Source organism: Lathyrus oleraceus, chromosome 6 (genome assembly GCF_024323335.1).
Source record: "Lathyrus oleraceus cultivar Zhongwan6 chromosome 6, CAAS_Psat_ZW6_1.0, whole genome shotgun sequence".
Classification (NCBI taxonomy): Eukaryota; Viridiplantae; Streptophyta; class Magnoliopsida; order Fabales; family Fabaceae; genus Lathyrus; species Lathyrus oleraceus.
Window position 1 is genome coordinate 285,211,311 of NC_066584.1, and position 72,089 is coordinate 285,283,399.

Genomic DNA, 72,089 nt, shown 5'->3' on the forward strand with positions numbered 1-72,089 from the left:
AAATTTGCCAAAGGGGGAGTTTGTTGGTTCTAAGTGTTGGCAGCAATTTTGGTAAAACAAAGAGTGTTCACAAGATGTTGCATGTGATGTCTTAACATAAGATATCTTGTACATGCTGGTGGTTTAAAAACATAATTATGCAGGATTGTTTCAGGATGTCATACACGATGTAATGATATTTGATATAATGTACCTGCTGGAAATTTTAAATGGAATTATGCAGGATTGTTCCAGGATGTCAGACCCGATGTCTTGACATCTGTACACAGAACATTCAGTCTGAATGTTATGTGTTATGTGATTGCGCTTTTAATGGAAATCTATGTATGATTGAAGATCTGATTTACAAACGCATTCAATCATTAATTACAACCAGATTTACTTATTTTCCAAAGAGATCTAATCAGCTGTCATGAGAAGATTTGAATGGAAAATAGTTTTAGGGTTTTATGATGTCCAAGCCCAGTTGAAAGCTTCTATAAAAAGGACATGGAAAACCTGATTTGATACACAAGAAATATTGAGCGAAATATTGAGAGAGAATAAGGGTTTGTGTCTTGTGTGGTCATGTGACTTGTAAGCCATTCAATTCATCCATAGATGATTGAATTGGTCTGATATTTGAGTTGTAATTTGTCATTCAAAGCTTTTAAGCATGAGTGTATGTCTACTTGATTGAAGCTGCTAAGTAAGATCAAGTGTGTGTCTACTTGATTGAAGCTGCTAAGTAAAATCAAGTGTGTGTCTTTGAAGAGCGTCTTCTTTTCATAAGGAATTATTGTTTAATATCACAGGTGTGATTGAGGGGGAGTGAGATGGGATCTCATATCTAAGAGTTCTTAGGTATAAGTCATACGGGTAGAGATTAGGTGAAAAAAACTGTAACTTGTGTAGTTTACTGAGAGTCTTTGAATTGATTCTACTTAGTGAATTTCCTTCCTGGCTTGGTAGCCCCTAGACGTAGGTGAGTTGCACCGAACTGGGTTAACAATTGATTGTGTCTCTTGCATTACTATTCTTTATCTTTATCCTGTTTGCATTATTCAGATATTAGTGTTGTGACATTACCTTCGACATCTCATATCTGATACCAGAATTTCATTTGGCATAAAAGGACAGCCCATATTCATATGGAACATTTAAATAAATTAGTCAAACGTGATCTTGTCCTTGGTTTACCAAAGATAAAGTTTGTCAAAGATAAATTGTGTGATGCTTGTCAAAAGGGAAAACAAACCAAATCAACTTTCAAGTCAAAGAATGTGGTGTCAACAATAAGACCACTTCAATTGTTGCACATGGACTTATGTGGTCCATCAAGAACAAAAAGCTTCGGTGTTAATGTATATGTCTTAGTTATTGTTGGTGATTTTTCTAGATATTCTTGGACTTTGTTTCTTGTGCAGAAAAGTGATGCCTTTAAAGCATTTAGAAAGTATGTGAAGCAAGTTCAAAATGAAAAGTCATTAAAGATTGTATCTATAAGAAGTGATCATGACGGAGAGTTCCAAAATGCATCTTTTGAAGAATTTTGTGAAGAACATGGTACCTCTCATAAATTTTCAGCACCAAGGACTCCACAACAAAATGGAGTAGTAGAAAGGAAGAATTGATTTCTAGTGGAACTTGCAAGAACAATGCTTAGTGAATCAAATCTACCTAATTACTTTTGGGCAGATGCGATTAGTACAACATGCTATGTTGGAAATTGAGTCATCATTAGACCTATCTTAGAAAAGACTCCATATGAACTCTTCAAAGGAAGAAAGCCAGACATTATTCACTTTCACATTTTTGGATGCAAGTGTTTTATCCTCAACAATGACAAAGACAGTCTCGGTAAGTTTGACGAGAAATTCGATGAAGTGTTTGTCTATGTGCTCGATTTCAAGTAAATCCGAAGGAATCACATCTCATCGTCGTTAAAAGGATCATGAAGTATCTCAAAGGGACAATAAATGTTGGTATATGGTATCCTAAAGGTAGTATTTGCAATTTAATTGGTTATTCTAACACGGATTATACAGGAAGTAAAACTGATAGAAAAAGCACTAGTGGTACATGTCATATTCTTGGAAATGCATCAGTATCTTGGGCTTGCAAGAAACAAGTGCATGTTACTCTTAGCACGACCGAAGCGGAATTTATAGCAGTAGGTAGTTGTTATGCACAAATACTTTAGCTTAAGCAACAACTTCGTTACTACGGACTCAATTTTGGATGCATCTCTTTATGTTGTGACAACACAAGTGCGATTAATATCACAAAAAAACGGTTATGCACTCAAGAACCAAATATATTGACATATGACATCATTTTCTTCATGATCATGTGCTTCAAGGAGATGTCGAAGTTACATTTATGGATACTCATAATCAACTTGCTGACATATTCACAAAACCTTTGGCACGAGAACCTTTCTAGAAAATTTGGAGAGAACTTGGAATTTGGGATGAAAAAGACACATAGGTCATTCACCCAATGTTATGTTACATCAATAATCAAAGTTGCACATGCATTTTTAACTTAACTATTTACTTTTGCAATTTATGTCATAACTCTATACGTCTACTTCCTTCTTATATGTGTTTATTGTGTGTAATATGCATGAAAATTTGGGTAAAATATGTTTTTTTTTTACTTTTTCCTCTAGGAAAATCGATTTCCCCATAGTGTAAATCGATTTCCCGCTGAAACAGTGGCACTGGTTTTCGTATTTGACTTATTTTAAACTGGGTAAATCGATTTACCCCTTATGTAAATTGATTTACCCCTGAAATTTTTCTATTATTTTTGCATTCTAGCCTTATGGTAGTCGATTTACCCGAGGAGTAAATCGATTTACCCATGCTTGATCAAAATTCTTTTTAATGTTTTTTATTATGGTTAGTCTAATCACATCCCTTCTCTCTCCCACTTAAAAGCCAAAACATTTTCCAAATATTCTTTTTATCCTAGTAGCCAAAAGTCTTCCTCTTTTGTGCTCTCAACCAAAAAATTCATCTTCTCCAAAACACCCAAAAACTCCATTAAAACTTATCTCCATAATCTCCAAGCCTTGACTAATGGCCTCAAGATTGAAGAAGAAAGATGCAGTTGCTGAAAAAGGGAAAGGAAAAGCTTCATCCTCATCCATGGAATTTCAACATTTCTCTAAAGACCACACCCCATAGCAATTGGAAAGGTATCAGAAGTACTACCAAAAGAAGATGGTATAAACTCCTAAATACAGTGATCTTTCCTCCTTTCCTGAAGAATGTTTTGATTTTAAAGATAAATTAATTTCTCTAAGATTAGGGTCACTTATTACCTCTTATGGACCTTACAATTCATATTTAGTGAGAATGTTTTACTGTAATATATTTATTGAGAATGGCAAATTTGTTACACATGTTATAGGGAAAGAGATTACTTTGACCCCTAAGAAGCTTGGTCAAATTTTGGACATTCCTTTTGGTGGTAGCATGTTATATGATCCGGAGGTGAAGAATGGAAGGATTATGATAATAGAGAATTTTATTTTGGTTTGAGTAGGATATCGGTAGAAGAATATCATGAGAAAAGGGTTGAATCACATGACGGGGAAGAACCACCAAAGGATATTTGGAGTGCTGGAAATTTCTTCATCAATGATAGATTGCCACATTATTTCTTAGTTTATGTTATGATTTTTAGAAATTCCAATCATTTCAATATTATCGATGTGGAAATGCAAGCTTTGTATGCGGTTAAGAATGACATTGTGGTAAATTGGTCACGTCTCATTCTTCATCATATGATGACTCACACAACCAAGCTTAAATCTCTTTCATATGCTTGGTTCATTACTCGTATTATGGAACACTTTAAAGTTTATTTCGATGATATTGAGTATAGTCTTATGGATACAAGAAGTCACAAGATTTCTATCAAGAATATGGACAAGCGGATGGGTTATTGGTATAATTCGGAAACAAAGACGGTTATATTTATTGGTGGCAATAATGAAGGAAATGAAGAGAATCCTCAAGAAGGTGATGGTGGTGAAAATGTTCCTCCTCCAAATGGTCCAAGTAACAAAGCTCTCCTTAACTTCATGACAACCCAATTTGCCAACCTTAACACCTCCATTAATGACCAATGGATTTTGGCAAATAACCAAATTGCTCAAAATCATGAAACCACTACCAACCGTATCAACCTTCTTCAAACCGATATGAACCAACACTTTTCTTATCTTTACTCAGAAAAGTGTTATGAATTATGCTTGTATGCTTGTGAATTTCCTAAGGTATAAATGATACAAATACTCCTTCAATATGATCAAGTCAACATGATTATGAGCTTCACAAATTAAGGGGGGTTATACACCTTAGAGGGAAAAAATTTCTTTCGGAAATTGTAACGCATCAAAGAAGATTATTTGTCATCATAAAAAATGGGGAGAATGTGAAGTCAAGCTTCTCTATGATGAATGTGTTTTGATGAATACAAAGCTCCAAGTGACAAGAAGGCGAAGATGTTTCTCAAAGATAAAGCATCATGGTTCAAGAATTTAAGTCATTGCATTTCAATAAGGTATAATGAGAACATTTACCTTCACTGAAGTCTTAGATGCTCAAGTATTCAAACAATCATTGCATAACCTTTCCTTGTGTATGGAAAATGTCTTAGGCTTAAATGTTTCATTTTTCAACTGGGTAAATCGATTTACCTCTTAGGGAAATCGATTTACCACTGAAGCCTATACATTTTCAAACATAGAGAATAAAATTTTCAACTAGGTAAGTTGATATACCTCTTAGGGAAATCGATTTACCACTGTAAGTTTTTCAAATAATTTGTATAATTACCACATGGAAATCGATTTACCTCTTAGGAAAATCAATTTATCACTGTAAGTTTTTGAAATAACTTTTATCATTACCACGGGGAAATCGATTTACCACTGTAAATTTTTGAAAAATTTTAAACGTTGCCACAGGGAAATCGATTTACCCACTATGTAAATCAACTTACCACTGTGCGTTTTTTAAAAATCAGTAGCTTTACTAACACCTCTTCTTGCACCACTTCATAGAATCATTTCATTTCAACTTGACAATTCTTCATGATATTTTTCAAAACATTGTCGTGTTTCATTAGAGGTGTTATGCACATATAAATACATGATCTTTCAAATTCATATATCACATCTTCCGATCAAAACTCTTAGAATTTTCATAATTAACATTTCTTATTATCAACTTTTATTCAAGATATTTTCTGCACATTTTCACATCATTCAAACCAGAAAATACTTAAGCAATCTAACACATTTGTGTTTGTGAATTATTGACATTGGAAGAGAAGATCAAGTACATTGATATATCACTTAGTGTGATCATTATACTACAAACTTTACACTAAAAAACTATTGTTGTAATCCATATCTTATTTTTCAGAACTATTGAAAATAAGATTGTTTGTTTTGTAAACACCTTGCTATCTAGGATTGTTGGAAGCAAGAGAGTTGAGTTTGAGAGGATTGTTCTCATACCAACTTGGTGAATCATAAGAGGTTGTTCTTGATGATCGTGTATGTCTTGTACAAGTCATAACAGATAGTAAAATATCTTTCGTGTTGAAAGGGGACTAGACGTACCTTCGGATTATGAAGGGAGCTAGGTTACATCCTTGTGCTCTTTATTTTTCTGCACTTTATCGCTTTCCAAACTCGTCATCAAACCAGAAAAATAAGAACAAACTTGTCTATAAAACCAGAATTTTTATTTGGTCATAATTCACCCCCCCCCCCTTCTTAGAGGCGCACTCCAAACATACAATCTCGATCGGGTTTGAATTATGTTTTTCACAAGGCTAAACGAGCTGATAATGTAGGTTCCGATAGCACAAAGTGTAGATGCATAATTGTGAAAACATATGGTCTCCCATGTGTTTGTGTTATTGCAAAAGAGGTGAAACTTGGTAGCCCAATAGGAATGGATGAGGTTTGCACTCATTGGAAGAGGATTATATTTGATGACATAATCTTCATGAAAGAAGGTAAATTGAATATCTCTATTTTGACCGAGACTTGGTGAAAACATATGGTTTCCTCAATTTATTACAAGAGGCTAGGTGACATGCCTCTAAAATACACTACTACAAATAATATTTTTTATGATAAAAATTTCACCTCGACTCATCAATAACCGAGGTATATCTCCCTGCAATGCCATCATTATTTTTAAATATATACAACTTATTCCAGTTATTGTATTTTATGTTTTATTTTTATTTTTAATTGGTTTAGGGCCACATGGCGCATTTCCTTTTCCCTATACCCTCAGTTATATTGGCCAACCGATGGATAATATATTTTGCATCAATATTTTCAAATACCTTTTTATTTTTTTGAAATGTTTTTTTAACTATTGATTTATCTATTACATTGGTTGCTTCTTAAAACCGACGTGATAGTTAATTTAAATGAATTCCTAGAATACGGTGCTGCAAAGACATATATGGATGACATTTGTGCTTGCAATTTGTTGGGGAAATTTTTCGCTAGGGAGCATTGAACATTGTAGGACTTCTTCTTTTAGAGCAACGCCTTTATGAGAGACACACCACATATTCACTCAAAATCTTAAGGTAATAGATGAGTGAGTTCTCTCACATATAAATACTCAAGTCTCCATACTTTCAACCAATGTGAGACTATTATCCGTACTACTCACACTTGTTACATTCTCAACACTTCCCCTCAAGTGTGAGTCCATAATGCTCCCCCTCAAGTGGAAGCTCTTCTTACTTCCACAAACTCTTATACCGCATGGAACATTTCTTACTCACAACCCTTGTGGCGCCATTGACACTCTTCAACCAAATGTTTCTTACTCACTACCCTTGTGGCGCCATTGACTTTCGATATAAGTAAGTCGGTCCCTTTCTCGAACCAGACTCTGATACCATGTGTCGGGGGAATTTTTCACCAGGGAGCATTGAACATTGTGAGACTTCTTCTTTTAAAGCAACAACTTTGTGAGATACACACCACATATTCACCCAAAACTTTAAGGTAATATGTGGGTGGGTTCTCTCACTTATAAATAAGTCTTCATATTTTTAACCAATGTGAGACTATTACTCACACTTGCTACATTCTCAACACAGTTGATATATATATATATATATATATATATATATATATATATATATATATATATATATATATATATATATATATATATATATATAATATATATATATATATATATATATATATATATATATATATATATATATATATTCTATTTTTCTTAATTTACACATACATGGATGATTTGACAAGTATATCTCATACAACTTATGTTGCAACCTTTGTTAATACAAAAAATAAAATAAAAGCTAGAGGTGTCACAATGTGTATCAAGGTTTTAAAAGCCCACAAAAGCGGTGTTCGCTCTCTGGTTAATTTTAATCTGAGAACCGAAAAGGCTTATGGGGAAAACATTGATGATTTTAAGGGTTACGTGACATTACAAGGTAGGAGCAAAGTGAGTATTTTTATAGATAATTGGCATGAGGTTGACGATGATTTGAAATATAGCATATGGGTCGATATTACGATATTTATTATGATTTTTTTTTTTTATTTTACAAGTATATGTGACCATTTTTTTGGTTTAATACTAATATCAATTATATTAGTCATGTAAATGTAGCAAGTGTTTATTGTTCCAGAGGAAAGTATATTGAAAAAGAAATGGATTGCATATGCTGGTGAGCGTTAGAGGGGCTTTAAGACATAACTCACAAATTAATTTATTAAAAAACCAAAAGATAACGTATAGACTCCATACGTGAAGTATCTATTTATTAATAAGAAATTTTGGGAGGATTTTATAAAGTCTCGCATTACTCCTAAGTTCTTTGATAAGAGCCAAAAAGGAAAGGAGAATAGAGCTAAAAATATTTATCCATATAAATTATCTCATGGAGGATATGATAAACTTAAACAAAGGATGATTAATGAAAAAAAGAAAACAAAGTGAACTAAAGTATAGATATCTTTCTAGAAGCCTTGATCGCATTCCATCTCCACCATCACGACATGATAAATCGAAGAGGGTAATTCAACGACCCGATGGCTCGTTCACATCAGAGGATGCATGCGAAGTGGATGAAAAGATTGTAAGGATATACTTTTTTCAACATTAATTATTTTAGTTAATTCAATTTTAGTTATTAATTCATAGTGTTGTAGGATGTACTGGTTGAATATGCCAAAATTGGTAGTTTCGTTCCATAAGCCCGTCATGATATCTTGGTAGAAAAGATTCAAAATGAGGAGCATGTTAGGCGTGTCCGTAGTCTTGGAAGAGGCGTCAACTTGAAGCTACATTTTGGACCATCGCAACCAATTAACAAAGTAAATTGTGGGAGAGAAATTGAAGAGATAATTATTGAAAAGTTAGGGGGTTATTAGTACATGAGCGGGAGAAGTGGAATCCGGATGAGCGAGAGAGGATGTTACATGAAGAGCGAGAGAGGATGTTGCATGAGGTGCGGGAGAAGCAAGAGAGATTGGCTGCAGTTGAACAAGAGAAGTGTACCTGCAATGTGATTGGGGTATAATTATAATTTAAAAAATGTGTGTTGTATGTTGTTGTTATTGTTTGTGTATTTTAATTTTTGTATTGTATTCGGTTGCTTTTATGATGTAGAAATTGAAATCAAATAGTGCACTCGACCACCCAAATACATATCGGTTGGAGATGTCTAAGAATATTGTTATGGGTGGTGAAAGCACGAAAGATAGTTGTTCTGCTTCAGATCACAATATTGAGACGACACCACCTCAACTAGATAACACTCAGAGACTATATAACATGATAGACAAGATTCCAGATGCCTGCATGTTTAAATTAAAACATGAATTAGCACAATAATATATGCTTCATAAGAGTTGTGTTATGGATTTTTTTGAAGGGAGATGATTGACTAGACATACATGTAATACAATTGTGGTGCTCGTAAGTATAATTCTTATGGTAATTTCAATTTATATTCATTGTTCTCATACTTTAACATAAAGTTTTGACATTTGCATAAACTTTTAATTGGGATCCTGAATGAAATGTGTGCTGAAAGGAAATTGAAAAAATATTGTTTCATAGATCCATTAAACATTCAATTTCAAGGAAATTCAACAAACATTATCATGATGCACTTACAAAACAAGATGGTTAAGGAGAATAAAGATTGTTATATGACATAATTTATCCATAAGTATTTTGAGTGTTTATGTAAGGAACATTGACAACTAATTATTTTATGCCCGAAATAAAATATTGTAGTTATGTTATACTCATTACACTATCATATTGATGAAGAAATGCAAAATATTTTGAGTGGGTAAGTGGTATTATCTGTGGTACTCAAATTTTACTTTTAGTTTTGAATATGTTTATTCATTTGAATAGTTTTTATTAATGTTTAATTTTTACCAGCATGTAGAGCTATGGAGATATACACTTTTGTGACGCGTAATCTACAAGATAAAAAGCCAAAGTTTATAGAACCACATGTAAGTATTATTTGTATTTTTTGACATTCTTTTATTTTTGTTAATGTATTACTTGTGCTTTGTGTGTATTAATTAGTTACTATATGAAAATTATTTGTAGTCGCATAGATAACCCAACCACTATGAATGTAGATACTATGTGATGAAACATATGTTTAATATTATCTCCAGAGACATTATCAATTCATGGACTAAGGTGTTAACTATCAGTATATGTGTAATTTATGTATATTTTTTAAGTTAATGTTGTTGTTGTTAGTTTATCTTAATTTAAATTTTGTTCAAATTATAAAGGTTTAGCGACGAAGCGTCATTCTCACGAAAAGATATAGATGAAATCTAATCACGTTGGGTTGGTGTATTCCTATCTTATCATTAATTTCGTTACAAATACTAGTTTTTCTTGATTTACATCTATACACTAGTATTGTATAGAGGTTTTGTCATTATAGGTGCGAATATGTATAGGTCCAAATATATGTATAGGTTCTCTTGCTAGAGGTTTTGTGTATCCCAAATGTCATTATAAGTATTATAAGCATTGTACATTTAGTTTTGTAAACAATGTAAATATGATATTATGTGTTATGTTCTGTATAAAATACAAATGATCTGATTCTGTCACATTATTATGTATGTTCTATGTAAAAAATGATTCAGGTTCAGTGAAAATGGGATTTAAAACAAAACAAAAAATTGGTTATACCCCTAAGTTATTTATAAAATCCGACATAAATAGGTGGATTTTTCTCTTGGTTATTAACAAAAACTTAGAGCTATATGACGTACGCTACATTGTTTTGAAAATATAAAAAAAAAATTGTTGATGGAGATCAAACCAATGACCTTTTCATATATCCCCTAAATTATTGAGAACTAAGGGGTGAGGTGGAGGTTTTCATGACTCCCTTCGTTACCTCGCCTCTGTAACCGAGGTATACTCTCCTATGCATACGAGGTAAAATGGATATATTTGTAGTAGTGAATCACATCCATAAATTATTGGTCATTCTGTAGTAACCCAAGTGCAAATCATGTTTTCTTAAAGGTTTGTGGGTTATGTCGTCAACTATCAGAATATCATTGTAACTTTGTGCATCTCTTTTGTAGAGTCAACAGGAGTCTCAAAAACAAACATCACCACATAAGTTAGCCTAGAGTTCCCTTCATTTTTTGAGTGTCCTTTTATGTTTCTTTTGACATGAATAAACATTGTATAAAATTTATCATAAATCAATTGTCTTTCATTTTAGGTATTTTTAACTTGTCTCAAACCAAACCACAAACATTGTGTTAATTTCTTCATTACGAGTCACAACAAACTTAATTTTAGTATTTATGAAAACGTTAAAAACAACTCATTTTCAAGGTGAAATGAAAGCCTTATAACAAGAGTCCACCTATGATAGATGACATACTCAAAACTCCTCCAAACATCTTCACATAGTGTCAAATATATGCACTTATAGTACTAATTTGTTTAATTTGAAACCCTATCAATTTTAATTTTATTTGAAATTTTAAGTGTGACTTTATTAGAGACTCTTTTTACTTGATTGATAACCTTATTGAAATACTCCATATTGAGATATACTTAGTATCAAATCAACAAATGTGGATTATAAGGAACTACAAACTTATTGTCCAAACTTATTCATTTATTTGAAAACAGACAATCTAGTGTCTTGACACTTGAACTTATCTCAAACTCTAGAAACTTTCTCTTTATTTGATATGATTGGATGAACTTCAACATCTTTCTCTTTTTCTTTAGGCTCAAGGATTCCCACCTACATTTATATGAGGTTGAGATATGGCTCACCTTCAGATATGGCTCACCTTCACTTGTTATCTTCTTTTTTGGTTGTTCTTAAACAACTTGTTGACTTCTACTTGTAATAACATTTACACTATTATGCTATATTGGATTTATCATTGTGGTGATGTGAAAGCTTCTTTTAGAGTCTGTTTGAATGAAGCATTTTAATAAGAAAAAGTAATCTTTTGAGCGAATTTAAAATGACTTGATCAAGATCCATTATTGGGATACAAATATGGAGAATTATTAAAATGATACAAATTTATAAAGTATTTTATTCAAGTTAAATTTAAGGAATTTCAAATGACACTAATAAATAAATAATTTAAAACTGCTCTCTAACTCCATATAATGCAAATGTTATATAATTTATTATTAATTTTTCAAATTTTGAGAGATGATCCTTATATTTTATTAAAATTTTAAATTCACTCTCAAAACTTTAAAAAATTGCAAATAAGTCCCTAAATTTTTTCAAATGTTACAAATTTGTCTCTTCAATTTTTCAAAAATTGCAAATTGGTCCCTATTTTTCATATTTTAAATTTGGTCTAAAATTTTAAATTTTACAAAAATGATCCCAAAAATTTAACAATGAATTATTTTAATATTTCATCCAAATAAAACAATTTCAAAATAATGGAAATAACATGCTACCGTAAATTCAAATCATATTGGCCCAAGGCCCATAACATGTACACAACCAAGTTTAGAGGAGTCATAATACCTATAAAAATAATAATAAAACAGTAATGCAAACATATGGTAGGTTACCTCATTCAAGTACTAATTCTAAATGATAAAGAAAGCAAATGGATTTCATTAATGAATATGATAACACTTATGAATATATTGACTTTTCAAACTTGCAAAAGTTATAATTGGTAGCAAACAAAAAGCATGACAGATATTTACTAATAAAAAATTCACGGTCTCAATGCCATGAGTTCATTACGGTAGGTAAACATAACGCCTTCCATCCAACTATTTACACTGCCGAAAATTAGAAACAGTACTTAGATACAAACACCCAGATAAATTGCAAAAATGGAAGATGCACAATTAAATCATACCACGAAATTTCAAAAAAAATAAACAATAAGCACCAGTGACAAAGACTAAACCCAAGAAAATGGCAGCATCTTAGTCGAGTGTTCACGGCTCTAATTCGATTTCAACATGCCCCAAAAATGGTCTTCACCAAACAAAACTCAGTTGATCAAACTATTATAAGTAAAAGAAACAACAAATATACATAAAGCCAAAGTCATGGTATATGAATAACAGCAAAATAATTTTAAGAGGATATTCAGCAAAACATTTTTAAGAGGATATTTACCGCACGAGACCGTCGGCAGAATGGGTGGTTCGCCGTCGAGCGAAGGGTGTCGTCGGAGGTTGGCGTTTGGACGGCGGTCCCGTGGAGAGGAGTGTTGCGCGCGGTGGATCGTGTGGCTTTCGTCGGAGATCATTTTTGGAGAAGAAGAAAGGCGATTGTGGCTTGTCGGCGGTGTTCGTCCGGCGTCGAAGTAGGATGGGGTTTGGATGGACGATTAGCACGGCGGCAGTTGATGTTCGGCGTTGGCGGTTGTGAGCCAGGAGCGGTGACGGTGGTAGAGTACGACGGTGAAGAGCTTCTTTGAGGAAGGAAATGGAAAACTTCTGCATTTTCCCTTTATTTTTCTTTTGTTTTCTCTTTTTACTTTTTGAGAGAGAGAGTTTTTTGAATGGATAGATGGAAGAGATTTTTCTTTTTTGTCTTTTCCTTTTTCACGCGTCAGGAGAGGGAGAGAGTACTGTATAGTGAGGTGAGTGTGTGTGCATGAATAGTGTGTGTCCACTTTTTAATGAGTGAGAGTCAAGAGAGGTGATGTTGATTGGCTTTTTTGTCCGGTCAACAGAGAGAGTAAGAGAGAGTTTTTTTAAATTTTATTTATTTTCAGATTTTCTTAAATAATAGTATTAATTAAATCCTAATTTTTGATTGGATAAATGGGATAAGTGTGGATTGCTTAACATGGACAGTTGATTAATTCGAATTGATGGTCTAGATCGAATCAAAGAAACACACTAAGAAGCACACACTATTTAAATAAATTAAAATATCTATAATGTTGTTTTTAGATGACTTAATCAACTTCAATCAATTGAATCAAATAAAATTCATAAATTTTAAAATAATCATGATAAAATTAAAATGATAACATGGGAAATTCTATTTATTTAATATGACTATTTTGACGAAAGAACAAAATTAAAACGACTAAAAATGAATAAAAGTCGGGCGAAAATTTGCTCAAAAAATTAAATCGGATGCACTAAAATGATAAGCATAAAATATACTTATTGAAAAAATACAGCGTTTCTTTAAATTTTGAAATAAATTTTCACCGGTTAAAAGGGCTCAGGCGGGTCAAAACGCAACCGAAACAGCCGCTGAAAAATATAACGGGCACACCAGGTTAAACTACGTGAACCGTATGTTAATAATACTGGCATCTGCAATTTTAATCTTGAAACTTTTTACCCGCTGATTTTGCATATTCTTGAGAAATGATTTAACCGATTTGTCTGTATTCTCAATAAATTTATCCTGACTGATATTTTTAGGTATTATTTATGATGAGATGCATGTCATGTTATGCATATGATGTAAACTGAAAATTAAATTGAATTTATGAAAATTTAAAATACCCTGACAAAATTGGGGTATGAGACCTATCCATAGGTCAAAAGATTCAAAATATGGCGCATCAATGGATAACTTGTCACTGATACAAAATATTGAAGATGATCAAAGATCATCTAATAATAGATTTGTAACAATGAAACTTATACAATCCCAAGTTAATGGTTGATTAATGATTAAGTTAGACAATTATACAATGATTTATATACAAGGTAAACAAGGAAGCATAATGGTTAGAGGGTTAGTAATCAAGGGGAACTAAACAAGTTAAATGGAACCACAACAAGTTAGTATACCCAAACATGGATTTATCTATGTATAAATTGAACCAAGTTTGGTTGTGTCGTACCCCAAATTTTGACCACTATTTCTTTCTTGTTAGTTACTTAGAATTTGGGTCATTGACATGCTCAGGACCCTTTATAAGGCATTTGGTCAATCCCAATGACCTAAAAAGTCAAAGAGGGACCATTTTGACTTTTAGTCCCTCTTAGGGATTTGTTTTAATTCAGGGATGTTAATTGTAACGTAATTTAGGGATTTATGCTCGAGGGATATTACCAGTGATAACTGGGACAATTTGTCTTATTAAAACATATTAGTAAATAATAATAATTATGAAGATTATTTTTTTACCACCACACCATCCATCTTCGATCGCGTCAACACCCTTTTCCGACGCTGTTCAGCCACCTCTGATCGTCATCACAAGCAAACAACGCACATGTTCGACTCAAAAAGCGATCATCGCATGATCCGCAACTTTGACCGCCGCGTTTTTCTTCCAACCTCGCGCCTCACAAAATTGCATGCACTCGCCGAAAATTCTGTCTGATTTTGTTTATCTGGTCGCTGTAATCAGATCGCACGCTGTTGATCGTTTTGTTCCGGATTGCTTGTCGGTATTTTTCACTTTCCTTTGTTTTGCTGTTTGTATGCATGTTTTTTTTCCGTGAAATTAATAGACATTCTACTATACAAAGAGGAATTTGATTTAGTTGACCTTTAGATTTATCACGACTTTCCTGTTACTACTATTTTATTTGGTAATTAGTTTTGATAGGTTACAATAATTATCATTATTATTAGCCCTTAATTATTATTAAAAACTTGTTTAAACTTAAATTAATAAAGTAATCTACGTGACTTTTCTAGGATCATTAAGTTTAACCTTCTCTCTTTTCATTTTCATTTTTATTTTTATAATAATAATGATATCCAATTAGCCATTAAACTCACTTATTGTTTTTTCTTTGGCCAATAGTAGTTTCTCTCGTAAGTTAAATACCCTTTTTTGTATGGTTTTTATTTTTATTATTTATTTGAATTTTTAATTTAGTTATTTGGTGGTTTGATTATGGTTAGCTGCTAATGAACTTAGTTAAGCCTCCGTTAATCCTAATTACAAAAGTTATCCCTCTATAATTAAATTAAAACAAAATTTATCTAGTTAGCTCTGATAGTTTAATTAGATTTTTTTCTCATTTTGACAAAAATAAATCATAACCCTTCTTATTTAAATTAATTTGAAGAAAATATAAAAAAATACAAAAAATAAGGTTATAAATAAATAAAAACAAGGGAATGGAAATATAAAAATCTTAATTTTAAGTGTGGGTTAATTAAGTTAATTTTCATTAGATTTTATGCTTTAGAGTATTTTACCAAAAAAAAAATACATTAATAATTAAGGTTTTCTAATTTTAATTTATTTATTAATAAAAATCTATTTTTATGATTTAATTTGTTTAATTAGCTATAATAGTCATATTTAATTAATTAGGAATTTATATTATCTATATTGGGATTAATTAAATCAAGAAACCTGGGATCAAAAATAGGGATAATTTTTATGGTTTTAAGGGATATAAATTAGGGATAAAATCGGGATAGGGGATACATCTTATTACATCTAACTTAATTTATTTTTATTAATTAAATTAAATTATATTTATAAATTTAATGGGATAAGAATGTGGGATACAATGTGGGATAAAATTCTTTTGTTTCAAGGGTTAAATCGGGGATAAAATCAGGATAAAGAATTATGTCCAATGAAATATGGAATAAAAAAATGTGGGATAATTTTGGGATAGAAATTTGGAATAAAAAATGTGGGATAATTTTGGGATAGAAATTTGGAATACAAAATGTGGGATAATTTTGGGATAGAAATTTGGAATACCAAATGTGAGACAATTAGGAGATAGAAATTTGGGATAAAAAACTTGGGATAATTATGGGATAGAAATTTGGGATAAAAAATCAGTCATAATTATGGGATAAAATTTAGGGATAATTTCTAAAGTTTTAAGGGATGTAAATCATGAATAAATTTGGGATATGGGATATATCTTATTACATTTTATTTAATTTTCTTAATTAAATTAAATTATATTTTAAAATCAAATGGGACAAGGACCTGGGATAAAATATGGGATAAAACTCTAAGGTTTTCCAAAGTTACATTGGGGATAAAATCAGGATAAAGAATTATGTCTAATACATAATTATGATCGCTAATTTATTTTTCTTAAATAAATTAAATATCTTTTTTTACAAGTAATAAAGGGATAAAATCAAATTCAACACACTTCAAATTGTAAGACCTCTACCCTATTATATTGAGGAATTTTCTCCAAATCAATTATTTTTCCGCCCCTGATGCGTGAGAATTTTCAAGGGATAAAAACAACAAATCTACCAACATTTTTTTAAGACGAACTACGGGGCTCTGATCCTTCAATAAATTTGAGGGTACGTAGGCATAGAGTTGTAAGACTCTACCGAGTATAATAATCAAAAAAAAATTTTTAGGGATTCACTTAGGAAAATAATAAAACATTTTTATATATAAATATAACAAATAATTAAACAATTAATCAATATCAAGAAAACACCCTAGAAACACACATTAATCCTATAATCGAAGGAGGATCCCATTGAGTACAATGGAGGTAAGGGGTGCCTAACACCTTCCCCTTACTTAACTGACTCCCGAACCTAGTCTCTCACCCTTAGTAATTAGGTTTTATCATTATTTCCCTATTCCTTAGGAATAAATAAAGGATGGTGGCGACTCTGTCATTTTTCCAGCCGCGACAGGTTGAAATAGAGGCAACCTATCAATACCTCAAAGTATCATGAACGATCCATTGATCATTTATTGATAGATTTGAAAGATTGAAGGTTTTATCAACCCTAATCAACCATGGTCATAACTTAATAGACTTCATTAGCCATCATGGTTAAAGACATGAAAAGTCAACCAAAAATTCCCAAAATAAATAAATCGAAGGTGTAATAAAATAAAAGGGAGAAAAATAGTGAGGGTTTGTGTTGAAAATATTTTAATTAGAATTAAAATGGGTGGTAAAAAAATGAAATGGGAAAAAAATAGTTGAAAAATAATAAAATGGAAAAATGTTAAAAGGGAAAGAAAAAGAAATAAAGTGCACGTGAGCACGCTGGGGGTTGAACCCCTGACCTTGGGGTCATGGGTCAACCTCTGACCTTGGGGTCATGGGTCAACCCCCTTACGAACTAAGTCAAGCGCTCCTGGTGTTAGTCATCGCATCAACAAAAGAAAATATTAAAAGAGCTACACTAAATGAACACGCGCATGAGTAAGCCAATCAGAGTGAGACAACCAATATTTTCAAATTCAAACGCACGAAGAGGATCGTCTTCAACCATCCAAAATTAAAACTCCAAAACTTATGTTTTTAGAGGGAATCACCCATGGATTCAACCTCCCTACACTTTATCATTCCCATCCCTACACTCATGAGCCATTGATTTTAACTCTAAGTGTGGAGAATTCCTCAAGAGTTCAGAAATTTGATTTGACCTAAAAATAAAATGTAATGGTTGATGATGGATAATCAAGATCCAAACCACAGGGTTAAGCATCAGTGAATGATTTTGAGCAAGAGGGTAACTTGTTTTAGTGGAGGAGATGAGTGGAACTACCTAGTCAGAATCAGTTTCAGAATGGAACTCCGATGATTATGGATAGCTCAGAGGAGGTGTTTGTAAGGTGAGTTAGTGTTTCAGAAAGCTTCAATGAGGTTGAGAGATGGATTTTGGGTGCTTGGTTTGAAGTGAAATGACTTAGAATTTGAAAAGTGAAACTCTATTTTGATGGTGAAAAGCTCAGTTTTAAAATAGGGTGATTTTGTCTTTTGAAGATAAGATTTCTGATGGAATACCTTCCCCTATTTATAAGGAAGGTGATGGAATTGTTATGTGAGAGAAAAAGAGGGATTTGATAAGAATAATGTAAAACTCGAAGAAGACAAAATGGGAGCTTGTGGAGAAAGCATTGTTGAGGTTATGACTTGGTTTTCCTTCCCATTTGGTTTGTCTGTACTCTAGCATGGAAATGGAGGGACAAGGGTGGTTCAAACATAGCTGTAATCACATTTGCTTTTTTCCATTTTGGGAAAAAACTGATTTTTGCACATGGCTTGGGTTTCCTCCTTTGTGACCTCTTTGCACCCAAGTTGACTTCCAAACATGTCACATAATGTTATGCAATGTGTTAGGGTTAAAAAGGAATCATATCAATATGGTTAAATGACTTGGTGCATCAAAATGAAAATTCTGACTGGTTTGGTGCATCATGATAAAATCCAAACTTTGAACTTAGGCCAAATGAAATTGGCTTGTGCATTTTGCATGATACTTATGCCAAATACTCTTTGCCATGTCCTTGATCAAACATAAAAAGAACGAGGTCAAAAGGAGTTTTGGTTTGGAAATAGATATATGGTAAAGTGGGGGTATTAGGCATGATTATAGGGCTTGTTAGACATTTGGACCAACTTAGCCAATGCAAAAATTGAGGTCCCTCCTCAATGAATTAGGTCTTACACCTTGAAACAGAGCTGAAGAGGGATTCAATTAGGACATTTGGCTCAAAGAAGATCTTGAAAATCTTGAAAGGTGAAAAAGTTATGGGGTTTGGACCAAATGGTAGGCCAAACTTGCCAAAATGTGACCAACCAACATGACCTAGAAATGTCAATTTGTGATTCCTTGATTTTTAAGATACAATGATGGATATTTGAAGCTTATATGATCATATCATGAGTGAAATCAATACATTGAAAGTTCAATGTATTGATTTTGTGGTGTGATTTTAGGTCAAGTCCATGGGTGAAATCAATACATTAAAAGTTCAAAGTTCATGATCAAACCAAGGACTTGTACCATGGATGAAATGGATGTTTGGTTGATTAATTATGGTTGAAAATGATTTGAATTGAAGGTGAATGAAGTGTTGGATGGTGGATGATCAAATTAGGTAAGGCATTGCATAAATTAGGGTTTCTTGGACCACAAGTTTCATTAAGAACTAATGGCCATTCAAATTAGGGTTTTGAGGTGAAATGGGTGTATTAAGCTGATTAAAGGGGTTATGGCATGAGAAAAGTTTGGATATTAGGGGTCCTCAAAAGTATGGCCAAGGCATAAAATGAATGGGAACTTGTACAAGCCCTTGAGGATCAAAAACTAGGGTTGAGGTCCTTGGGTGACCAGATAAATCTTCTCATGCCCTCAATGGGGAATCACCATCCAATTAGGGGATTAGAGAGTAAGTGAGATGTCTTGCATGATCCTCCAAGGTTCTTGGATGCTTCAAGATGAAGATTAGGGTCAAGGTGGTTTGGGAACACCTCAACATGATCAGAGAGTCTTGAGGCTGCATTGATGAACCTCGCGCCTTGAGCTTGTTCTTGTGGATCATTGTTGGTGTAGATGCATACGAGATGACATGTGAAAGATGTATGCTTATGAATTAGGGTTATGGAGGGTGATATGGAGGTAGGGTAAATTTGAGGGTATTACAATATGGATGCTCTCGTAAGAATGAAAATTGAACAATGGAAATATTTGGCTCAAGAATTACTGGCTGAGGTATCTGGAGATTGAGTACAAGTAGGCGATTTCCCTTTTCTTCATCAAATGTCAACGTGCAAGGGAACTTCAATATTGATCACTTTTGTGCATTCTTTTTCTGGTGACTTTTTCTTTTCTTTTTCATATTGGCACTAGTAAGGTAGCAAACTATAATTGAAAGAAACAATAGTAGAAAACTGACTCATTAGTTCAAAGCATGGAGAGGTACAAAAAAAGGAAGAGTGTTTGTAGAGATAGTTATTACTCTTTCTTGGATAAAAGGAAAATAAGGGAAATGATAAAAATAAAAACAAAATAACATCCCACCAGTCTGTGGTTGGCCTCTTTGAAAATTTCTAGCATAATATACCTGTTTTGTGTATTGTTATAAAACACAATTGCCATTAGCATGCCCCTGCCCACAAAAATCACATAGTAGTGTCTAAACCTGACTAACATTGGCCTGAACAATGGCAGTTGCAGCTAAATATTTTGAAATAACCTCAAGTTATACTATAACTGATGTATTTGAATCTAATGTAAGGATATTCTTTGGTTTGACCGTTCAATCACTCATTGAGCGGTACTTATTCTGGCACATTCTTTCGATTAAGTATTTTACCTCGTCTTCATTCTTAGTCATTATGTTAACTCCAGTTGAGGCACCCAAAAACATTCTTGTTTGAGTTGTGAGACCTTTGGTAAAATTTGCATCTACTTCATAATGCCCATATTGTGATTCAGACATCTTCAGAGTAACAACTTAAATCTCTCCCATGCATTAGACATTAACTCATAATCACCTTGATCAAAATTTTAGATTTCTACTCTTCTTTTTATAAAATGAGGTATGTGAAAAACCTTTCTAGAAACCTATCTTCCAACTCCTTCCAAGTCTGAATGGTATCGTTCGTAAAACATTGTAACCAGTCTTTTGCTTTGCCTCTTAAAAAGAAACCAGATAATCATAGTTTCACCTGATCTCCGGTCACATCATTTGGGTTGCATATCGAAAAAGTTTATAAAATCTATCTATATACTTCCAAGGGTCTATGATAGCTTGTCCATCGAATTGTTTGTCTCTTAAACTTGAAACCCCATGATTTTTTCACAACAAAATTTTGGAGTAAAGTTTGATACGAAAAAGCGGTTAGATCTTTTTATTGAGTCCTCTAATTATACATGTTGATGACTGTGTATCAAATGAATAATAATTATGTTATAATATCATAGTAAACTAATAAGACCATTGTACCTAATTCATTGGTGTACAACTCACTAATTTACACAATAATCCCTTAATTCCTTAGGCCAATTTAGAGTTAAATCAAGCGTTCTAATTTCTTTAATTCAAAAACCATAACTTATAATTTCATAGTTAATTACTAAGTTGAATTCCTAGTTCAGATCGGTAGACTTACAGTCAATAATCCTTACTCATCTAAGATCAATTTGCATGCTCGTCAACCTACAAAAAGCAATAATAGAACATGTGACCTAGAATTTTCTGATTTGTCTTGTATGCATTGATATGTGGAAATTTATACAAAGAGGCTCATAAACCCCTCTCCTAAGAATAAGCTATACAAATTGATATTTTTGGAAATATCTTATGTTTATAGCTTGACCATGATAGAGAGAAATTACATGGTATTAATATGAGACAACTAGCACACTAATAGCCATTTATTTCCTTCTAAAAATATTTCTTCTGTAATGATTACATTACCCCCCCCCCCCCCTCAAGTTGGAGCATGTAAATTACATATGCCCAACTTGCTTAACACGGAAGTGAATTGAGTGGTCCAAATAGCCTTAGTAAAGACATATGCTAGTTGTATTTGTGTAGGAACATAAGCTGGTGAAATATTCCCAGTAAGATATTCGTCACGAATGTAATGGAAGTCCACTTCAATGTATTTAGTTCGCTCATGAAAGACCAGGTTCTTGACGATATGAAGCGCCACTTGACTGTCATAGTGAATTTTCATAGGTTGAGGATGTGAAATACCAAGAGTTAAAAGAAGACCTTTTAACCATTTCAGTTCTCCTGTTATAGCTACCATTAAACGATACTCAGCCTCAATAGAGGAATGAGATACAATTTGCAATTTTTTAGTCTTCCAAGAAATTGGAGAAGAACCAAAGAAAACAAACCATCCAGTAAGAGATCTACGAGTTAAAGGACAACCGACCCAATCGGAATCACACCAACCAGACAGTTGCAAATCACAGTCCCTTCGTAATAAAATAGTTTGTCCTGGGTCCCCTTCCAAGTATCAAACTACTCTGAGAGCACCCTCCCAATGATCTACTTTAGGTTCCTGCATAAATTGGGAGAGAACATGCACACCATATGAAAGCTCAGGTCTGGTAAAGCACAAGTAAATAAGGCGTCCTACTAATCGCCTATACTATTATAGATGAAGAAATGACACACTTGTAGTGAGTGCCAACTGATGATTCTGTTCAATTGGCATATTTGATGGCTTAGCTCCTATAAGCCCAATTTTGGCTATAATATCTAGAGTATATTTTGCATTGACAAAGAAATATACCAGCTGAGGATCGCGCCACTTCAACGCCTAAAAAATATTTAAGAATCCCCAAGTCTTTCATATAAAAACAATCATGTAAGTAGGCTTTAAAATCAGTGATATCATCATGATTATCACTTGTAATAATGATATCATCAACATACACCAACTCTACAATGTGTGCCCCAGGTTTTTGCAAGAAAAAAAGTTAATAATCAGAGCGAGATTGCATAAAACCATAGTGTTTCAGAGCAACTGATAACTTTGCAAACCAACAATGAGGCGCTTGCTTAAGTCCGTATAGGGACTTATTAAGTTTACATAGTGTGTTGGACCTTTGTGTAAGAAATCCGGGGGGAGGCTTCATGTACACAACTTCTTTAAGATCTTTGTGTAAAAATGCATTATGCACATCCATTTGATGTAATTCCCAATCTCGTGAGGCTGCTACGGCTAACACTGTATGAATCGTAACCATTTTTACCACTGGCAGAAACGTCTTTGTGTAATCAATCCCTTCCTTTTGATGGTTTCCAATGATTACTAGTCGTGCTTTGAACCGTTCTACACTTCCATATGATTTATGCTTTATTTTGTGCACCCATTTGCAGCCGAGTGCTTTCTTCCCGGGTGGCAGTTTTGTTACTATCCAAGTTCCATTGGTTTCAAGGGCATGTATTTCACTTTGCATAGCCTCTCTCCACCAACTATCTTTCATCGCCTCAGTGTAATTGATAGGCTCATTTTCTTATGAAATATATGAAAGAAAAGCACGATGTGCAATGGAAAAACAGTCATAATTCGCATAATTAGTTTTGGGATAGGGTGCACCCGAGGTTGCTTTTGGAGAGAGTGAACAATTGGATGGGCTCAACCTTCTAGCAGTATTTTCCACATAGTGTTATAAGCGAGTAAAGGGTTGTTTGATTTTGTGTCCTCTATCTAACATTGGCTCGGTTATTGACATAGATGGATCTGTTGTATCTTCCTTGTCCATGTTTTGTGGATTTGCATCTTGGTCATCAACCTTCTCATTTGTTGACATGGTGGATGTAGTGGATGAGAGCATTGTTTCATCTATGTTTGTATACTGTGAAGTACATGCCTCAATCCCCACATCCAACTCACTCCTTATATTTTCCACTCCCATATCATTACTTCTTTGGATTCTAAGTGTGTGATCTGTTTCATCTACATAATCAATTGCATCATGAACAAATTCTGCAAAATTCCAATTATTAGGAAGATCATCTTTTCTTGAAGTAGGAACTACAACAAAAGGAAATTCAGTTTTAATGAATTCAACATCTCGGGATACAATTTTTTTTCTGTTTCTAAATCAAACAGCTTCCATCCTTTCTTTCCATATGGATATCCAATAAGCACACACTTCTTACTTCTACTTGTAAATTTATCACCATTTCTTCTTTGATTATGAGCATAACATAGGGAGCCTATTATTCTCAAATGTTCATATTCAGGTTGCTATCCATGAAGCATTTCATAAGGGGTTTTTCTGTTCATAATAGTGGAAGGAGTTCAGTTAATTAGATATCCCGCGGTTAGAATGCATTCTCCCCAAAACTTAATAGGGAGATTACCTTGAAACCACAGTGCTTGTACCACATTCAAAATATGTCTATATTTTTGTTCTGCTCTCCCATTTTGTTGGGGTGTTCTGGTACAAGATGTTTGAAAAATTATACCGTGGTCAAGAAAATACTTTCTCATGCATGTGAATTCCATCCCATTATCACTTCTAAATATTTTTACTTGTTTATTGAATTGCCCCTTAACTAAAGCTAAAAAATTGTGAAGCATTGTCGAGATTTCTCGTTTATCAGTCAACAAATATACCCATACAACATGTGAATAATCATCGACTATTATTAAAAAATAAAAAGCACCACAGGTAAAAGGAGTACGATATGCTCCCCATAAATCACAATGAATTAATTCAAATGCACTACTAGCTTTATTTTAACTCAAAGGAAACTTCTCTCTGGTTTGTTTGGCTCTAAAACAAACTTCACATGCTTTATTCACTACATTGTTATCTCTGTGTCTACTAACTTGAGGAATTAACTTTGAAATTTTTAAGGAAGGATGTCCCAACCGTTTGTGCCAAAGGTCCATTGGGTGGAATCCATCAGTCTTGTAAGCTCTCTCTCTTTGAACTCCTTTGAAGAAATAAATCCCATATCTTCGTTCACCCGCTCCAATCAGCGTCCTCGAAGTACGGTCATGCACAACACATAACTTATCAGTGAATTGAATGACATATTTTAATGCATCCATCATTTGTCAAACAGATATCAAGTTGCATTTCAATTTTGGCACAAAGAGAACATTATCAAGTTTTAACCCTCCTTCCAACACTATACTTCCTTCTTTGATTGATGAATCATGTTCTCCATTAGGTAGGCCAACCAAACAATTTTGAATATATCTCAGTTCTCGCATATGATTCAAGTTTCCAGTCACGTGGTTAGAACAACCTGTGTCAATTATCCATGTATTCATATCACAGTCACCTGTCATCTTGTCATTGTATTTTGCTTTATGAACATTTAGAAATCCTACCAACGATTGCAATTGTTCGACACTAATTCTGGTCAAGCTAAAACCATCTCTGTGTGAAACCCCGGTTTTTGCACTTGTTCCACGTGTGTGTACAACATTCATAGTTGCACGCACAATTCCTCATCTTCCTCGTCCAGTTCCTGCTCGCTGTAGTGAATTGCCTCGTCCATCACTTTTCCCTTCATTTTTCAGTTTGTCTCCCCACCAATCGGGATAACCAGCAAGTTGAAAACAGCTTCATGCGTCATATCCGGCTAGATGACAATATGTACAAGCCATAAACTTGTCTTTTCCATCCCCTCTTCCTTTGACTGCACGTCCGTTTGTTTGAACAACTAAGCTCATCACTTCTCTTCTTTCTTATGCGGTTCTAGTCATCATTCTCACCCTTTCTTCTTGAATCATTGTTGACTATACCCTATTGAGATTGGGCAGCGGATTTGTTGCAAGAAGATTGGATCGAACAGTCCCAATAAATTGCATCATCTAATCCCATAAGGAATTGATGAACTCTTCCTTTCTCTCTTCTCTTTTCTATTTTTGATGATATATCACACTTGCATCCACCATAACTGCATATCGGGATTTGATCGTAATTGGCCAACTTATCCCACAACAGTTTTAACTTTCCGTAGTATGTCGCAACTGACATGTTGTCTTGTTTGCACCTTGCTAGATCGGATTTTAGCTGTTGAATTCTGGGACCATTCACCGTAGAGAATCTTTCTTTGATATCCATCCACAAATCTCTTTCATTTTCAGCATAAGACATAGTGGAACGAATATCCGCTTCAATGGTATTTGGAATCCATGACACCAACATAGATTGAAGAGTCCACCAATCTTCAATTATCAGAGTTTTCCTTTGGTGTTTCGATGGCGCCTTCTATAAAAACCCATTTTCTGCGAGCACGCAACGATATTTTCATGGCACGCATCCATTCTTCATAGTTCTCCCTCAAAGTCGCACTTGAGTTATCAAGTTTCCTGGATTATCATTGGAATTCAAATCATACGGTGATGGAGTTTTCTTCACTATTTTGTGGATCCTCTCTTTAGGAGAATTTTTTTCATGATCAGATATATCTTCATGATCATACATTGTCTCAAAATTTTGAGTGAAACCTGTCGAACTCTGGTACCATAATAGAACTTGTGACCCAGAATTTTCTGATTTGTCTTGTATGCACTGATATGTGGAAATTTATACAAAGAGGCTCATAAACCCTTCTCATAAGAATAAGCTATACAAATTAATATTTTTGGAAATATCCCATGTTTACGGCTAGACCATAATAGAGAGCAATTATATGGTATTAATATGAGACAACTAGCACACTAGTAGCCATTCATTTCCTTCTAAAAATATTTCTTCTGTAATGACTACATTAAGTAATGAACACAAGAATAATTAAATAATTATTATAATATAAAAACATTCAAATAATCTCAAACAATCACATGATCTAAAAGAATACTAAGGTCGATCTCAAAAGACCTAATATAGAATAACTTAGTTAGTAATAGTGAAATTGACAATTATAATGAGTTGATAAGAAGTATACATCAAAGTCAATAGAAAATATGTTATCCAATGGCTCCAATGCTCTCCAAAATCATCCATAAAAACACTTTGGCCATTACTTTCTCTCTGGGATTCATAACTTTTAAAAAAGTAGCCAATATCCCTATATAAAGTAGCTGACAAGTGTCAAAAAGTTCTTCATCGCGACTGTGTTAGCATCTATTGCAATCACGATGCGATGTCATCGTGTCCATGATGTCAGCATCATGGTCGTGAGGAAAACAGAGGCGAAATAACTTCTTTTCATCCTGTTTCTTCAAATTTTCACTAAGTTCCAACTTTCTTCCTATTGGTTATTTTTGTCATTTCTTCCATATTTTGACTTGGATTTTGCTCACCATTCTACCGATTTATCCAAAATTTCTCACGAATATTACGCAATGACTGAATGTCATCAACCTCTTTTTATAAACAACCTCATATAGGGTTTTGTAAGGTATTGGGTCATGGACTTCTTGATTATCCATCACTTTTGGGCCTATGAGAATCAACATATTCCCTTGATTCTTTCTCGTTCGTACTAGTACCAAGAGGGTGCACAACACATGCAGGGTATAACATCCCAATTTTTAGTTATTCCTTTTAATTGAATTTATAATATTCATTTGAGTGTTTTATTTAATTAAATGGAACTTGTTAAGGAGGGGTAGGGATTTAATTAATATTATTGACAATTTAATTGATATTATACATAATAGAAAATAAAGAGATATTTTAGAGTTCGGAGAAAATAGATTTAAATTAGAAATAATATACTTTATTTAAAAATTATTTAAAAATTATTTAAAAAGTTATTATTTAATTAAAGAATAAGATATATTATAAAGTTAGAGATTTTGTGATTTACGGAGATAAGTAGAAATATTTTATAAAATAGTGTATTAAGGAGATTTTGTAAGAGCTGAGGTTTAATTTTATATTAAAAATAGTAATATAATTAGGTTGATATAAATAGATAAGTAAGTTGGAAGTTTAGGAAGAACGTGGAAAGTTGGGAAAGAGCAAACGATCGAAAAACCTAAAAAGAGTGATAGTTTGGAAAATAGGCAGAAATAAAATCCCAACGCCAAACGCTTCATTGGTCGATAATTTCGAGGTAAGGAGGGAGAATTTTTTTACTCATGGGTGACTAAATAGATGGATAGTGAGGATTCCTACCCTCACGGCTTCTCCATTTTCCTTTAATTTATATTTGTTGTTTGTGACCAAAGAGGGTTTGGGCAAAATCCTTTGAGGCGTTAGATTGATAAATGTTTACTTTTATTCTAGAAAATATGATATAATTTGTATTCTCTATTAAGTGATATGTGTACATTCTTGAATTTTGATTTGATACATATGTTGGTGCATTATGATAAAACGATAGCAGTAATCTGTGTACAATCTTGAATTTGATCTTGATGTTGATGCCTTGTTGATGTTATTGCTAACCCTAATTTTTGTGTCCTTTCAATGGTGTTGTTTATCTGTGTATTTTTAGGGCGGTTAGAACTCAAATAGGTGAAGTATGTGAGTTTTGAATCTGTTAAGTAGGGAGAAAATCATAGAAAATCGTAGGTAGACACATGAGGGGACTGATTGTCTTATTTCATGCATAACTTAAGTTTCGTAAGTTTGTTTGAGGTGACGTGAATTGTGATAGAAGGTTAACACATGAATATTTATTTTGAAGTGGAGAATTTAGGTCTAGAAGTACTACAACAGTAGCAGTTGGTTGGTTTTTATACCAGAAACATAGTCAATTTTAGTCTTACGTTGGTCATCATGTTTCACGCGTAACTTGAGTTTCGTAAGATCCGTTTGGGGTGTCGTCAGTTGCGTTAGAAAGATAATTTAATTATATTTCAAATTGGATAATTCCATAGTTTTATCATGAGAATATAATATTTCTCGCTATTTTGAAGTCAGACAGTCTGCTTTAGAGTTTATGCAGGAATTATTGCGATAAGGATGAACTGAAATGAATAGAACTGGAGTTTCGTAACTCCGGTTGAAGTGTAATTAAGTGCTTTTAAAATAGAATTTAAAGAACTTTTAGACTGCAGAGTTTCCTAATTTTATCATAATTATATAATATTTGATGAGATTTTAAAGTGAGACAATTTTAGAGTTAAGTCTAGATATTTGGAAAACTCTTTAGCAATTTAAAAAAATTGAACATAATTGTAAATAACTTAAAATTGAGTTAGTGATATATTTTAGAGTTGATTAAATTAAGGGAGTTAAATTGTTATGAGTTTAGAGTTAACATGTCTAGTGTTGAATTTGAGTTCGGATATGTTTAGAGAAGTGAGTTAGTGTTGTATTTTGAACTACTGTCATATTTAGAGTTGAGTCTGAAATGGTTGAGTTGACTATAATGTGCTTAATACGTTAGTTTGATGTGTTTGGAGTGTTATGTGAATTGCATATTATTGAGTTTTGAGAAATTTCGAGTTCAACGACCTTTAACTACCCTTTTGATAAGTTTGAGATCAAATTGTGATCTTGGGTTGTTTAAGTATTATTTGAGTCGGATCGCCAGTCAATAGAGTTTATAAGAGTTATCTTTATATGCAAGAGTTGTATTTTGAGTACTTTAAAGTACTTTTGAGTATTTTAGAGTACTTTTCAGTACTTTAGAATACTTTGGAGTACTTTAGAGTCATTTGGAGTTATGGAGATTGTTATAGAGTTGTTTAGAGTTTGCCTTAAGGACTTTGTTGACTTAAAGACAAAGATTGTTACCTTTTTGACGATTTGTGAGCAAATATAAATAATTAGTACTCAATTCATGTGTTTGGGGGTTTTCTGAGTTGATCAATAATTTGAGTTATTGAGTAATAATATATATTTTACTATGTTGTTTTAATATAGTTATTGAGATTTAATTATATAGAATTATTTTCGAGTTGTGTGGTTCAGAGAAAACCTTGTCCAGAGAGGACTTTTGCTTAGAGAGAACATTTTTATGGATACAAGATGTCATTTCTTGATTGCTTATGAGTTATGATTGACATTATATGTTCATGTATTCATGTATATTGGAGATATACAGGACTCTAGTACGAAGACGTTTGGTGCTCAGAGAGAGCTAGTGACGAGGTCTAGTGCTCAGAGAGCCAATGACAAGGTCCAGTGCTCAGAGAGAGCTAGTGACGAGGTATAATGCTCAGAGAGAGCTCGTGACAGTCTCATTGTTCAGAGAGAATATGTTCCAGAGAGGAATTGGAGACATGGATAATTCCGTAAAATGTTGAGCTAGACGACGGCGTTGAGGCCTCTTCATTTATTCTGTTGTTTTCAGCGTTATTTAGTATCCATCAGTGCTCTGATTTGTAACACTGGATTTTGGACGTTTTCATTATTGCTATGATGTCACTTTTTGGATTATTCATTTTTTTTCATCGAGACAATTTTGAAGTATGTTTGAAGTTGAGTTCCATTGCATATTTAACGTTTTATTTTGAAAGAGTATGTTTGTTGAGTATGTGTAACACCTGTTTTGGAGAAATAATTGTTTATCTCTTTTATAAAAATATTTTCGGGATTTTAGGGTGTTACACTGAGACAAAGTGTTTGGTTACAAATCTATTGTGCACAGCGGAGAAGCTGCGTGCTGCAGTAGCTGTACTATTTCGAACTCTTTCATCTTCTAACTTTGATCTTATCCTTTTACTTTCCAACTCAACTTACTTCTTTCACGCCAATCTCCTTTTATTTTCTCATTCCTCTTGATGTTTTCCATTTTATTCAACATCTTCTGGCCCTAAATCCTGTTGAACAAGAAATACATTCTTGGTGCGACATAACTCGTCACTAGGGTAACTCCTGAACATGTAAAAACACATAAAATTCACAAGACATAACACCTAATCTGTTGTTTACTAATTTAGTTAAAAACAACAAAACTCAATTCAATACTCAAATTAAAATCAAATAAAACAGTAAAAAATTAAAATGTTAAGGGTTGCGTATGAGTTATTAGCAACCAAATAAGTTTAAACCAAAATAAATTTACAAATATATTTTTTCTAAGTATTTTCTAATAACTATTTGTTTTTAGGTGATCTGCATTATGGATGAATTATGAAAAATGCCCCATCATTGTACTACTAGATATCGGTCGTTCTTCAATCATTTCGAGGAAGATGATGTATTATCTTCAAACCTAAACTATTAATATTTAAAGTTTAACATTAATTTTTAACTAAATATTTAAATTTATGTAAAAATTATATGAAGGTCTTATCTTGAGCTTGTAGATGAGGATCCAATAGATAGTGAAATGTGGAGTTTAACATTATTTCTAATCGCTTTCACTATAGTGGAAATGCATCATACAAATAGAGTTAAATTCTAATTTAGCATTCAACAAGACATTTCGGGTCTACTTAGGTGCATGGACGAGTATAATACAAGTTGAACGTTTGACAAATGAAAAATTAGAAATTGGGGAGGCCATAATAGACAAGAGCATCTTCAATGAAAAAACTGCCACGATACTGTCTTACAAGAAAAAACTGCCACGATACTGTCTTACAAGACTATATCATACCCATATAATGTAAAATCAAACTATGAGTACTTAGTTTGGTATAGATTTGTTTCAAATTTGTATCTATCATATAATAGATTATGATTTGACCCTCCTAGCCAACCCTCACCTTCAAACTTCTAACACATCAGACCATCCATAAGCACTTACATCCCAACATAATCACCTCACACCACCAACACCCAACATCCTATCTTTAACACCTAACGATCTTTCAACCCAACACAACCACCTTACATCCTAAGACAACACTACCAAAACAACTAACATTACAACATCTTCCAAACACCCCAACCTCAAATCCCTTTTTTCTCATCACAATCATTCACTACAAATTCATCCCAAGAACAACAAAACTACACCCCTTTCATCCAAAACTCAACCCAAACTACTATCCTACATAATTAGATTTATGAGAAAAACACATTAAATTATGGCAGTGCAGCGGTGGATTTAGCTGATGACATGGTCGCTTAAATCATAGAAATGATGATGAAACTTCTACTCGACCACCAAATAATAATGAGAACCTAATACAACCTAAAAGGACTACGCGACATGGAGTAGCTCCCCACGACATGGAGTAGCTCCCCCATGTGGAATTGCCTGCTGCTTGTCACGATCGGGTCAAAATCAACGTTAGATATATTTTTTAATATGATTTTATTATCATTAAATAAATAAATATTGTTTTAATTAATGTTTTATTTAATATAATATTACTTTATTTATTAACTAATCATTGTTCTAATTATTATTATTATTATTATTTTGTATTTTTTAAACAAAAAATCAATTACAATCAATTATAATTAATTATAAATAATTAAAAAAATCAATTATAATTAAAAAAATCAATTATAATTTAAATAAATAAATAAGTTTCAGAGCCCTCCAATACATTATGCGGACCCTTTAAAATTTTTAAGGCAACCTACATTGCAATGGACGAAACCTTTAAAATTTTCAATACACCTTCCAAATGATTAGGAAAGTGCCTTATGCCAAAAAAAAATTGTTTGAAAACATGTGTGCGACTCCGATTTGATATGGGAAATTGCTTAAACATGGTATATAGTGTGGAAAATGTGATATTTTAGTGTATAAGTTGGAAAAATGTGATAATGTTATACAATATTGTCTTCTCATTACCCTTGATAGTGGTTAAATAAATATTATCGGTTCAATTGCTAAAAAGTAAATGATATAACAAATGCTAATGGAGAGGCACTTGTTTCAATCGTGTGATATTGGTTAAAGAGAAGATTGAATGTTTCAGAATCAATACCATTTCTTAAAGCACCCAGTAAGTTTTTATGGTATTAAAGTGAATTTTTATAAATACTCTCTGTTTTTGGAGATTCATCTCAGAACACACTAAAATAAAATTATTTAAAGTGACAACCTATTGTTTGATTTATTTTATTTTGGAATGCATCTTCGGAAATTTCTCATAGTTGCATTTTCTTAAGCTAGATATATCAGTACCACATCCAAAAATAAAGAATTTTTCCAAAATGAAATTAAGATTCATAAAATAAAATTATGATTACATAGACGAGTTCAACATAACATGCAACATTACACTTCAATATCCAAGTGGATGCTTCAACATCTTTAGAATATCTTCGACCGTTCTTAAAATAGTCGCTTCCAACTCGAGCGGAACTCTTGGTTCAAAAAAGAAAAACGTATTCCATATAGACATAACATCCTCTTGTGTCTTGAGCTCAAATTTGTTGAACTTAATATTCCCATGTTGTCAATCGACGGTGAACGGTACTCGAGTTTCACAATCTTTCAATTGTCTCCGTAAGATAAGAGATAATAAATTTCGTCTTTGATATCTTCAAGGGAGGTGAAGCCGTTGAGCTTGAACGTGCGCCTGTGTGTTGAGCTGGAGAATGAGACATTTGCGACATACCAGACAATGTTTAGTTGCGACATTTGAGACATTTTCAGTTTGTGTGAAATATAACATAAGATCACCTTAACTTATAGAAGTCATAGATCAATATGGACCACTCAATGACCGACATGCTGATTCCAGAGATATATCTCTGGGACCGCACCTTATTATCTTGTTCCAAAGATGCATCTCTGGAACTTCTCATGAACCAGTTTCAAGACAAAACCTGTTTTTTTTAACAAAAGAACAATTGTTGTTATAGAGAATATCAAAAATGCATTAAGACATAATATGAACAATTGTTGAATATATTACACTTCATTTATATTGAGACACAATTACATACATTTATTTGTCCGACTACACAAGAAATTAAAAAGAATCGAAACATAGGTCGTCGGCTAAATCTATGGGTGATAATCCCTTGGATTTTTGTGCATTTGATTCTCTTTCAATGTTGCTTAATTTCTCAAACTCTTGCATCCTTTCTATAAAATGATCTGACCAAGTTTTAACTTTTGTTGTTGAATGAGCCATCCACTTAGGTGATGTAAGTGATATAGGGCATTCCGATTTCAAGTAAACTTGAACAAAATGACTTGATTTTGAGAGCCACCCAATTCACATAATACAATTATTTGGATTTTGAGGTGGGGAGCTACGCAGTGAAAAAAAGGTTTCTGAAAAACCATATTGTGTCAAATCAACACACACTCGATCATAAGCACATGTTATTAGGTGACCCATTTTAGGGAAGCGCACCCATTTTGTATCCGGAGTCAGTCCGCTAAGGCAAGGAACAAGTGACTCATAAACATTGTTGAAGTTTTCTTTCTTTACTTACAACCGTGTGTATATTTTTTATGCGTCTTCAACTCTTTGAGAAGTTAATGGCGGAAAAGTGTATGACTATCTTCTCCTTTATCGAGTAAAACTGAAACGGCTCGGTAATCGCACCCCCCTCAATATTGACGATCCACTTAATATATTTATGCATAAAAACTGACATCTTGTCGAAGAATGGAATCTTTGGCGGAGGTGGCGTCAGAGGTGGTTTGTTAATGTGAGCTCCTTTGACAATACTTTTTTGAGATTTTGGAGTTTGTGAGTTGGGAAATACTTTGTCATCATGTTCAAAATATGAAGGAGATCGTGTAGTCGAATTGTCATTCTGTGTAGACTTTATTTTCTTCAGAGCACCTTTTGTTTTTACCAGTTGAGAGGGCAGTTTCATATCAGTGGTTTCCGGATAGACAATATTCCTTAATTATTCTTAGATTTTGAGTTTCATGTTGTCATTGGCTTTCAAAAATCTCTCTTGTATCACTTCCCATTCATTCAAAATAGAGATATTCGATTTATCGTTATTCATGAGACCATCATCATCAAACCTAAGTCTCTTCCAATGAGTGCAAACGTCGTCCATTTTTATTGGGTCACCAAGTTTCACTTTTTTAGAAATAACACAAGCACATGGGAGACCATATATTTTCGCAATTGTGCATCCACACTTTATGCAACCGGAGCCTACGTTATCAACTCATTTAGCCTCATGAAAAATATAGTTCAAACCCGCTCGATAAATGTTACTGACCAATTGAGATTATATAGTGTTGTCTTTAAACTTGTGTTCCAAAACTGTGATGCTCCGACCAATTGATGTTTGTACCTCATTATGTTGGTTTTGAATCATGCGGTTCACGGAGTCCCAGTCTCTACACAAATTTTCCTTACTATTTCCCAATCAATTTTTCAAAGTAGCATGGGCAGACTTAACTCTGTTATTTGTTGTATTTTCAAGATGTCTAACATTATCAGTCCATACACAAACAATTTACTCTTTCACCTGGTCAAGAATTGTGCTTTCAACATTTTTCAACAAATTCTGATACTTTTCACACATTTTCCTGAAATGCATAACGAAATCGGCATATAATTCTTTTGTGGAAGAATTTATTATATGATTCCATGCATCCTTTATTTTTTCACAACCACACCCTCCTTCACCATTTTCCCATCTTCAGACTCTATCTGTTTCATCCCTACCGCATGTTTAACTCTACTTCTCACATTTTTTGTTATGTGATACCTATAAAATAATGCATTAGAAGAAGGAAATACCTTTGGAACCAAATTCATCAATGCGGTATCACGGTCGGTAACAATCGCTTTAGGCATCTCACCTTGGTCCTTCAATAGTGTCTGACATACCTCTAAGGCCCAAGTAAAATTGTCCTTTTTTTCACACTCAAGAAATGCAAAATCAACATAATATGTCTTCTCAGTTGAGGTAACACCAATCATCTCCAATAATGGAAGTCTATACTTGTTGATCTTGTAGGTTGAGTTAAGTATGAGCACCGTAGGAAACATGTTGAACACCTTTATGGAATCAGGATGAGTCCAAAATATATCTCTAACAGTAACTCCATCCTCGTACGTTCGATACCTAGACATGTAACTGTTATCATCCAACAGTTTCAAGAGTTGTTGCATTTCATTTCTATCCACCATAAGCCCTTTGTTAGTTAGGTACCGAATATTATACACTTGCTTGATATTTGATATATTTTTGGGTCGTTTCCATTTCAATGTTGCAAATATATTTTTCGATTGAACCAGATTCAAGGTCATATCAGCAACATATTCCTTCTCTTCCGGCATGAGCTGACACAGACTAGGATGACCGACTAATTTTTCACATAAATCATGATTATGCAAACCACATATCACATTAAATCTCCAAATTTTGTTTGCCAACATGTAACCACGCACCTTGGACGGACACTCGCATTTTCTAGATCCAGTGTCGTCTCTTTTAAAATTCCAGAGATGGGTTATATACTTCCTGTTTCTTTCGCGCGCCATTGTCATAAAAGTGTATCATCCATCTGAAACATTATCGGACCTTCCGATAACCACACCAAACCCAAGTTTAGAGGCCTTCGTATGAATCTATTGAAGCATTTGATCAAGAGATTCAAACTCTTGCTTGTTTTTAAATTGATTGCCAACATCTACCGCCTTCACGACAATATCTTGGACATCCGGAGAAATAATTTTTTTTTTGGAAAATATCGGGATGCACCATATCTAATAAAAACAATTACAACATAACAACATATAAGTGACACTATTGAAAATAGAATAAAAAACTGAACACAGACTAGTTTCAGAGATGTATCTCCGGACAAGTTCATACATGTTTCGGAGATACATTTATGGACACAAAAGCTTGATTAATGTGAGCAATGCATAGGAAGAAGAATGATATTTACCTGAAATTCTATCTTCTTTTACTCCCTATGATGTGATGAATCAAAACAATGGAGATTTGGAGTGAAAAAATGGATTAAGGATAGAGGATTTTTTGGTGAAGGGTTTGGTTGGAAACCAACCATGACAACAATGGTTGTGTGATCATACATCTGCTTCTTTTATCAGATATTTTCAGAGATGCACCTCCGAAAATATCTGACATGCAAATGTGGCAAAAAATTTCAAAATCTCGCCCATAATTCCGGAGATTCATCTTCGAAATTTCTACTGAAATCGTAAATAAATAAGGTATTTCTTAAAATATTACGGAGATGCATCTCCAAAATAAAAATAATCCAACTTATATAGGGTGCAACTCAAAATGGTATTTGTTGAGTATGTAAGAAGCATGTTCGAAGATGTATCTCCAAAAACAGAAAATATTTTTAGAAATTCACGTGGTCCAGTAGAGACATATAGGATGCATTAAGAAATGCTCAAATAACTTTGATACTTTAATATTGGTTTCTAAAGTAGTTATATGTATGAGACATTTCATTGTTGAACATTCCTACAATTCAGGAGAAAAGTAATCATTTATTTTAGTTTTAAATTTTTTATTTTTCTTTTATTTTTAAAAGTATATTTTATAAAATTATTTTTCAAAATATTAAAAGTTATATATATATATATATATATATATATATATATATATATATATATATATATATATATATATATATATATATATATATATATATATATTAAATTGAAAGACTAATTTTGATATTCTATAATATAAACATACATTATTTAAGATCAAAACATAATTAAAATCGTAATTTTTCAAAAAGTTATATCTTAAAAATGTTTTTTATGAAAATCTATTTGAAATAGTTTTAAAATTAAGTGATTTTTTAAAATTTTAACATTTAATTTTTTCAATAAAATAATAAAGTATCTAAAATAACATTATAAGAATAATTATTCAAATCAAATTTTATTTGAAGTTTTAATGCAAAAATATCTTTGTAAATTTTTTTTTACATTAAATATAACACTATAAAAATTATTTTAAAAAATTCATTAAATTATATAATACTATAACAATTATTTTTAAAAAAAGCCAAAATAAATCGGTCCCTACTCAGTCACTTTTAAGTAATTATTTGTTATTTAACTCCGCATCGATAACAACCAAAAATAACAAGGTGTTTTTTTTGTTAAGTAATCTAATAGCTTGAATCCATTTTATTAAAGATGAACAAAAGTGTGATGCCGTTAGTTCGAACTCGCGCCCTACATCCGATATGATCTGTATATATAACTATCAATTGAATTTTTCTTAGTGAGACTCAATAAATAGAATTTTGGCTATAAAAGAAAATTATATTTCACTTGAATAAGCAAAATACAAGCGTTCGATTGGATATGAATAACTGCTTAAATTGTCAATCATATACGATTTAATCGGTTTTGTGGCCGATTTTTCCATGTGTTTCATAGAGCAGTTTTTAAGTTAAATTTTTAATTACATTTTTCATTTTTTTATTTTACTATATAAGTGTTTTTATATTATAATAATATTGGTTTTAGTAAGTAAATTATTCCCTTTCGTTCCAAAATAAATGTTGCATCTTATAAAATTATTAGTATCAAAATAAGTGTCGTTTTTAGTTTTTAATTTTTATCTTTCAATTATAATTCTCTCAATTTATTATTCTCTCACTAATTCAAATACATCAATAATAAACAGATAGTTCGTGAAATGAACAATTATAACAACTATTTTGAGATAGAGAATAATATTTTATATATTTTTTATTTGTTATAGATGAAAATTTCAAAAAATAAAGATAAATATACACATCAATAATTATTTCAACCTATACATATTGAAATATTTTAAGTGTTATAAGCAAATAAATATTGTTTCAAAAAATAATCAAATAAATAATTTTAAAGACAGAAATAATCTAATGCGCACTAATTAGGCAACATAGTACATTGGATTTGGGAGTTTGAATGCCCTTCTAGGACTTGGAATCCCCTCGATGCTACTATATTGGTCCCCAAGAATGCCCCAAATGCGATAACCACCATTTTTAATGAGTTCTTTTCTAACATCAGACTTGTACTTTTGCACTGATACATATTCATCAGCAACACCTCTGCAAAGGATAAAAAAATAGTAAAAAAAAGAATGAGGAATATAAATGTAACAAAACATCATAATAGAGATAAACTATTCTAATTACCTGAAGAAAATTCTAGTCCAACCATAGTAACCAACATTGACAAGGTTGTCAATTGTGGCTGATCTAAGATGTTCCCTCCTTGCAGTGATTAAGATTATTTGAATACCTCTTGACTTAAGTTCATTGAATAGCTTCAATGAATAATCAAAAGATGGTGCTTTGCCCTTTCCCATCCATTCTTCAAGAGATGTCACATTCAATTTATTTCCCCTATCATCAATAAAAAACCATCATTATAATTTTATACTATTATTAGTAATCTCAAGTAGGTCAAGATCCGAAAAAAACTAAAAGGTGTGGATTCAAGTAATTTAGTGGCTGAAATTCTTGGGATGTCGTGGGTTTGAACTCACGTCTCTGCATCTGATATTCTTGCATAACTATTAACTGAGTTGTCTTAACGAGACTCGTAGAGACTCCTATAGTTTAATTTAAGGTGGTAAACAAGTATGTCCATCTCATTTAATCTCATTCTTTGTCCCAACAAAAATAAAGGTGAAGCGAAACATATATGAACTTTGCATTCTAAAGACTAAATATTATAAAATTATATTAATATTAACGTTCATAAAAGTTTTTAAAAAAAAACTGCATGGGGCATAGCAAATATTTTATAGAGTATAAATCTAAAATCTTAGTCCATTCTACGATAAAACGCGACCAAAGCAAGCATGTTCGACGGATCGAAACTGTTTCACCGCTATTCAAATTCAAAGAGATTTGGATCATCTCATTTGAGCGTTCTCCATATGATCACCTAATTTGGACTAAATAAATATCAAGTATTATTAAAGAATGAAATTAAGAAGTTACCCATATTGATTGTTCTTGTAGTAAGGAAGAGTTGAAAGAAGAGTGTCATCAATGTCAAAAATCCAAGCATCTCTTCCATCATTCTTCAAATTACAAGTCGTGCTAACATGAACCAAACACTCTTGAGTTGCTCTTTCTGAATCAACTTTATATTGTGTAGACCTCATATATTTTCCAATATCCTCAATGCATTCTCCAGGCACAACCTCAAAATCTCTTAGGTTGTGCAATTCAACATTCATTCTCCAACTTTCACAATAATTCTTCAAACTAATGTCCAACCCATTACGTGATTGCTTCAATATGTTCCAATCTGCGATTACTAATGGAATTAAAAGACATATGAAAATAAAACACCAGCCAAGTGATTTTCTCATTTTCTTTTTCTTCTTTGATGAAATGAAATGCAAGCAAACGTAGGTAGTTATAGCCTTAGAGGTTTGTTATAGGAAATAATGGAACAAACTACTTAATTTTATGTGTTGGATTAATAATAAATGTCACATGGATGTTATAGATAGATACAAACATTGACATGCACCACACTCACATGCTGCATAGTTGGCAAAATACTGGAATTGAAACCATAGAAAAATGTCAAATGTCAATTATGAGGAGAAACGTGCCTACATGATTTCACATTTGACAAATGAGGTTTATCACTTGAATACTTGTTAGTACTTTAACTCCATGGGTTACTATAATTTATTGCTAGTGAATTGCACTGTTTTCTTTATTAGAAAACAACGTATTAAAATATATAAAATACAACACTCGTATTTCTTGAGGTATACTTAAACACTATATACCACTAAATTCAAATTTACAATAAACAAACAACCCAACATTTTTCATGAAAAGCATTATAAAAAAATCTCCACTATACCATTCGATTTTGAAATAACCGGTAAAATTGTTATTAGTTCGATCTTCAATAAACATATATTTTTAAAATTATCACCACATACCTCTCATTTTTTTTCTTTCAAAAATCAAGAAATTAAATACAAATTATATTATTTACACTAAATATTAAATTAAATTGTTTATACTAAATATTGAATTACATTATTCATACAAAATAATTAAATTATATATGATATTTAATTCATCATCATCACTTTGAATAAATCTAAATTTATCCAATACTTTCCGAGATCAATGGTTTGCACGCTTTCAATTTCTGATATATTATAAAAAATGTTAGATACATAACATAAAATTCAAGTAAAAATACAAGATATTATTTAAGAACACCAACCTTAAAACATATTTCCTCTGCACCTAGAGATCTGTTTCAAGCTTTCATTATCAATATTTTCATGGCAAACACTTTCATTATAAATGTTTGAGTTTCGCAAGATAGCGTCCAAGATATATAGTGATGGTGTTCGCATTCTTATTGGATATAGATGGTTTCTTGTAGATTGATGTTTGACAATATTTTAGGCATTGTTATTGTTGGTTAACTGAGTAACTATACCCCTAAGTTCTTTTCTAAAACCGATAGAAAATGTTATTTCATTATTTATTAAAAATTTAAAATAAACTATGGACTTTTCCTCATTTTTATATAAGAACCTAGATAATATATTACTTGGTGAATGGTAAAAAATTAAAAATAACATGTAATTTTTTTTTTTCAATTTTTTTTATCATTCACCACTTTCTTTGTGTATAATTTACAATATATTTAGGAATAAATTTTTCAATATTCAGGAGTGTTTTCTTTGATTGACAACATAGGAAGATGATCCCAAAATATAACCATGACATTGCAAGAGATATGGAAACAACACCAACAACAACAAAAACAACAACATAAAAACATCATTGTGTGAGATGGATTGCAAGAGCTGAAAAAATGTTTTGTTCAAGATTGATGTTCGAAGAATAACATACAACATAAAACCTTAAAGAGTTTTTCAACTTTACAATCCATCCCAAAGAATGATGTATACGAGTTTGAAGCGACTATGTTTAGGGTAAAATTTAATGAATGAGTGCTTTTATAGTAAAATAAAACTCCTCGGTAATTAAAGAAATCGAAGGAATAAATCAATTAATTAACAAATTAAAAATTAAATAATAAGAAATGCACAATTTTTACAGAAATAACACTTAAACTAGTTTTGTTGGGATTCGAAGCATGTCATGAATTGCTTTTTCCCTTGGTTATATTCAACATCCAAGAGAATATATGGTGTTTTTTAAAATAAATCATGGTGCTTCCTAGAATTATACCACAGTTTTTTACTGAGTGGGAGGAAAACATTATCATGAAATGTATTAGTTGTAGTAGTGTAAAAATAACTTACAAGAAAATAATCATCTGAGTTACCAAAACAACCCTTATTTTTTGCCCCTAAATATTTTCAATCTCTCTAACTCTCTTTGTACACAAACCCAAAGTATTTAAAAGTGTTTCTCAAATTCCTTAGAAACCTCTAAAGTTTTCCCTATTTTCAAAAACTCTTAATTGTTTATATTATCGTCTCTCTAACTATGATTGTCACCTATTCCCCATGCCTGCTTTTCTTGTCAAACAAAAGTGATAGAGATATATTTTTATAAATGTTGAACATCCGACCACTACAAGACTCGTAAGACTTCCTCCTCCGTCAACTTTCGGCCAACTTGTTAGACCACCACTCCATAGCTTTGGTGCCTCCTTTTAGGTGTTTTTCGCCATCCTGATTTTTAACAATATCAAAACATGTTTTCATTATCTTCATGACTTAAGACTGTAAGACAGACTTTCACAAATCTCTACCTTGACTCAAAGTCAATGGTGAAGCCAATTTAACCATCAACCACCTTGCTTATCTCTCCAAATTGAAATCATTATTCAACAGTCTTGATTAAGTCTAAATCATACTTAAACCTTTATCTTTTCACTTGCAACCATTACCCAATAACCTTTTTCTACTTAGGTAGTTTAGTAAGCCCACAAGTATGTTTCTTTAACCATCTTCGACTCTCTTTGCTTTGGAATGTCTCTTTGAAGGCCTCTATTTTTGAGTTTTGCAACCAAGTATAACAATCAAGTTCATCATAATTTTATCCCTAAGATGGTACAATATTCACATTTACCTTATCACGAGTTAGATGACAATTAGAGGTCATTGTAAAATTTTCCTCATTAGAACTAGTTCCGTATCAGGAACCTCCACCTCAAATTGAGTTGTATCCGCCATATTTTTTAGCATATGCATCTATACGTTTTTATTATTACTCCTTTTATGGGCCTTGGTGAAATTAATACATCTACAAATGATGAACTTTGATTCTCCATATTCCACTTCTCACAGCTTATAAATTAGTCAATTACTTGGAACACTAAACCCCAGTATGAGTAGTATGAACAATGCTTGGGCCAGGATGTCATACAACATGTCAAGACATCTTGCTCAACACATTGCCTACAAAAATAAGTCAATCAAAGTAACAACAAACCATAATGTTGCAGAACTAGATAACGTCCCTCGTGTTATTGGACCTTTGGTCAGCGCGGGGTGTTAATTATTAGGCCTTTGGCCATCACATAACTGATGGCAATGCAACTTGATTTCATCTTAATTGATCGCCATTGTTGTACCCTGAAATTTTACCTTCCCTTTTTCATCTTTTCATTCAACCACTTGACTTGGGGATCATGTGCATATATTCATAACTCATTCGTATGCATCATTCATCCGTTAGGGGGTCACTATAGATCCAAAGCTCCTGGCTTGTAAAACTAGGGTTTGTGTGTGAATCAAACTTCAAAAGTATGGCTTGGCTATTCATCAAAGCATAGGGGATGTGAAACCCTAATTGTCTGGTTTTGGAGATGTGGACTTAACAAGGTTTCATCAAAGCACTCCTCGAGGGTTCCAAACCCTAATTCTTAATGGTATGATGATGGAATCCTATGGAGATTCTCTTAACCTTGTCTTGGCTATCAAATCCCTAATTGGGAGTTCCATTCATTGAAGACTCGTGTGTGAAGCATCATGATTGATTCAAAGGCCTTGTTTGAAGGGCATGCCTCATGTAACCCTAATTAAGGAGGGTAAGGTCCTAATGTTCCTTGTGGCTTGACTTTTCATATGGTGACATTCAAAACCATAATTTCTTGATCTTGGATTCAAAAGACTTCATTGTGGCATGCTTTATGTCATCTAAACCCTAATGTGGTCTCATTTTCATTGGTGGGCCTCCTAACCCTAGTCACATATGTTGTGTGCTTCACCCAGCTTCTCATTCATGTTATTGCCTTGGTTGTGGTTCCATTCATTTATGCTTAAGTCCAGGTTCTTAGCCTCACAAACTTCATCTACTTCTATTCATCCATTTTGATCTTTGTCATGCCATTATTGCTTGGTCCATAGGTCTTTGTTTAGGCCCTAGTTCATTATGCCCCGTGGTCTTGCTAAGGTCCTTATTTCTTTCTTTCATGTGTCAATTGTGGATCTTTGGTTTGATTTCAGTCATTTCAAACATACCTAAATCCATTTCATTACAAGTCTTGTTCATTCAACTTCAACTTCAAATCCACTTACAAGTCATGTTTATGATCACTTCAATCCAAATTCAAGCATTTACATGTACAAAAACCATCTAACGTCCATTCAAATAACCATTTACAATCCATTACAAGCCATTACATTGATCATCACATGAAAAATTACAAATTTTGGCAACTTTGACCAAGTGTTGACTTTGGTCAACAATTGACTTTTTGGTCAACTTTGACCAAAGTTAACACTTGTTTTCTAAATTTGTGAAATTCATAATCAATCACTCTTCAAGCTTCATTCTCCATCTCATACATCTTCCATTCATTGGTTTACCATTTCAAGCAAGCATGTTTTTATTGTTAACCATGACCATGGAACTTCCATAATGACCATGGTGAAGCTTTGATTCAATGCACATCAGCCTTGCATACAAATCAACAACCCAATCAAAGTTCATATAAGTTCATAGCCATGTACATGACATTACATCCAAAATCAATCATGTCATGTAACAAGCAATCACAAATAGTCCAAATGGCATTCTGTCATATATAACAAGGTACACACTAATATTGCATATTCAGCAGCATCCAACAAAATAACCATTCAAATAATACATTAGCACATCCTCTCATTCACTCATAACAACAACATAACATTCATGACTAACTGCGGCAAGCTCATGACAGTAGGAACACATAGACTTTGTAACATTAACAACCATTCATTTGCCACTTCTAAACGTATGATAGAAGAAGAAAAAAGGCAATGCAACTTACTCCTTTTAACAGGAAAATCTGATGCCAACTATTGATCAAGTCCTGCAGGAAGAATGAGTTGAATTACTTCACCAGCTAACAGCGAAATCCAACTGCAATCATGGTAAGCAAAGCCTCTTGAGCATTCACACCAGTAACCAGCAGCCTACCAAAGTTAACAGAGATTAATAGCATTCTAACAAAGTTGTATTCAGATCCTTGATTTTCTGTCATAACTATTTAGCTGCCACTAGCCATTAACCTGCAAACAGGTTCCTATCATCCACTATAGTTCATAATAAGCTCCATTCCATGTCAGCTTCAGGAGACCTTCATCTTAACCAATTGGCAAATACGATAAAACCCTGCAGAACAAGCTAACAGGTCACAGTTAACAAAACAACACCAGGGCAAAACACTCCGTTGAACCAGGCCAAGAACCCCGCTGCACCATATCAAGTCAGAAGGAAAATTTCAACCATGTTGCAAATTGGCCCTGCTGGAAACCAATGATTAACTTCATGTGCAGAATCACAACATCCTGCAGCCCATACAACATCAGTGAGTTCATGACCAGGTAAGCACCAAATGTGGACCACAACCCTGCAGTAAGTGTACACCAACACACAACAATTATGTCAGCATCATGGCAAGGCATTAACCTGAGCAACAATCCTGCATCAATGCTGAAATCAATAAGTCAACAAGTATCCAAAACCATCAGGCCAATGCAACCCCAAATCGAGTTTTACCTTTAACACAATAGCACTTTAAATTCAGTTTAACAAAATGACAATTAAGGGCAACTCCACATTTTACTGGACATCAAGTAACAAATTTAGACTAATCTCCATTTTTCTAGAAAACTTCAAAATGACATTTAAACTAACCAAGGATTGCAGCCATTCCATTTTAATAATTAACTAACTGGGAATTTCTATTCATATTTTCCCATTGCAACTAATTGTTTCCTAATAACTAACTGATTCAAAGTTCACTAACCTAACTAATCCTTTCACTGAGTTCAAGGCTCTAACTAATTGAGTTTTCGGTTAACTCAGTGAGCCATCCTAACTAACTTCGACCTACTTCCAACTAGTTCTGAAGCTAATTCCTAAGCTCACCAAGCCAAACCTAATCACTATAAATCAATCCTTCCTTCCAATTTTCGTTTGAATCTTCACTCTATGTGAAACACTTTGAAACTCTCTGAATTTTCAACCTCTCTCCCTCAACCTCACCCATACGCACTCAATAGAGGTCATTGAAGCTCATCATTAGAGCTTCAATAAGCTTGTCCTAAACTCCATTATCTACACTCTCAATTTCTATCAGATAACAGAAAAAGCATATAGCAATAAGGAGAATAAGAGATCGAAGGAAAGAAAAGAAGAAAGCTCAAGGTCAAGGATCTCTACTTGGCGCCGACGAACCTCTCTCCCTTTTGCATTCTAAGGTCACTGGAGGACAGAGTTCCATGAGGGGAATCAAAGCCCTAGAGTGAGGTGGATCGATTCCCCTCCGATTATTGTCTATTTCCATTTGCTCCGGTTATGGTTCGTCAAGGTCCAAACCCGAATTATGCCTCTCGCACATGATTAAGAAGAATCCATGTGCATATCCGATTCCCCTCCTACCCCTGTCTAGAGCGACTTTGCGTACGGAGCGTAAGCCCTAGCTATTTAAGGTGTTCGCCCTTATTCATAGACTTTAGTGCAATACGAATCGAGTAAACCACCAAGCCTTCTTCACACAAAACAAGGAGAAACAATGAAGATTCTTCTCCAACAACTTGTCAGTTATTAGAAGTATCATGCACCATGAGCCTTAAGTAATAAGGAATAATGAGATGGAGTTTCTCCTACTCTTGCCTAGAGTGACTTTGCGTATGTGGTGTAGGCCCTAACTATTCAAAGCATTCACCCTTATTCATATAATTTAGTGTGATTCTTATCAATCAACTGTCAAGTCTCGTCACCTTTTGTTATAAATCAATCACTTTTTTCGCCTCATCAATCATTTTTTTTTCAGCCCTAGTGGTCTGAAGTACTAAAGCTCTGATTTCCTTATTGCACTATAAGGATACGTAGGCAGAAGAATCCAGATTCTTCGCGAGCTACCTTATTTATCAATCACATCATTCTTCATTCATTCAATTAATACCATTTTTTTGAGATCAAATATACTTCTACTTGGACTCCATGTACATCCTTTTAGGATGATATAGCGACAGTTCACCTCATGAATCGTGAGTTGTTTGGATTGTCCCCAAACATTTAATTCATTCTTTTTTGACTAAGACGTTTGTTTGCTATTCGATTTAGAGTCTTTTTCCTTCATGGATCCAAGATACCATTCAATCTTTGATCCCGGACTGTTTGTTCCCTAGCAAGTGTTATATTATTCCCTGTACTACAATACTGCAATCATTCCTTGAAGTGGTGTTTGTCTTGTAAGGCCATGTTGCTTAGACAAATATCTCCCTCTTTGTTCCATGGCAGTTAACCTCTGAAGTTGGGTTTGTCTTGTAAGGCCCTGTTGCTTAGACAAATACCTTGTGATACCATTTTGTTGGTGCAAGTTATACTTTTCATCACTTTCATTCCTCTTTGTCCTCATAGTTCCACGAACTACGATTGCTCTAACTTTCTCATTGCATAATGATAATACGTAGGCACTAGGATGTGAATCCTTGGCGAGCATAATCCTAATTATTCTCCCTTCCGCCTTAGGGCACCATTCATATCTTTCACGATCCATTATCTACCTTCGATCATAAACCGTTCACCTAGTGACATACTATTTATTTGACACCAAAACATAGTTTCTTTGGGATATCCATATACACCCTTTTAGAAAGATGTAACGGCAGTCCACATTTGTACCTAGAGTTGTTTGCCTCGTACCCAGACATTTAATTTCTTCTTTTTTGGTTAAGACGTTGTTTTCCTCTATGGTACGAATCTCATTTCTCCTGTGGATTCCAATACACCTTTACCTTTGGTTTCAAACTATACCTTTTCAGTCGCTTGTTACCAAAACCCTTCATTTCTGTGACTTTGGTCACTTCATTTCATTCATCTCTATTATGCATTCATATTCTACCTTCATTCACTTCATGTGATATACCAGTTATCTTTGAGCCAAATACACTATCTCTTTGTGCTCCACCTGCGTCACCTTGTGAACTAAAAGCTGTTTGGATCGTCCCTAAACACTTAACTCTCCTTGTTTTCAGCTATACCATATAGTGGAAGCCATGTTAGTCCACATATCGGTTTATGCCAGTTTTACTCTTGGGTTCATGTTTTCACCCATCTTTGGAGTTCAAAACACTATCCTTTGGTTCAGACCATACTTTGATCACAACTTCTTTTCATCTCCCACCACTAGTTCTTTGAACTACGGAGCTCTGAATTCCTCATTGCACTATGAGGATACGTAGGCATGAGGGCCCTAATCCTCACCGAGCACTCTACCTATTCTTTTCCTTTCCTCCCTATTCTTTTAGGAGTAATCTTTAGATATAGCACTCATTCGAGTAATAAAAAACAAAACGGTTCCCATGGAGTACCATGGATGTTAGGGGTGTTAACACTTTCCCCTTGCATAACCGACTTCCTTACCCATCATATCTCTTTCCCCCATATTTTATCGATGTTTTCTCTTTCCTTCGGGAATAAATAAAGTTCGATGGCGAGTCTGTTGTATGTTCGAGCGGGTGATACTTTCAGGTATATTTCTGCTAGCTTCAGTTATCAATGTACATTTTCTTCTTTTTAGGATGTTTTTCATGTACTTAACATATATGGGCATTTGTTTAAAGGTTTCGAAGAACAATATGATTTTTTATAGTTGTTTGAAAATATCTTGAAACCTTGAACATTGCCTCTTCTTCTTATTCTTAATTGGAGTTTGTAGATAAGGAAGATTCTAGAAACATTAAACACAAACTCTTATTTAGTTTTTCCTCCTAAGCTCTTTGACCTTTTGTATTTGCCTCCTCTTTCTCCAACTCCTTTTCTTCCTTGTCATTTGTAATTTGTCATTCTATTTATTTCTTAATTTCTTTTTATTTTTAGCTTTCTTTTGAGTTAGCAATAATGCTTACAGGTTCCATATTCACCTCACCATTTCTAGTTGTGATTATGTTGTAATGCTTATTCGGGTTGGTTAGAGTGTTAGGATTGAATGCTCTTGATTGTTGATCAGCTAGTTGCTTAACTATTTGACCAATCTGCGTCTCGAGGTTTTTGACTGAAGCATCCATGTTCTTTTGATTTTCCATAGACAACTCAATGAACTAGTCTAGTGTGTCCTCCAACTTTGAAGTTGTGTCTTATTAAAGACGGGCCTCATTATAATTCTGGTATGAATGCTAATTATTGGATGGTCCTGCTTCTTGTCTCCATCCTTGATTATATTTGTTTCCCTTTTAAAAATTCTTGTTGTATTGTCATAGCCTTTTTTATTTCCAAGAAAGATTACGTCTTCTTCTAACGGACGAGAAAAATCACGTGGGATGCTCTCTACTTCACAACTCACAATAAGAGATTTGTGTATGTTTATGCACTTTGTGCATTTCCATGAGTTATTTGGGCAACTTTGAGAGTTGCTTGGTAAGCTCGTCCACAATTTGAGTTAGCAACTTGTTATAAGCTAAGATTGCATCATTTGTATTTAGCTCACTCATTTTGATATTTCTCTGTACATGGTTTATGTTGTACTTCCCTTGGTGATCATTGAGTGTTATTCTTTCTATGATTGTTATTGCATCTTCAACACTTTTTGACATTAGAGAACCATCTGTAATTGCATCTAATAGAAGCTTTGGTTGTTGTTGTAGTCCATTGCAAAAGATGTGGATTTGTGTTAGATTGTTAATACAGGATTTAGACACCTTATCAGCATGGACTTGTATCTTACCCAAGCTTAACATAATGTTTTCGTTGATCCTTGGAAAATACGACGATGACTGTCTTGGTCTCCATGAACTTGTTGTGCGAGAAAAACATGTTAAGTAATTTTCCTTCAACTATATTCCAATTCGTCATTACATGTTTATGTTGTTTAAAGTACTATTCCTTTGCCTTTCCTATTAGTGAGTTGGGAAATAACCACATAAACAATGTTTCTTTCTTTGCTTCAAGCACTCAAAGAGTACCATAAAGTTTGTAGAACTATGTGAGATGAGTGTACAGATCCTTATGTTCTAAATCCACAAAATGGTTAACATATAGCATATAAGTAATTTATTTTTATTTTAAAATATTTAAAAACATAAATTAAACTAGTAACTTAGTAATATACGGGCACGGTTAATTTTGTTTTCTTGAGTTTTTATCGGATACTGCAGCCGCCGTCGAAACCCTAATTGAATCCCTTTCTTATAAATATCCCCCAACTACAAAACCTCTTCTCATTCCTGGTTGTTAAGCAGCCGCAGCATGAATCCAAATACATGTTAGATCTCGTCTATACTTGCTCCTCTCAATTCATGTTGATGCTGATTTTCTCTTGATCTAACTCATCACTTTTTTAATCCTGCATATTGAATTTTCGAAATCGTTGTTTGTTATAACTTGTTAAATTCTTGAAACGTAGGATGTGATGATAGTAATTGTCGCCCCAGTCTTAATTTGCACTCTAAGGTGTAACATGGTGACTGACTTCTTATCTGATCCTTGTATGTTCTTCAATTTGTATGAATTTCAAATTTATTTGCTTCTAATAGTTTGTAGCATTGGGATATGAGGATAAAATCTTGAAATGTGACATCCAGTCTTACTGTGAATTTCTCATATTTGGTGAAAGATCTACTATCTGATCCCTTATTTTACATCATTTTCTTAGTATTGGTTTTGGAGATATGATGATATTTATCCAACGGTTCTGTTATAGATGATGAAACAAACATGCACTACCATCTGATCTCTTTCAAATCTCTCACTTTTTTTTGTCATTTGTCTGTTTTGCCTATGGTATCTGATGTCCAGAATTTATACTTCTGTCTGGTAACTGGACATTTCGTTTTTACTGGCGTAAATTGAACTTTTACAGGTCTTGCGACACTGAGGTTTTCTCAATTATAAGCCTACTGTTACTAATTCCCTGTTTACATTTTTTTTTGATCTATTTGAAAAATGATATTGTTACTGTCACCAGACTAGTCAGGTATTTTCCTCAATGTGCTATGGTTGATACCGTTACATGTCTGATAAATCAATTGACTCCATCGTTACAGGCGTGTTGGTTTTAATGCTCACATCTGTTCCATTGGACCTCTACATTACTCAAATAAAATGACTGTTTTTTGAATTAGATGAATCTGTTGCTATGGATATGGCCCTTAGCTTAGATTCTTCACTTAAAAGTGCCATTTCATATCTGCACTGGGGTCATTTGTTAACATCAAGTATGATCACAACTTTAACATCAGTGAACAATAACATAACAGCCCCATTATCTTGATGCCTCATCATTTCTTAGTATCTATTGAGATTATATGTAACAACATGGTAAATAGTATGTAAAACATACTCCACTGAAAAAAAACCAGCTGCTGCATATTTAATTTCATAGATTCAAAACAAACTTTTGTTCTTAAGTGTGGTTTAACAAAAAACAATAGTACGAGGCATCAACCAGTCATGGGAAGGACAGCAGAATGAAAAAAAAACTGGTAAATAAAAGAAAATGACGTTATATCAGTGTGTTGAGAATGAAAATGATGTTGGTAAGAGCATGACGAGAAGAGAAGTTCTATTTTGTTAAATTGTAGAATGACGAGAGAAGTTTGTATTAGGTGAGAAAATAGAGGGGGTAATATTGAGAACACGAAGAGAGCATAAGCGATGAAAATGATATTACTAAGAGCATGGCGAGAATGAAAATGATGTTATTGAGAGCATGAGAACGAAAGTGACTCAAACGAGTTACCCAGATTGTGTCGAGAATGATCGATCAATATTTCTTAAAGGGAAAGAGAACATGCTTATGAATTTAGAAGGAGAAGATAAGTTATATTTTATTTGATGATACTTAATTGTATGTAGTTAACGGCAAGGGAGGTTTGTGTTATGTGAGAAAATAGACGGGGTGTTAGTTTCATATAGATTGAATTGAGGTGAGGTTAGGGGATTTTTCCCAATCTTTAATCTAATACACATTAAAAGTATTAGATTCTTAACTACCATTAAAACTCAATCTTTAGAGTTGAGTAATGAGATTTCTTGCTTCAAAGTTAAAAAGATGATTCAATATTTCAAGGAAATTCACACAACCTCTAAACATTACTATCTTAATTAACTTTTTTTTATATGTTTTAAAAGAGGTGTGAAAAAGAAAGCTAAATCTTTTATAAATTTGTAAAAGTATGGTTTGTGATTATTTTCATGATACGCAACCACTCCTCTTTAACATTTTCCTAACATGTTTTTTAAAGGTTCCATTGGTAGATTGGGCGGTATACTTATAATGTGGAAGACTTGAATTTGTGTTTCTAGTTTTAGAGGTTTTGTTGAGCTAAATTTTGTCTGGGAAGGTAAATCTATTTATGTGGTGAATGTTTATTCTTTTCGCAAGATACAAAAGAAGAGAGAGCTTTAGAACCAATTAAGGGAGTTTGAGAGAAATATGTCAGATGACTTTTGGTATGTGGCGAGTGATTTCAATGCGATTAAATATAAGGAATAGAGAAAAGGTCGAAAGGGAATTATCAATAGAAGTGAACTAGATAAAAAATTTGTTCCTAGTCTCAGATTTAAATGTGAAGGTTTTGTTGAGCTAAAGTTTGGGTGGAATGGCAAATCTATTTTGCTCCTCAATCCCCACATAGGATCAAATTCCCTCTTGGAACCAGAACACGCCAAATCTCTACCTTCACCGTACGCAATGCTTCACTAATCCCCATAATAGGAATTATGTACTCACACCTGATCCATCACCATAGGATCGAGGCTCACAAAAACTCGTTACCATCACCATAGGTGATACTTCATAAGATAAGTTTTGAGAATTATAGAGAAAGACAAAGCCTTAGAGGCAAAAACACTAAGAGCATAAAAAAATAGAAAGCCTAGGGTGCTTAAGGGTTTGAAGGAGGAGGCATCCTCTGAAGTAACTGGGTAAGAAGGTTCTGGATGCTGGAGTTGATTGAGTCTTGCTTGTCGAGTCTGGATATCACAAGTTGTTGTTCCTTCTGAAGTTCTTCCAGAGTCTAGAGCACCAACAAAGCAATATTAGATGTCGATGACTCACCTCGAGTTAGAGTAACTTCAGTAGTCTTTGCAACTTCCTCTGCAGCTACGCGTGATGCTTTTTCAGTGTCAGCTTTAGCCATAGCTTCAGCTTCTACAACAGTAGCTTCTGCGACAACTTTCTCCTCAGCTTCCTTCTTGGCATTCTCTTCAGCTTTTCTTCTTGTCTTCTCTTCAGCTTCCTTTATTGCCTGTTCCTTAGCTTCACGCGCCAGACGCATCTCAAGTCTTTCCTCAGCTCCTTTGATATAGTCATTTCTGACTTGTTCAGAGAGTCCTTTGAGCTTAAAGACCTCAAATGTCATTCACAGGAGAAATCCATTCAAGTGACTCCTTACTTAAGAAGAATCATCACTTAGTTCGAATTCTTCAGATAGCTGTCTGAGCCTCTCAGCTGAGCATTCTGAGAATTTGACAAATACATCTTTAAGGGTTGGGAAGGTTGGGTCAGGTTCAGAGGTGTGAGGGATATGTTCAGAAATGGGTCTAGTGATGGGTTCAGAGGTTGGTGGAAGAGGGTGGTTGTATTGGTTCAGAGGTTTCTGGGACAAACATAATTTGTTCAGATTCCGATGTGGCTTGGAGTTGTGCCAGAGTGGGAGATGAAGAGTCAGAGTTATATGGTTGTTCAGAGTCAGATGAAAGTTTGTAGTAAGGAGGAGATGAGGGAGTGGAGGAAAGAGGGGATATAGGTTCTTTTAGAAGCATTGCCTCAAATATGGGGAGTGAGGTAAAATTTAGGTAGAATTGAGGTTGTATGGGTAAGGAGTCAAAAACTGGGGTTGTAGAGGTTTGGGTTTCTAAGGGAGTAGGAATATGAATAGTTGGTTTAGAGAGAAAATATGTGGGGGGTGGTTGAGGTAGAGAATAAGGTATTTGCCTAGACCTAGAAGGTAGAGGAGCTTCAGAAATAGGAGACTTACTTGGAGCGTAGGAACCTAGAGGCGCATATAGCTTCTGAGATGATGACGAGTCTCCAATCTTCGAAGTCTTCTTCTTTGCCTTCCTTTCAGAGGGCTCTCTCATCCTCTTCATGAAGTTTGGGGGATGTTCCGGTAGCCAGACCACAGAGAACTCAGATATGTTAATACCTTGAGACACTAGATCTTGGAGATAGTGAGCTATAAACTCTGGGGATCAATCTTGGAGAAGAGATAAATCCCATGAGAAACTTCCATGTGATCCTTCAGAGCGTCCTTAGAGGTGTCCAAGGTGGGTCTGATTATGACTTTTTCAATGATCCCTATGCTCTTCAGATTTTTGGCATTCAGAGGCTTGCCAACATCCACTGTTACATCCCCCATCATGTTGAGCGAGATCAGATGATCTACCAGTCCACTCTCGACGAGGACGTCAGAAATTAGTCTCCCCAAAGGGATGTAATTTTTGGGTTTCATGTTGTTTCTGGCGTCCCTGACTAAATCCCTCAGATACTTGAAGAGGAGAGAGGGGAGATTCAGTTTCAGCCCTTCAAGTAGACTGCATATAATGCACTTCTGATCTGTGTTAATATAGTTCGATGAACTAGACACTGGGACATGGTGAATGGTTCCTAGAATGATCTTCAACCAAACCCTCAGATTCAGATGAAATACCTTATTCTTTGAGGTTTTCCCTTATGGGTTCTGATTGAATATTGTGGGGATTATTTCCTAGGACATGTATTTTGGCCTAGGGTTGATGTTATATATCCTTCTTCCCACTGCCTTTACCATGTCCATAAGCTTGCGATGGACTTCTCTATGATAACTATTTTAACCCCCAGGACGTAAGAGACAATGCAGTGGTCGTCACAGTCTGCAAATCTCCAGAATTCCTTCACAAGGAATGTGTCTACAGGACCATAAAGCCTCTTAAGTAGTTTCCCTAGCCTTGTTTCTCTAATTCTTCAGTGAGATCAACACCATTTTCCCTTAAGTTATCAAAACCCATCAGCAGCTCACATAGAACTTCCAACTTCTCAAATGGCATGGCAAGATTTATGTGAGGGGGACGGTCAAGAACGTGAGGTTCTTTGTAAGTAGTTGTTGAAGTTGTAGCAGTTTGAGTAGCTGCCTGTTGGGGAGCTTTAGCAATTTGTTCAACAACATCCATTTGTTGGGAATATTGATAAACTTGTTGTTGTTGAGTATCCATTTGACGTTGTAGAAGATGAAGATTATTGATGAGGATGAAGACTAATGAAGTTACAGAGAAAAGCTGAGTGTAAGAGGGTTTCTGTGGGTTGTGAGTGAAAAGTGTGAAAGTGTGAAATATGGTGAATATATATACCTAACCAATTAACATGCAAAACGACAACATATTTAATTAATGGGGAACAATAATAATAATTATTCCAGAAATCTGAGTTGGCACGCTTGGGGAGTATTAAATGCAGTTAATGATGGTTGTCTAATCTCAAAAATATGCACACTGCTCGAGGAGATCTCAACAATTTGGCTCTTGAGTTCTGAGCTAGACAGTTGTCTAGAAGATCCAAGGCCACACGTTTGAGAAACCACATGTTGATGTTTTTGACATCAAGAATACCAAAAGGTTTTTGATTCAGAAGGTTTCTAATCCAGATAACATATAACTTATAGAAGTATCATAACTATAACCTAGTAACTCACGATGATTAAGTCAGAGCTTATTTTACATTGGAGAGGAGAGACACAAGTTCAGATTCATTCTGGGCAATCTGCCATATTTAAATGTTTTAGAATGAAAAGAAATCTATCTTCAACTTAGGGTTTTGTGAAGATATCAGCCTATGATGGTCTGTATCTATGAATTTTAGAATTATTGCACCTTTCTGAACATAGTCTCTGATAAAATGATGTTTAATTTCTATGTGTTTCGCTCTAGAATGCAAGATAGGATTCTTACTTAAGCATATGGAAGCAGTATTATCATAAAAGATAGGGATGTTACTCTCATATATTTGAAAGTCCTCAAGTTGATTCTTCATCCAGAGCATCTGAGTGATGAATAGTGAAGCTGAAATGTATTTTGCTTTTGCAGTTGAAAGTACAATGGTTGATTATCTTTTGCTAGCCCATGAAATGAGGTTTCCTCCCAGAAACTAACAGTTCCTAGATGTGCTTTTTCGTTCCAATCTGTCTCCAGCGTAATCTGCATCACAATACCTAGATAACTTATACTCTGATGTTTTCTTGTACCTTAGGCCCAGGTTAGGTGTTCCTTTCAGATACCTTAGGATTCTCTTAACAACAGTTAAGTGAGATTCCCTTGGATCTGACTAAAATCTAGCACAGAGACACACGATGAATAATGTATCTAAACGCGTAGTAGTCAGATAGAGAAGAGAACCTATCATACCACGATAGAGTTTTTGACAAACCTTTTGACTTATCTCTTCTTTCTCCAGAATGAAAGTGGGGTGCATGAGAGTTTTTGCTGGTTTGCTTTCTGACATTTCAAACTTCTTCAGAATGTCTTTTATGTATTTGCGTTGATATACATAAGTAGCATATGATGTTTGATTTATTTGAATCCCCTGAAAGAACTTTAGTTCTTGAATCAGACTCATTTCGAATTCAGCCTGCATTAGCTCAGAAAATTCTTGACAGACAGAGGGGTTAACATAACCAAAAATTATGTCATCAACGTATATCTTACAGATCATAAGGTCATTTCTGATGTTTTTATAGAAGAGGGGGAAATCCACTTTGCCTCTAATAAAGTCATTTTCTAGAAGAAAAGAACTTAGTCTTTCATACCAAGCTCTAGGAGCTTGTTTTAGACCATAAAGAGATTTTTTCAATTTAAAAACATGTTCTGGACATTTTGAGTTTTCAAAACTAAGAGGCTGATGAACAAACACCTCTTCAGAAATATATCCATTTGTAGCACCTCAAATTTGCACCTGTCATTATACATACATTTTCATGTTAGGTCATGGCATATCATAGTCCATTGCATAGCATTGCATTGTCCCTCAGTTGCCTCAAGAGCAAGCAATCAAGAATTAGGTCAAACTAATCTCCTGATCAGTCAACCAAGCAAGCAAAGGAATTTCTCATTGAATCAAGGCCTTGGGGTTTGTCCAACAAGTTCACATGGCTTGGAGGTCTATTTGAAGTGTTTTGTACAAGGGTTGAAGACTCAGAGGTCAGCAGTTCATGCCCAGACAGTCAAAAATCCTAAAAAAAGTCAACTGTCAGTCAAAGCAGTGGATGGTGGTCATTCTTGTGGAATTAGGGCACCATGGTCAATAATCAAGAGTTCATATAACTTGGGACATCATTTGAAGTCAAGTTCTCAAGGAATTAGGGTTTTGAAGTCATCAGTCAATGCACAGACAGTCAAAAACCCTAAAAGTCAACTGTTGGTCAACTGTCCATTTAATCAATGATTGGGTGACTGGAATGGGTTTGTGAGAGTTCATTCATGTCCAAATAGTCATCATATATCATGCCAAACACCATCATGGAAGAATTCGAAGCCAGATCATGAATTTCCCAAAATGGAAACTGGGCCTGTAACTGAAACCTGCCATAAATGGAAAGTCTTGATCCTCAAACTTACATTGTGATACAAGCCTCAAATGAATTTTTGCCCAACATGAAAGTTGAAGATCTTGTTCTCCCATTTCCAAAAAGTCCTAGAACTCTCAATTCCCATGTGTGGTTGGCAAGTTATGATCGAATCGATTTCAGAAAATCTTGAACTTCAAAGGGCCATATCTCCCAAACCGTTTGGCCAATTTTGATGGGGTTTTTTCCTACAAGTCACATTTGATCCCCTCTTTCCAAAAATATAAATTTCATGAGCCAAAACTTCACCAATCAAAATGGCATATTTTGACCTTTTTCATTTAAATGAAAGTTTGACCAAGAGTTGACTTTTTGATTTAAACATTTTTTCAACATTTGGCCAATTGGGACAGCTCATAAATATCATTTTAAGTGTGTTTGCAAGCTCAATTATGCAGTACATGAAGCCATTCTTCAACTTGCTTGAAATTTGGATAAAAGTACAATTACACCATGCCATCCATACTTGCATTTTAGCCATGCCTTGTACTCATCAAAACAGAGTTTTTAGAGGCCATTCTCTGTCATTTAGAGCCTCATTTGCAGCCTAAAAAACCAGTAAAAAAAGGCCATGCTTGCTTGCTTGATTTTGGAGAAAAAGTACACTTTGCAACCATACCTATCCATACCTTCATGAGCCATGCCTTGTACCTCTCAACAGAAGATTTATGATCATTTTTTCTGTCCATGGCACACACTAGAGGCAACCATACACAACAGAAATTCACTCATGCTCAAAACCACATTTTGGCCATTTTCCAAAAGCAGTCAAAAAACTTCCAAAAGGAACAAAACCTGGCCTTGATCAATACAATATTTTCCATCATTTTCTGTCTTGGTAAACCTTATTAGCAGCTGAAAAACACAGAACTTCACTCTCTCAAAAAACATTATCTTGCCTGCATTTTTCCAAGCTCTTCCAAAAACCTCAAAGGCCACGACCTGGTTAGTATTGCTACACCATTCAAGCATCTTTATAAGTGCATTTCAGCTGCCATTCTCCAACCGGGAGGGCTGTTGTCGGACTGCTCTTTTCAAATATCATCCATGACAGTCCATGGTTTGAGCATTTTCCAGCATCCATGAACCAAGCCAACTCCACCATTCACCTCCTGGACACTTGCTGAGCAACTGTTTTGGCTAATTGTAACAAAACAACAGCTACATCACGACTGTCCCACAAATTAGGTGAGTTTTCGACCTCAACCTTTTCCAAAATCATGTAATACATTTTATAGATCTCTTCACCATAAACATGATGGGCTTTGAATCGAGACAAATGGTTAGGTATCAAGAGAGAAAAGTGGATTTTAAGTTTGATGGTCAAAGTTGTTTTTGTTTGTTTCTTCCGTTTTGAACTAAATTGATGAAAAATAATTTTAGATTATTGATGTATATGCTTAGATGTACACATTGATATGTTTATTCTTGGATTTGGAACAAAAAAAAAATTTCAATTCATTTTTTTTCTGCTACTGTATGATGCTGCTGCTACTGCATTGTAGCAATTGCCTTGCCTTGTTTCTAAATTAAATTCCAAAAGGCCTGGGGCGAGGGGGATTCAAACCCCAGACCCCTGCTTCAAATACCAAGTGTTTTACCACTGGGGCGCGATGCCAATTCAATTATTAAATGCCTTCTAAAATATATATTTAAAAAGGAGCGCTGCTACTGGGCGCGTTGACCGGGGCGTTGACCCCCCCCATTGTTTCTTTATTTATTCCATTAATCCATTTAATTTTCAATTTTTATTTCATTTAATCACTCAAACTTACAAAAATCATAACTTGTTCATTTTTAATCCAAATTTAATGGGATTTTTTGTGTTGTGTCCATCTTGATCTCTAGTTTTTTGTCATATATTTTCCAGAATTTTTTCATGGTCGAATTTTAAATGGTGCTAGGGTTTGTGACATGTGACCAAATTTTGTACACTTTGCCAAATCAATTGTGAAATGATGAGAATGTATCCAATGGCTCCCAAATTTTTTGTTCTTAAACTAGACACACTCATGGTGATTTTGGTGTAGAGTTTGTGAATTTATCATTTGTAGTTTGTGAGATATGATTTTTTGAATTAGGGTGTGACAATTTGTGTCACACCATTGATGTCCAACTTCATGATTTTCATTACCATGCTTCTTGACCTCTAAATGGATTGAAATTTTGCATGAGCCTACTCTTGTATGTCTAGTTGACTTGTGAATTTTCTTGGATTTATTTGAACTATTTTCCTAATTGTTTGAGATTTTATCCCCTGCCTAGTCAATTGTTGACTTTGTGTGACACATGTTCCCACTTCATTTGTGAAATTCTCATACTTCATTAGATGGACATGAAATTTTACATGAGATAACTAGACATCCTCATCTTTGCCATGGTTTTGATCCCATTCATTTATCATACACCATCTCTGACTTATGATTTTTCTAAGTTGATGCATGTTTGGTTGACTTCCTTGAGCATGTTCAAAATTGCTTTGACTTTCTGATTTTCATTGACTGCATTCCACTTGTCCAAATGAGATGAAATTTGACATGCTTACCATGCTATGGGTTTTGGTTTATCATGATTTATTTGATGATTTTTGGGAATGTTTAAGATTGCTTTTGAGTTAAGTCTTGCTGTTGACTTCTGTGAGCTTCTAAATGCCATGTTTCGACCTAATTGGTTCATGAAATGATGATAGTGATTGATATGAGTGTGAACCCAATTGGTTTTGTTTCTTGATTGTTTGAAAATGATTTTGGATACTTGCCCTTTGCTGTTTTAACTTTCTTATTCTCTTTTGACCCTAGGCTTGCCCTAGTGGTCCTGGTACTCACTTTTGAGCTTATGTTTTCAGGTTAAACACCAAATGGCCAATGAGACCAATTCTTTCTGATTGAGCTTGCTTAGATATCATTGACTAACATGTCTGTTTTGTAGGTTGCTTGGCTCACATGCCTTAAGCCTTGTGCCTTGCACATTCACTTGCTTGTGTTGACTGGTTGATATCTATTTTCATTTTGATGTAACTTTGACTTGTATACTAATTGTGCTTGACTGTTTCAGGTGCTTTTAGTTGCTTAGTTCCTTGTGAACTTTTGCTTTGCTTTGCTTGTATAAGCAATTTGCATTGAGGTACAACTTCCTAACTTCATGTAGTCTGGAAGACCTGGCCTGTTACTTGGCCAGGCAACTGTCTGAAGTCCTCCTTAAGAGGCAATGTTTGTGACTGTTTACTTTTGTCCTTGCATAGAGTCAAAGTCCTCCTAAGTGAAGAGGCAATTGGTGGAAGGTAGGGATATGCAATCTATCCCCCACTATTCAGTGTGTCATCTGTTTTGCTCACACCACTGTGTTGATGCATTACAGATACAAACCCAAGATCTTGTACAATGGTACAGTTGAGTCAGTTTTAAATGTGTAGAAGGGTTCCCACTTTCTGAACCCACACATTCTTGTCTTGAGCTCTCCCAGGCCAGGGATAAGAGCTGTGAAGTCTTATCTTCACCCACCTTTCATCTGCTTCACCTTAGCCCCTCAATGGCAAGGTTAAGAGCGCATTCACCCAGTTCCAGAGGTTTGTTTGTTGAGGTTGATATGACCCCTTGACTAAAACCTAACCCTTGTTTGAGCCACTTGTTTGTGTATAGCGTGTGCTATCTGTGCTTGTAGGATTGTTTGACTTGCTTCTTGTGCAAGATAGGATTGTTTGACTTGCTTCCTGTGCAAGATAGGATTGTTTGACTTGCTTCCTGTGCAAGTTAGGATTAGTTTAGACTTGCTTCCTGTGCAAGTTAGGTTTTGCTTGGCTTGCTTCCTGTGCAAGTTAAGTGTGTGTGGCTTGCTTCCTGTGTGAGCCATGCTTAGGATAGGTTGGCCCTTGTGCCGTTTAGCTAGAAACCTTAACTTAGGGATAAATTTGCATGATAACATCTAGGCTCGAGTCGTAGTCTCCCTAGTTGTGTCTCCCTCTGTTATCTGGTTAGGCTAGTCCTTTATCCCTGCGTAGGGGAACTACATCGCCCTGATCTTCACACCAGATGAAGTATGTAGGCAGGAGATTGAGCTGATCTCTCCGGGCGCCTTTTCTTTTCTTTTGAGTGTGTGCTTGACAGTTATAGGCTCGAGTCCCCGACTCCCTATCAACCTGTTGTGTTGTTGTGTGCTTGGAAGCCGATGTAAGTCCATCGAGTGGCATTTGGGTTCCAGTGTGTGTGTGTTTAGGTTTGGATGTCAATGTAAGTCCAGTGATTGGCATTTGGGCTCCATGTTTGCCTCTTTGCGTGCGTTTAGGTTCGGATGCTGACATAAGTCCAGTAATTGGCAGTCGGGCTCCACGTTTGCCTGTGTTTTGTTTGTTTGTGTGCGTGTCAGCCGAGTTACGAATGCTCTGATTCTTCTCTCGTCCGAGAAGATACGTATGCATAGGATGCGATATCCTAGCGAGCATGTGTTTTCCCCAGTCCGAACTACTTCGACTCTGATGTCTATGCCTGATAGACTAAGTAGGCCCAGGACGCGACATCCTGCCGAGTCAGTTTCAGTCAGTCTCTCTTGTCTCTTTTCAGCCAGTGTGTGTAAGTGTGAGCAGTGTTTAGCAACCAATATTCCTTCCTTTTGTGCGTGGATCCCGTAGAGTACTACGGATGCGTAGGGGTGCTAATACCTTCCCTTCGCATAACCGACTCCCGAACCCATACTCTTTGGTCGCGAGACCATGTTCTTTCCCAGGTTTACTTCGAGCGTTTCCTTTCCCTCTTTTGGGATAAATAACGCACGGTGGCGGCTCTGTTGTTCTTGTTTTCCCGCCGGTTTTTCGCGTGATGCGACAGCTGGCGACTCTGCTGGGGATATTAGAGAAGTTGACCTCTTGCTGGTCCATCTTCCCTAAGCGAGTCTCTCCTAGCGCTCTCTAGGTTAGGGTTTTGGTTGCTTTGTGCTGTTTTTTATTGCATTCATTGTATATATGTGCATTTATTGTTTGCATTTATTATTTGCATTAATGTTTGCATTTCATTCATATTCATCTGCTGTGCTGTCTGTGTTTCTCTGTTTGAGGGGTGGGAGTTACTTGAGGTAAAAGGCCCAATACCCAGGCTATGAGTGAAATCTAGGGAACCTAGGAATAGAGTGATTCATGGGAAGCGGGTGGTATGGCGCCACTTAGCGGAACATTGATATCACGAGCAGTTCAGACCCTGGTAGGATATCGTCGTTACATACTTCAGGTGTGTATATGATGGTATTATGCGAAAGGTTATTTATGCTGTGTTTCTCTTCGACTTTACCCTGGCCTAGATAACACCCGTGAGTGGGGAGGGTTTGATCATTACAGGTACAGTTGCTGATTGGTTGGTGATGTGTTGGGGACTCTTGGTACTGATGGTGACTGTGAATTATGGGGCATTTATTTCTGGGACGCCAGAGTTCTGTCCATGGTTTATCAGCGGGTTCCGTTTATTTCGGATCCCCGGGCTGAGTTGAGAGTACTTGCTCAGAGGATCCGTTTGTCACCCGTTTAGTGGTTGTTCCTGTAAAGATAAGTGATATAATCTCCGGTTCCGTTTATTTCGGAACCCCCCCAAGTTGGATTTATGGTGACTTGATCCCACAGATTGACTGATTCAGAAAAGCAGAGGGTCTACAGTTGACTTGGTGGCACAAGGGCCTGCATTCATGCATTTGCATCATATCATCTCGCATTCATCTACATTCAACTCATGTCTGTCCGTACTCAGGGTCCATTATTTTTAAATAAAAACCCCGGTTGAGAGACATCCAGATGTCAAAATGTTGTTGATTAAATTTTATCTGTCTCAATGAAACCAAAAAAAAAGAGGACTGAATATTCCTAGTACGGAAAAACATTGCATGTGTGAGTCATACTAACCCGTTTGCTGTTTTGTAGGTTTCAGTATTCAACCGGTGCGCATAGCTTGTCTGTTCGGATAACCTGCTAGGGGTCAACAAATCCAGGCTGATGGATCTTCTCAACGCCGATATCCTCGAACTGAAAGAGATGATGAGGGAGTTGTTCAGTGTTGTGCAAGGACTTGCCTTGGGGCAGAAAGCCATGTCTGAAAGATTGGAAAGGATCGAGAAATGGCTGATAGTGGAGAAAGTCCAGGGGAAGGCTCCGTCCTCCGAAGTGAACAAACCTTCTGGTACTGTAGCAGAGAAACCCTCCGACAGTGGTCCATTCAAGAAGAAGGTTGAGCCAGTTGGTGTGCCCGCAAAGAAAGAACGTAGCAAAGATCGTTATCATCCTTATGCTGCCACTGTAACCACTCCTGTCAGCAATCTACCTGCTCAACAGCAACAACTGCCACCTCAACAGAAGCCACCGGGAGTTAAGAGCCAGGTGAAGAAGAAGAAAGAGGATCGTCGGTTTGAGGAACCACCCGTGACTTACGCCCTTCTGTTCCAAAGGTTGATGGATCTTGCTTTAGTACGGCCAAGGATATTGATTCCCATAGAACAGCAGAAGAGGCCACCAAACTATGATGAGAATGCCAAGTGCGAGTTTCACTCTGGGGCACCCGGACACAACATTGAGGGCTGTAGAGCTTTTAAGCATGTCGTCCAGGACATGGTGGACTCCGAGACCATTAACTTGGCCCAGATTATGAAGGGGGATGTCAACCCTGCGCCCAGAAGGGGTCCTGTAAAAGTCAAGATGGTGAAGAAGGCCAAGAAAGGATTGGAGATGACTGAGGAGGATCGGCTAAAGGTTCCAATGCCCGTGGTCCCAAAACTTCTGCTACGGGATGGAGCCTTCCCTGCTGTTGATAATGCTTGTGCGACTGTCACTACAGAAGAGCGTGTGTTGATGAAAGACACGACCCAGAAGATGAAGAAAGCAGAAATGGACAATGAAAAATGCAAAGTACCCCGTCTGGCAGTTGGAACCGCCCAGGTAGAGAAGGCCCTTGTTGCTGAGAAAGAGAAGAAGTTGTCCATTTCTTCTTATAAACAAGCTCTGGAAGTGGTGAAAAACAAAGGTGCGCAAGGCTGGGGAAGGATTATTGACATCGTGATAAAAGCAGACATGTTTGGGGTCGGTTATCAGCCGGGTCAAGAGTCGTCTAGACCAAATAGAGGATGTCGCCCACCATACACCTTCGTCAGTGCAGGGATGTTGGATCCTGGTCATGCCCGTTCAGTGGGTGAAGATGTTGACAGCAACCGCGAGCTTGAGGCGTGGATAAAGTCGTGCGTACCAGGCAACTGGAAGGCCTCCAAAAGCATCATTGCCACTCATTCTGAAGAGTAGTATTTCTGTTTTTCAATTTTTGTTTGCATGAAAGCCATACGTTTTGCCCGAAACGTAATGGTCCATTGTAAGGGCCATCTCATGTGTTTCATTATGCAACATTTTGCATCAGTAATGAATGGATGTTTTTGTAGTTAAAAGCGGTGTTCCCTGTTTTTCATTTAATTTTGCAATTTAAAAAAAAAAAAAAACAAATAAAAATGGCAACGTTTTTTATTCTCTTTCCTTTTGATTTTGTCTCGTTCCAAAGTGATTACTCTCCTGATCTCACCGATAACGATTTGGTTACACCTCTATATGACTTCGACGATCCAAGCTATCATGCCGAGGAAGAAGGCGCAGAAGATTGTGATTTGCTGGAATTAGCCAGGTCATTGAAACAAGAGGAGAAGGTGATTCAACTACACGAGGAGCGATTCAAGATTGTTACTCCAAGCTCCGCCGAGGTTAGAAAGCAAAAGCTGAGGCCGACAAAGGATGAGAAAGAGAGAAGGTGTGAATAGACTATCAAGATGCGAGCAGAGCTAATCTGAAAGATGGATTCCCGGTACATCACAATGAGGTATTGGTTGATCATATGGCTCAGGTCTCAGTGTTTATCTTCATGGATGACTTCTTGGCCAAGACCAGATTGAATTGTTGCCAGATGATATGAAGTAAACCAGGTCCATCACACAAGGGGCACCTTCTTGTTCTAAGTTAATGTCGTTCCGTCACATGAGGCCGGTGCCACGTATCAGAGATCTACGGTGACTTCGTTTCATGAGATGATTCATCGTGAAAGCAAAAGCCATGTTGATGACATGATGGCAAAGTCCCAAGCAGAACAGGGGCATCCGGTAGACTTGGGGCAAGTTGTTTGACCAGTTGAGATAACTCATACTTTTAAGTCTGAATCAGTGCACTTATAGAGTGTTGTCCATCAAGTTACCGAGGCTTGTTGTGAGCGAATCAGAGGAATCGAGGTCAATCCTGCTATAAAAAAAAAAAAAAAAAAAAAAAAAAAAAAAAGAAGAAGAAGAAGAGATAAATTGCAGGAAACTCTGATTCTGATACCTCAGTGAAAGAGATAACTGTTAATCCGGTACTTGATAACCCTCGAGGGGTCTACGAGGTGCGTATTGAGTCAGCATGGCTAGTCTTGTCGAAAAGAGTATGCAATTTACCTAAGCAAAAAGTTTATCGACTGTGAAACAATACACTCACTGTTCGAAAAAACTTGATGTACTTTGGCATAGGCTGCTCGCCGACTGAGACAGTGTATGCTGATTCATACCACTTTGTGGATGTCCAAAACGGATCTGATCAGATATGTGTTTAAGAAGCTAGTAACAACCCATGGAAAGGTTATCAACCAAGGAAGTTTGAGGTCCCCGATGAGGACATCTCGAGGTACTCAAATCGAAAGATTAAGAGTGACTGATCCCGGAGGAGGGGTTTGACCCTGAATCCGAACGGATTCCGATGTCTGAGGGGGAAGGAGATGAGGTGAACAAGGTAGTGCTTCCCGGATCACAGTTGGTTGCACCAACAATGGTGGCTGAACATAAAGTCTGTATCCTGGATATTGAACCTAGGGATGTGTATCTACCTGGGGCAGTGTCTTCCTCGAGAAATATGAGAAATCAGAGAAGCCTGAATGGATAAGGACTCAGAATGACACGTTGAGTCCAACTGAGGAAGAGGGCTGACAATTACTTGCTATGGGACGGTTGTACCCAGGGAATGAAACGTGTTGTTGACCGAGAAGTGTGACCTCGTGCATACTATATGAGAAAATTGGTTGAAAAGGATCCTTCCTCCTCAAGACGATTGTGGGGCAAATGGACAAACAGTTATGAATGTCCATTCGTGGTCAAGAGGGTCCCATCTGACAGAACCTTGTTGTTTATGACCACGGATGACGACGATTTTCCATTCCCTGTGAATGCGGACGCAGTTAGAAAATACTTCGTGAAAGAAACCCGCTGGACAAAAAAAAAAGAATAAGGAGTCCAGGCAAAAAATGGGCATCCCGGCGAACCAAGAAAAAGAGAAAGGTTCGGGCAAAAGTTAGGGATAAAAATAAAAGAAAAGAACTGTACACCCGGCAAGTTGAAAACCCGCAAGGGCGACTTGGGCAAAAAAGGGTATCCCGGTGGACTGAAACCCGAAAGGGCGGTCCAGGCAAAAGAGGGAATGAAACGAACAACTGCGTCTAGCATGATCATTTGTGCACATGATGACTTGGATAATCTCCGACAGAGACCGATCGGAAGCGTCTTGTTCAGAAGACAGAAGGTGCGGAAAGTCCTGAGGACATATGAGGTGTAACTGAGTTGGAACCCGATGAGATCACAGTTTCACGTTGCCATTAGGATAGATTTTTTTCTTTTATGTGCAATCACCTCTTTCCAGGGTTTGCTTCCCGTGTGTTGCTCAATTGTGAGCCATCTTTTATTCCAGTCAAATAAAGCGTGTGTTCGGTCAAATAAATTTCGTTTTTGTGTCATTACTGTTTTGATTACGAAAACATCTATTCATTTTGATAAGAATATTTGCATTTTGAAACATAGAGGTCCCTTCTGATGCATGCTTGTGAGATTGAAATCTGGAAATCTTACTTGGAAGTCTGAGTGACCTAAGTGTTGAAATATCAGAACACCTGGGGCATACCTGGGGCACGTTTTTATCTGACGATCTCTTGTGCAGAGCCTGATTAGGGGCAACGGATAGTTGAGCGGTGAAAAGACGATGAAAGTTACGACAACGATCCTGGAAAGTTAATCAAGAAGACTCTTCAAAGTCTGGTGATTGGAAAGTATGTATAAATCCCAAGGGTTCAACCTCCGTGAAGTACGGACGAGTTGGAAATACAAGATGGTGGAGCAGAAAAATCCAGAAGAGTCTGGGAGTTCTTAAAAGTGGAGAGTCAACACTATGGGTGGATGATGGATACCAGTGTTCGACGAGTCGACCGATATCCCTGTCAAATAAGCTGTATCTCCCCAGAGGATTAAAAGTGTGATCTCCCTGGCAGATTCGAGATCGTTGTCTCCTCAGCAAGCCTGAAGGTTATCACGTCCCCAGCCCAAGTCAGTATTGAAGTTATCAGAGTTATTTCCCCTGCAGAGATGCCTGTAGACAGTACCTTCTTTCCTCAGCAGATCTAAGGATTGCTTCCCCCCAGCAGGCCTATGCTTGCAGATTTCCCCAGTTGAGAGCCCCCGCTGGGCGCCTGGCAGTTATTTTACTCAGGAGCACCCCAGTGGAGTTTATCTGTAGACCGTTGGTGTGTTCCCCAACAAATGGTTTTGTGATGCTATCATCTCCAGTGTGGCCGTGAGTGCTTATCCCAAGCAGGTTTGTGGGAATTCATCTCCAGTATGATATGACGTGCCATCATCCTCAACAGAGTTGTTACTCTATGGTTGTCCTCTCCACTAGGTTTGTTCTCCTCAGCAGAATGGCGTGGTTTTTCCTCAGCAAGTTCCCCGAGTGGAGCGGGTATCATGAAATACATCTCCAGCAGTGATTCTCCTACATATGGATTGGTTGGGTCGTCCCTAATGGAGTAGCATTTATTTCTCCAGCAGAGGTCATCCTACCAGTGGATTGGATGAGTTTCTGTAAAAGACTGATATCTGCATCCCCAGCTGAGTTGATTCTACCCATGGATCGCGTGGGTTATCCCTAGCGGAGTAACAGACATTCTCCAAAGCAGGGTTTATCCTATCTGAAGATTGGTTGAGTCTTCCTCCCAGTGAAGTCGCTTTACCATTCCCCAGCACAGTTCCTGGAATTCCCCGGTGTTGTCTCTGAAGGAGACGTGTGTTTATGCATTCATCATTTAGATAAGCATAGCATATTGCATCATTAGTGCATAGCAGTTCCATGATCATGGGGCATTGTGTAAAACAAGGAAAAACTCATGCATCAACATAGCAAGCATATCCATTAGCCCTAGGCCGTGGTGACCAGCCGAGGTTGGGTTGTTGGAAAGAGTTTAGCATCGCGCCACTGGATCGGCTTCAGAATCGGGTTCATCAGCATGGTTGAGAGGTTGGTGTTTTCCCAACGAGTGACTCCTCAGTCGAGTGGGTATCCCCAGCAATGTTACTCCCCAATTGTTGGCATCTTGCCAGCTTGGGTCTTTTTTCCTTAAGCAGATATGGGTGTGTCCGATCTCTCCATGTAGAGTCTACCCCTTAAGCAGAAAGTGTCAATCTTTTCCTGCCATTTCCCCACTGAGATACGTCCTCGTGGATGACGGTTGCTTCCGTTCCCTCCCAACACACATTGGGATGGGTTTTCCCTATTGAGTTCTTTCCTCATTAGGATGAGTCTTGTTTCAGTCTGCCTTTTTGGATCGATCCTAAATTGGCTTCCTGTTGGCTGTCTCCTGTACTTCCCTGGGGCATAAATGAATAGTCGCTCACTAACCGACACTCATTCATCTTATCCTCAGCGGAATTTGTTTGGCCTCTACCACCAAACCGGTAGTTGTAAGTCCTATCTTTGTGGTTTTCTACCTACTAATCGGTAGTTGTAAAATCCCACTTTCACCCCTTGTTGAAGTTAACCGTTTGTGCTCATCCTATCGATGACTGGTTACCTTTCTGTGGTTTTCTGCCTACTAACCGGTAGATGTAATCCCCTCTTTGCAGTTATCAGTATCCGGTTTGCGGTGTTGATATTCTTTTCCCCTCTGGATACTTGTCTTGATCAAGCAGTATTGTCCCCATTGGGTCTTCCCCTTCTTTTTGGATATTTGCTCCGAGTAAGCAGCTTTATCCCCTTTTGATTGGTCATCTTTTGCATACCTAGTCTGGTACCCAGATGCCTTTCTTTTCGGTCGATTATTCATTTAACAACCTACAACCCGGTTATGGATAATCTTCCATGCGAGTGTATTATCTACGTTTTGACGGCTATAGATAATATGTACTTATGATTTTCCGGTATTCAGACCGAAGGAGTTTCCGACGATCAGGTCGATGTACTCATGGCACAAGGCCAATTTTCCGGTATTCAGACCGAAGGAGTTTCCGACGATCAGGTCGATGTACTCATGGCACAAGGCCAATTTTCCGGTATTCAGACCGAAGGAGTTTCCGACGATCAGGTCGATGTACTCATGGCACAAGGCCAATTTACCGGTATTCAGACCGAAGGAGTTTCCGACGATCAGGTCGATGTACTCATGGCACAAGGCCAATTTACCGGTATTCAGACCGAAGAAGTATCCTCCTCTCCGTTGGTGTCGATAAACGTCGAGTTTTTCCCGATCATCCGTTGATGATTTGGTTGTGTTCACTCTCCCCAGTAGAGTTTTCTCCTCTCCGTTGGTGTCGATAAACGTCGAGTTTTTCCTATTCGTCCTATGACGTCTAGTTGTACCTGTCCCCATGTGGATTTACCTCTCCGTTGGTCTTGGTAAACGTTGAGTTTTTCCCATTTCGTCCGTTGACGTATGTTTGTATCCCTTCCATTCATTCATTAATGTTCGGTTACCTCTCCGTTGGTCTTGGTAAACGTTGAGTTTTTCCCATTTCGTCCGTTGACGTATGGTTGTATCCCTTCCATTCATTCATTAATGTTCGGTTACCTCTCCGTTGGTCTTGGTAAACGTTGAGTTTTTCCCATTTCGTCCGTTGACGTATGGTTGTATCCCTTCCATTCATTCATTAATGTTCGGTTACCTCTCCGTTGGTCTTGGTAAACGTTGAGTTTTTCCCATTTCGTCCGTTGACGTATGGTTGTATCCCTTCCATTCATTCATTAATGTTTGGTTACCTCTCCGTTGGTCTTGGTAAACGTTGAGTTTTTCCCATTTCGTCCGTTGACGTATGGTTGTATCCCTCCCAGTTATTCAATAGCGTCTGGTTACCTCTCCGTTGGTCCCGATAAACGTCGAGTTTTTCCTAGTTGTCCGTTGGCATCTAGTTGTGATTTGTTGTTCCCATTCACCATCGTTGTGATGTCTGGATGTGGCCATACCCTTTGAAAACCAAAAAAACAAAACAAAATACCCAGTAATAAATATCAAATCCCAGTGGACGTTTCCATTGGTGGATCCCTGTATTGTGCAAATTCTACGGTTCTTGGTATTCAATCCCTGTTTACCCTGAAAGTCTGACAGCCGTTGCTCTCATCCATTCGGGTTCCCAGCTGATTGAATAGGGGCAGCTGTAGCACCTCAAATTTGCACCTGTCATTATACATACATTTTCATGTTAGGTCATGGCATATCATAGTCCATTGCATAGCATTGCATTGTCCCTCAGTTGCCTCAAGAGCAAGCAATCAAGAATTAGGTCAAACTAATCTCCTGATCAGTCAACCAAGCAAGCAAAGGAATTTCTCATTGAATCAAGGCCTTGGGGTTTGTCCAACAAGTTCACATGGCTTGGAGGTCTATTTGAAGTGTTTTGTACAAGGGTTGAAGACTCAGAGGTCAGCAGTTCATGCCCAGACAGTCAAAAATCCTAAAAAAAGTCAACTGTCAGTCAAAGTAGTGGATGGTGGTCATTCTTGTGGAATTAGGGCACCATGGTCAATAATCAAGAGTTCATATAACTTGGGACATCATTTGAAGTCAAGTTCTCAAGGAATTAGGGTTTTGAAGTCATCAGTCAATGCACAGACAGTCAAAAACCCTAAAAGTCAACTGTTGGTCAACTGTCCATTTAATCAATGATTGGGTGACTGGAATGGGTTTGTGAGAGTTCATTCATGTCCAAATAGTCATCATATATCATGCCAAACACCATCATGGAAGAATTCGAAGCCAGATCATGAATTTCCCAAAATGGAAACTGGGCCTGTAACTGAAACCTGCCATAAATGGAAAGTCTTGATCCTCAAACTTACATTGTGATACAAGCCTCAAATGAATTTTTGCCCAACATGAAAGTTGAAGATCTTGTTCTCCCATTTCCAAAAAGTCCTAGAACTCTCAATTCCCATGTGTGGTTGGCAAGTTATGATCGAATCGATTTCAGAAAATCTTGAACTTCAAAGGGCCATATCTCCCAAACCGTTTGGCCAATTTTGATGGGGTTTTTTCCTACAAGTCACATTTGATCCCCTCTTTCCAAAAATATAAATTTCATGAGCCAAAACTTCACCAATCAAAATGGCATATTTTGACCTTTTTCATTTAAATGAAAGTTTGACCAAGAGTTGACTTTTTGATTTAAACATTTTTTCAACATTTGGCCAATTGGGACAGCTCATAAATATCATTTTAAGTGTGTTTACAAGCTCAATTATGCAGTACATGAAGCCATTCTTCAACTTGCTTGAAATTTGGATAAAAGTACAATTACACCATGCCATCCATACT

At 35.6% G+C, this 72,089-nt stretch overlaps 2 protein-coding genes, 2 long non-coding RNA genes and 2 other non-coding genes across 6 annotated transcripts; 2 read left to right on the plus strand and 4 right to left on the minus strand.

Annotated features, from left to right (window-relative positions):
* Positions 1 to 12,198: 12,198 nt before the first annotated feature.
* Positions 12,199 to 13,269, minus strand: LOC127091650 (uncharacterized). Its single transcript, XR_007791957.1, has 2 exons — positions 12,712 to 13,269; positions 12,199 to 12,567 (listed from the first exon to the last, which is right to left on the minus strand). It is a non-coding gene; the product is annotated as an uncharacterized LOC127091650 (long non-coding RNA).
* A 21,824-nt stretch (positions 13,270 to 35,093) lies between these two features.
* Positions 35,094 to 35,984, minus strand: LOC127095206 (protein FAR-RED ELONGATED HYPOCOTYL 3-like). Its single transcript, XM_051033925.1, has one exon. It carries the CDS (start codon positions 35,982 to 35,984, stop codon positions 35,094 to 35,096), a length of 891 nt encoding a protein of 296 aa, XP_050889882.1.
* Positions 35,985 to 38,162: 2,178 nt separating this feature from the next.
* On the minus strand, positions 38,163 to 39,902 carry LOC127091651 (acid phosphatase 1). Its single transcript, XM_051030339.1, has 3 exons — positions 39,446 to 39,902; positions 38,633 to 38,842; positions 38,163 to 38,545 (listed from the first exon to the last, which is right to left on the minus strand). Exons 1-3 carry the CDS (start codon positions 39,820 to 39,822, stop codon positions 38,365 to 38,367), a joined length of 768 nt encoding a protein of 255 aa, XP_050886296.1. The 5' UTR covers positions 39,823 to 39,902; the 3' UTR covers positions 38,163 to 38,364.
* Positions 39,903 to 44,027: 4,125 nt separating this feature from the next.
* On the minus strand, positions 44,028 to 46,574 carry LOC127091652 (uncharacterized). The gene is made up of 2 exons (XR_007791958.1): positions 46,124 to 46,574; positions 44,028 to 45,308 (listed from the first exon to the last, which is right to left on the minus strand). It is a non-coding gene; the product is annotated as an uncharacterized LOC127091652 (long non-coding RNA).
* A 3,734-nt stretch (positions 46,575 to 50,308) lies between these two features.
* On the plus strand, positions 50,309 to 50,389 carry LOC127099506 (small nucleolar RNA U31b). Its single transcript, XR_007794001.1, has one exon. It is a non-coding gene; the product is annotated as a small nucleolar RNA U31b (small nucleolar RNA).
* A 178-nt stretch (positions 50,390 to 50,567) lies between these two features.
* Positions 50,568 to 50,642, plus strand: LOC127099461 (small nucleolar RNA Z195/SNORD33/SNORD32 family). The gene has a single exon (XR_007793959.1). It is a non-coding gene; the product is annotated as a small nucleolar RNA Z195/SNORD33/SNORD32 family (small nucleolar RNA).
* The last annotated feature ends 21,447 nt before the right edge of the window (positions 50,643 to 72,089 follow it).

Bases quoted from the DNA above. Each gene is read 5' to 3' on its own strand.
- LOC127095206 (XM_051033925.1), bottom strand. From the start codon at position 35,984: ATGGCGCGCGAAAGAAACAGGAAGTATATAACCCATCTCTGGAATTTT.
- LOC127091651 (XM_051030339.1), bottom strand. From the start codon at position 39,822: ATGAGAAAATCACTTGGCTGGTGTTTTATTTTCATATGTCTTTTAATT. The intron at 38,843-39,445 runs GTAACTTCTTAA...TATTGATGATAG, and splicing joins TACAAGAACAATCAATATGG to GGGAAATAAATTGAATGTGA. The intron at 38,546-38,632 runs GTAATTAGAATA...TATCCTTTGCAG, and splicing joins TGGACTAGAATTTTCTTCAG to AGGTGTTGCTGATGAATATG.